The sequence below is a fragment of the Raphanus sativus genome, chromosome 9 (genome assembly GCF_000801105.2).
Source record: "Raphanus sativus cultivar WK10039 chromosome 9, ASM80110v3, whole genome shotgun sequence".
Lineage (NCBI taxonomy): Eukaryota > Viridiplantae > Streptophyta > Magnoliopsida > Brassicales > Brassicaceae > Raphanus > Raphanus sativus.
This window is the reverse complement of record NC_079519.1, coordinates 19582313-19650206: the sequence shown is the minus strand read 5'-3', so window position 1 is coordinate 19650206 and position 67894 is coordinate 19582313. Positions and strand designations below refer to the sequence as shown.

The 67894-nt window shown below is 33.9% G+C and overlaps 2 protein-coding genes and 6 long non-coding RNA genes across 12 annotated transcripts; 3 read left to right on the top strand and 5 right to left on the bottom strand.

Annotated features, from left to right (window-relative positions):
* Positions 1-13505: 13505 nt before the first annotated feature.
* On the top strand, positions 13506-15318 carry LOC130499581 (uncharacterized). Of its 2 annotated transcripts, XR_008938456.1 has the most exons (3): positions 13526-14090; positions 14174-14671; positions 15004-15318. It is a non-coding gene; the product is annotated as an uncharacterized LOC130499581 (long non-coding RNA). The 2 variants fall into 2 exon arrangements; XR_008938455.1 differs by having other exon boundaries at positions 13506-14090; positions 14174-15318.
* Positions 15319-17468: 2150 nt separating this feature from the next.
* LOC108826873 (uncharacterized) lies at positions 17469-18747 on the top strand. The gene is made up of 3 exons (XR_001945558.2): positions 17469-17562; positions 17635-17703; positions 18330-18747. It is a non-coding gene; the product is annotated as an uncharacterized LOC108826873 (long non-coding RNA).
* A 4918-nt stretch (positions 18748-23665) lies between these two features.
* LOC108826625 (probable protein phosphatase 2C 54) lies at positions 23666-26280 on the bottom strand. Its single transcript, XM_018600011.2, has 4 exons — positions 25741-26280; positions 24773-25251; positions 24076-24224; positions 23666-23874 (listed from the first exon to the last, which is right to left on the bottom strand). Exons 1-4 carry the CDS (start codon positions 25877-25879, stop codon positions 23751-23753), a joined length of 891 nt encoding a protein of 296 aa, XP_018455513.1. The 5' UTR covers positions 25880-26280; the 3' UTR covers positions 23666-23750.
* A 5136-nt stretch (positions 26281-31416) lies between these two features.
* On the bottom strand, positions 31417-34206 carry LOC130499429 (uncharacterized). 3 transcript variants are annotated; one of them, XR_008938294.1, is made up of 7 exons: positions 33669-34206; positions 33515-33578; positions 32909-33445; positions 32519-32609; positions 32050-32435; positions 31883-31963; positions 31418-31774 (listed from the first exon to the last, which is right to left on the bottom strand). It is a non-coding gene; the product is annotated as an uncharacterized LOC130499429 (long non-coding RNA). The 3 variants fall into 3 exon arrangements; XR_008938296.1 differs by having other exon boundaries at positions 31895-31963; XR_008938295.1 differs by having other exon boundaries at positions 31417-31774; positions 31895-32435.
* Positions 34207-37379: 3173 nt separating this feature from the next.
* LOC108825951 (uncharacterized) lies at positions 37380-38552 on the bottom strand. Its single transcript, XR_001945329.2, has 4 exons — positions 38285-38552; positions 38021-38105; positions 37738-37840; positions 37380-37658 (listed from the first exon to the last, which is right to left on the bottom strand). It is a non-coding gene; the product is annotated as an uncharacterized LOC108825951 (long non-coding RNA).
* A 69-nt stretch (positions 38553-38621) lies between these two features.
* LOC108825952 (uncharacterized) lies at positions 38622-40152 on the top strand. The gene is made up of 6 exons (XR_008938956.1): positions 38622-38753; positions 38975-39036; positions 39132-39334; positions 39411-39518; positions 39630-39681; positions 39799-40152. It is a non-coding gene; the product is annotated as an uncharacterized LOC108825952 (long non-coding RNA).
* A 2352-nt stretch (positions 40153-42504) lies between these two features.
* On the bottom strand, positions 42505-44312 carry LOC108827203 (uncharacterized). 2 transcript variants are annotated; one of them, XR_008938594.1, is made up of 4 exons: positions 44011-44312; positions 43690-43780; positions 43452-43600; positions 42505-43224 (listed from the first exon to the last, which is right to left on the bottom strand). It is a non-coding gene; the product is annotated as an uncharacterized LOC108827203 (long non-coding RNA). The 2 variants fall into 2 exon arrangements; XR_008938593.1 differs by having other exon boundaries at positions 42505-43600; positions 44011-44310.
* A 3682-nt stretch (positions 44313-47994) lies between these two features.
* On the bottom strand, positions 47995-52979 carry LOC108826069 (long chain acyl-CoA synthetase 5). Its single transcript, XM_018599446.2, has 18 exons — positions 52800-52979; positions 51873-51936; positions 51689-51778; positions 51532-51588; positions 51399-51447; positions 50867-50943; positions 50691-50730; positions 50506-50600; positions 50212-50379; positions 50003-50113; positions 49830-49917; positions 49688-49754; positions 49535-49610; positions 49331-49448; positions 48860-49245; positions 48595-48777; positions 48400-48519; positions 47995-48326 (listed from the first exon to the last, which is right to left on the bottom strand). The coding sequence occupies exons 1-18, from the start codon at positions 52952-52954 to the stop codon at positions 48270-48272; spliced, it is 2001 nt and encodes a 666-aa protein (XP_018454948.1). The 5' UTR covers positions 52955-52979; the 3' UTR covers positions 47995-48269.
* Between the last annotated feature and the right edge of the window lie 14915 nt (positions 52980-67894).

Sequence of the window (67894 nt, the reverse complement as noted above, 5' to 3'; positions counted from 1 at the left end):
TGTTTAAGTTTTCAGGAAACCATGGGCAAGTGAAGAAGAAAGAAGCAGACCCGGAAATTCTTTTGCTGGATATCTAACTTGCAGATGCGTGCTCTCAATGATTCTAATGTCTAACTTGTTGAATACAGGTTTGGAGGCGATCCACTTAGGCTGGATGAACTTCAGGGCCCGACCACTCAGTCCCAAACTAGAACCAGCGTGACCGCCCAAGAGAACACAGCCGGTCCCGACCTTGAGATCCGAGAAAGTCCTATGATGATGACAGTCCATCAAACCGACCAAGGAAGCTCCTAGACAACAAAACCAAGGGTGAGTCAATCCATTTGGTAGAAATGAAAGAAACTGATAATGGATTGGGTGGTTTGAAATTGAAAATTTCCAAGTTTTTAATGGCAAGAATGATCCGGAATGCCTTTCTTGAATGGGAAGAAAGATTGAACTTGTTTTTGATTGTCAAAACTTTTCTGATATTAAAAAGGTTAGACTTGCTGCTGCTGAGTTTACTGGCTTATGCTATTACTGGTATGATCAAGTTGTGACTAGCAGGAGAAGAGCAGGTGTGGCGCCAGTTGTACAATGGGATGAGCTTTCCATGCTGATGCGGAGACGCTTGTTCCCGACCATTACCACAGAGATCTACACCATAAACTCAGGCGTTTGCTTCAAGGTTCTAAGTCAGTTGAGGACTACCACCAGGAGATGGAGACCTTGATGATCAAGGCTGATGTAGATGAGCCCTTAGACGCCACCATGGCTAGGTTCTCACCGGGCTCAACCGGGACATACAAGACCCATGGAGCGTGGAAGACTATGACAGCATGGAACAGATGCTACACAAGGCCGGCTGATTGAACAACAACTCAAGAGAAAAGGTCTCTCCAAACCGACCTTTGCTTCAAAACCAACCTTTGCTTCCAAGCCAAACTATCAAGACAAGGGTAAGTCTTCTTCCACAACAAAATAATGCTTTAAGACTGATGTCCCTGATCGTTTTGACAAAGGAAAAGCAGTTGAGAATCCTAGCCGTGCAAGAGACATCAAGTGCTTCAAGTGTCAAGGTCTTGGCCACTATGCCAACCGTTGTCCAAAACAAAAAGGTGATGGTGCTCTTGGAGAATGGAGAAGTCGAATCTGAAGAAGACAAGGAGGATCTCGGACCAGTTTATGATACTGATGATGAGGAAGAAGCACTTGACTTCCCAGTTCATGGCCCCTTCTTGTTACTAGAAAGACTTTGGACGACACATTTGATCCCATCTTTGATGAGGAGGCCGATGGCGTGATCAATGAGTTTTGCTCAACCTTTGTGGAGAGCTCTGGTCCGATCTATGATGAGGATGTTCTTGATGAGCCAAGCCAAGGTTCACTACTGGTTACTAGGCGTACCTTGAGTGTCCAACCCAAATCCAATGAAAAAGAACAAAGGGAGAATCTCTTTCACTCTAGATGTCTCATTTCTGATAAAGTTTGTTCTTTGATTATTGATGGGGGCAGTTGCACTAATGTGGCCAGTGACACTCTTGTAAAGAAACTGGGGCTTGTTACTCGACCTCTTTCTCGTCCTTTCAGGTTAGAGTGGCTCAATGAGGCTGGAGAACAGTATGTGAAGGAGCAAGTCACAGTTCCACTCTCCATTGGCCGATATGAGGATGAGGTTGTGTGCAATGTGCTTCCCATGGATGCTTGCCATGTTCTCTTGGGCCGACCTTGGCAATTTGACAAGAAGGCAGTACATGATGGCTTCACAAACAGGCACTCGTTTGATCACAAAGGAAAGAAGATCACTTTGGTGCCTTTGTCACCTTCGGAAGTCCATCAAGACCAGGTCCAACTTAGGAAGAACCGAGACCAAGACTCTAAGGCTGATAAACCTGAGACAAGTACCAGAAACTCCAACTTCTTTGTCAAAGAAAGTCAGGTAAGGAAGTCTCTTTGCTCTCAAAACCATTTCTCTTACTTGTTTATAAAGAGTCTCTTTTGGCCTCATCTTCTTCTGACCTTGCACCGGAGATTCCGAGTGAATTTTTAGGTATCTTGCAGGATTATACTGATGTGTTTCCAGAAGAAAATCCAAAAGGATTGCCACCAGTAAGAGGCATTGAGCATCAGATTGATCTTGTCCCGGGCGCATCTCTTCCGAACCGACCAGCGTACCGCACCAATCCGGTCGAGACCAAGGAGCTGGAGAAACAGATCAACGACCTGCTTGAGAAGGGATACATCAGAGAGAGTCTCAGTCCCTGTGCTGTGCCTGTTCTACTCGTCCCAAAGAAGGATGGCTCCTGGAGGATGTGTGTGGACTGCCGGGCCATAAACAACATCACGGTAAAGTATCGACATCCTATCCCTCGCCTTGATGATATGCTTGATGAACTCCATGGTTCTAAGTACTTTTCTAAGATAGATTTGAAAAGTGGCTATCATCAGATTAGGATGAAAGAAGGTGATGAATGGAAAACGGCCTTTAAAACAAAACTAGGTTTGTATGAGTGGCTTGTCATGCCCTTTGGTCTCACAAATGCACCTAGTACTTTCATGCGCCTAATGAATCATGTCTTGAGGTCTTTTATTGGTCATTTTGTTGTAGTGTACTTTGATGACATTCTTATTTACAGCAAAAGCCTTGATGAGCACAAACAGCACCTGAAATCTGTTCTTGAAGTCCTTAGAAAGGAACATTTGTTTGCTAACCTTGGAAAATGTTCTTTTTGGCACAGATCATGTGGTTTTTCTAGGTTTTGTTGTAGGTGTAGATGGCTTGAGAGTGGACGAGCAGAAGGTCCAAGCAATCCGAGACTGGCCCATTCCGAAAACCATTAGTGAAGTGAGAAGCTTCCATGGCCTTGCCGGTTTCTATAGGCGGTTTGTTCAAAACTTCAGTACCTTGGCCGCTCCTCTCACTGAAGTAATCAAGAAGAACGTGGGGTTCAAATGGGGACCAGCTCAAGAAGAAGCATTCGAAATCCTTAAAGGGAAGTTGACTAATGCCCCTTTGCTTGTACTTCCAGATTTTTCTAAAGCTTTCGAGATCGAATGTGATGCTTCTGGTGTTGGTATTGGTGCTGTGTTGATGCAGGAAGGAAAACCAGTTGCTTATTTCAGTGAGAAGCTTGGTGGAGCCATGCTCAACTACCCCACATACGACCAGGAACTCTATGCCTTGGTGAGGGCCCTTCAAACGTGGCAGCACTATCTTTGGCCTAAGGAGTTCATCATCCACACTGACCATCAGTCTCTAAGACATCTTAAGGGTCAGCAGAAGCTCAACAAGAGGCATGCTCGTTGGATGGAGTTCATTGAAACATTTCCTTATGTGATCAAGTACAAACAAGGTAAGGAGAATGTTGTGGCCGATGCATTGTCTCGAAGGTATACTCTTCTTTCAGCCCTTGAGACTAAATTGCTTGGTTTTGAATTTATCAAGGATCTTTATGCCTCTGATCAGGATTTTAAAGAGATTTTTCGAAAATGCACCAAGGTTGCCTATGGGAAATACTTTCAAAGTTCTGGTTTCTTATTCTTTGATAACCGTTTGTGTGTGCCCCAATGTTCTTTGAGGGAGTTGTTTCTCAGGGAAGCTCATGGAGGAGGACTTATGGGACACTTTGGTGTCAAGAAGACTTACAAGGCTGTTCATGACCACTTCTATTGGCCGAGTTTGATGAAAGATGTTGAGAGGATCTGTGGCCGATGTGTGGTGTGCAAGAAGTCTAAGCCTAAAGCATCAAACCACGGTTTGTACTCAGCTTTACCCATTCCCTCTCATCCTTGGGTAGACATTTCTATGGATTTTGTGCTTGGTTTGCCTAGGTCCAAAGCTGGACGAGATTCTATCTTTGTGGTTGTTGATAGGTTCTCAAAAATGGCTCATTTCATTCCATGTCACAAAACTGATGATGCTGTGCAAGTTGCAGATTTATTCTTTAAGGAAGTTGTTAGATTGCATGGAATGCCTAAGACCATTGTCTCTGATCGTGATGCTAAGTTCCTTAGCTATTTTTGGAAGACCTTGTGGTCTAAGCTAGGTACTAGATTGATGTTCTCAACAACTTGTCATCCGCAAACTGATGGGCAAACTGAAGTAGTTAATCGAACCTTGTCTGCTTTGCTTAGATCTTTGGTTAAAAAGAATCTTAAGACTTGGGAAGAATGTTTGCCTCATGTTGAGTTTGCTTACAATCATGCATTGCATTCAGCTACTAAGTTTTCTCCTTTTGAGGTTGTTTATGGATTTAATCCTTTGTCTCCACTTGATCTTTTACCTTTGCCTTTGAGTGAACGAGTTAGTACAGATGGCAAGAGGAAGGTGGACACGATCAAGAAGCTACATGAACAGGTCCGGGCCAACATTGAAGCCAAGACCAAAGGCTACAAACGACTTGCAGACAAGAAGAGAAAAGAAATGATCTTTCAGGAAGGTGATCTTGTTTGGGTCCATTTGAGGAAGGAACGATTCCCGGAACAAAGGAAGTCCAAACTCATGCCCCGGGTCGATGGTCCTTTCCAGATTCTCAAGAAACTCCATGACAATGCTTACCAGCTTGATCTTCAGGGTAAGTATGATATCTCTTCAAGTTTTAATGTTTCTGATCTATCTCCTTTTCTTGCAGATGATCCGGATTTGTGGTCAAATCCTTTTGAAGAGGGAGGGAATGATGGAACCCAGGACCTGGACCAGGACTTGGAGCCGACTCAGGACGATCAGATCAGTCCAACTGAGGTTCAGCCGTTCAGCCGTACCAGATCAACGGACAGAGCCGTGTACCGGATCGACCCGAGTGCACCCGGACGCGACCTAAGGATGGATTCACGACCTGATGACCGAATCAGCCGACCCACAGGCGTTCTTCCCCGACCCATTCGTCATTCTAGAGCCAACAGTCAAGTCAGAACCCATGATCATCGAGATGAACCTGATTCCGGACTTAGCCATTCTTTTCTGGCCCGTTTGGGACGTACCGCACACCCGGATCAGGCTGATCTCGACTTGTCCGACCACTTTGATGATTTTATGATGATCGATGCATCCAACTTCTCCAAAGGGATGTTACTTAGGCTCTCTGAAGATTTGGGTCGATCTATCTCTTCATCCGTTCATGGATCATCGTTGATCAACCATGCGGGCAGCCTTGCGTCCGTCCTTCTCCTTACCGCGGACGACCTGATCATCACAGGATGAACCTGGACGAATCACGAACCTGGACAGTCAATGAACCTTGCCAAGTCTTCATCAGTTTCCGTGCATTGACTGGTCTTGGTCCAAGTTCACATTTTCTATGTCTTGTTTTCAACATTTCCATTTTCAATGTTGTCTTTTCCAATAATTTCCTTTATGTTTCTTTGACTCACAAACATTATAAATAAGTGAGTCTCTCATGAATAAAATTCACAATCGATTTCCTTTATCTCTTTTGAGTTTTCTCTCATTGTTCTTTGTCTCAAGAACATTCATAGTTTGCTTGGTGAGGTTATCTCCGAGTGAAACACCTCGTTGTGTTGGACCGGTGCGTCATATCCGGCAACCTTCGAACATCTGGTAGTATCTTTGGGCTTCCGCAACCCTTAGTGTCACCCTTCGATCCATTAGTTCTCAATCCACTCGGATCTGAGTCCATATCATCCATACCGGCAGAGTGATCCCGATTTTGGTTCTATCAGGAACGGTCCCAATGTCCAAAAGTCCGTATCGTTTGGCACCAGCCGAGATGGCTGAGATGAGGTCGACTAAGTCCTGTGAGGGACGAGGGTCGCAGCACAACCAAGTCGGAGATTGACCTATGGTTGGATTGAGACGGTGGAGTCCCGGAGTGGACAGGGCCGGAATGTGATCGAGTTCTTTAAGACTTGACTGATACATTGAGTAGCTTGGAGATTGGGTAAATCTATTAAGACTCGAGTATGCAGTATGTTCTTAAGGACTGAAAATGATCTAGTCATGGACTAGGGTCAAAGTATGACTATGTCTGGTGATGGACAGAAGTCAAGTATGAGGCGGTTTAGTCTCGTAGACATTAAGATCGCAATAGGGCCAAGCTAGGATAAGCTGTGGTCAGTTAAGGAATGATCCAGTAAGTTGGGACTGGGGTCATGAACCTTACCGGATGTGCAGGATGCAAAGAGTTCAGTTGGAACCTTGTCATGATATGGGATGTAAGCACCACTGGATTCGAGGACGAATCCATTCTAAGTGGGGGAGACTTGTCATGTCCCCGTTCCTGGAAATGATCGTTTGAATCGACCATGGTGCAAGGAGACGCACCAGTCAGGTCATGTGACCTAAACACAAGGGTATCATGGCCTGGAAGTAAGGTTAAAGGCATCAGGAAGCTAAGATATAGCTAAACCAAGAAGGAGACAAGTATAAAGGAGTTGTACAAAGTGTATGGCAGATGGGCGATGCAGTGAGCAAGCTCGACCAGCTAGATGAAGTGTAGTGCAGCTCAGTGTAGCTCACTGAAGTGTGTGTCAGCTCCCTGAGCTGGATGAACTAGCTCACTCAGCTGGGTCAGCTGGGGATCAGCTCAACTCAGCTAGACTGAGTGTTCAAGTCTTGGCAGTTGGGCCAGGTCCGGACAGTGGTCGGACCAGGTGGACCACCCAGGTGTGCCGGTGAGCCGGTGGGCACTTGTGGTTGAACCAGGGGCTTGGGAAACCAGCTAAGGCTTGTGTGTGACATGTCTAGGAGCAGTTAGGCATGTCAAGGACGTCTGGTAACTGCCATAGGCGAACAGGTGTGATCTGGACCATTGATTAAATCAATGGCCAGAAATGATACCGAAAGGGTGCAACCTTTGGAAAGGTGACCATTCCTTTTCTATAAATACAAGGGCAAGTCCGTGCCTTTGCAGGCACGTCAGGGCTTCATTCTTCTTCCTGAAACACAAATAAAAAACCAGAGAAAACAGAGAGAAAGTCAGATGGCAACATCCAACCCCAAGAGTGGGATGAAGGCAGCAAAGAGGCAGTTTTGATGGCAATCAAGAGGGGAGTTGAGAACGACCCTCTGGTGTGTTTTTATTGTGGTTTGCCACGCCACAGGCTTCCTCTACATCCTTACTACACATCCCAATAGCCAGGAGAGAAGATGGAGGGCCGGAATGCACTTGCAATGGTGGAGACAGCCTTGAAGGCAGTGGTGTGTAGAAAGGCAGTTTCATGGGAACTGAAGTGGGAAGTGATGCACGACCCTTGGTGGTGTTTGATCATGGATGAACACACCCTAGGCTTCCTCTACATCATGGTAACACACGCAAATGGCCAGAAGAGAATGGAGAAGGCCGGACTCCACTCCCAAAGGCATGTACAGCCTTGAAGGTGGATGCAGTGCAGAAAACTGTTTTCATGGAAGTTCCATGGAAGGGATGATGGGTGCGACCCATGTATGGATCTTATCAATGCTGGAAGCATGTGATAAGACCTGATTAAGACAAGTGCAAGAGGCACAAGGCCGGACCTGATCAGGGAAGCACAAGGTCTAGCAAGATCAAGTATGAGGTAACATGGGTTGATTACTTATGTTTATGTTTGTGTTTATGTCTGTGTTGTTTCTCTTGGGGTGGGATCAAGGCAAGGCATGGCACGCCCCTTGAGGAATGTATATTGTGATGTGTCTTAGGAATCCAAGACCCTGGACAAAGGGGCGGATCATAACTGATCTAAGTCATCCATGTGGGATGATGGTTAGATGATGTTCATTGGATAGTGATCAATGATGGATCATGGTTTGGTGTTGGGTTTGATCATGGTGTGAACCATGAGTCCGACCCACTGATGAGACACATGGGAGTCCTAGAGACAGAGGAACCATGTGGAGTGTAAGGTCCAATTCGTTTGGATCCAACAGCAAGCAAAGGAGAGGAGTAAGGCTGGTACTTGTTGGTATGGACCACAAGTATTGTGCTGGTGTGTTTATACAAGGAAGGCTGTGTATGATCTGATCATGGGCAAGGATGGACTACCTGATCCATGGATGATGGATCAAGGTGTCTGATCTGATTGATCAAAGGATGCACCAGTGGTAAGAGCAACACTAATCAGGTTCAGTGGGACATAGTTCCATGGCCGGTTAGGTATGTGTGAAGACTCATCAGTTCTGAGTCATGTGGGGTGGTTGGTTGATTGACTCAGGAACTGGTGGGCATTATTAATCCTATTATATGTTGATCAGACGTGGAGGTACTGAACCATGGAGTGGCCGGTTCAGAGAAATCTCTCCATGGCCTTGGTTGGGCAGGTAAGTGGAGATCTGATAGTTCCTGAGGGAATTGTTAGGATCCGACTTCAAATATCTCTTAATGGGTATTTATCATGAATTATCATGGTGAGAGATTAGTTTTATCTCATTGATTTAGAGGTGGTCAGTTATGGCCATATGGGCTGTTCATTGGCGAGATCAGTATGATCGAGGCCAGTTCTGAGAAATCTGACTTGACCATTCTCTTAGTTATGAATTATCATGATTTATCATGAATTTTAATTAGTTTTTGGAGCATGTTTGCTTGTGGTTGGTTTTGCAGCTGAAGACTTCCCAAAGGTACTTGGTATGTGGGGATGGTTGGTTGAATGACTAAGTACCTAAGGGGAGAGTTTATACAGGTATAATGAGGAGTTGGACGAGTGGATGGGGAGCTAGGCAAAGCTACCTCGCAGCTCGATCAGCTGGAAGAGAGTTGGGAACCTCAAGTGAAGTGGTTCAGTTCAGCTCGCTGAATGAGCTAGCTAGACAGCTAAGGCAGCTAAGACAAAGAGTTATCAAGCTCCGTGGATGTGGCAAAGGTATGATCTAGCAATATTGCATAGATCTAGATAGAATGGTTAGGGGAATGGAACCTCAGTTATTGTATGACTTGGATTAGGTTCAGGATCAACCTTGGAGCTGGTAGTAGTTGTGTCTACTGATCATGGCTAAGGTGATTCGACCTGACAAGTATTAGATTGGTTTTAGACCAATGGTTGATAGATAATATTCCGCTGTGCATAAGTTGAAAGGATCTAAGCTAGGGAATGACTAAGCTAGTCTTAAGCTAAGGTCTAAGATAGACTTCGCCCTTAGGCGAAAGTATAGTTAAAGATCGAAAAATTGAGTGGTTCGGTCAGGATATGGACCGAGCGACGTGAGGCATCGACCGCGGCCTAGCCGGCCGGGTTTGGGTCTTACAACCCTTGCAACTCCAGAAGGACGACTCCACCTTCACTCTCACAAAGCTTCTCCATTGATCTCATCGACATTTGGGAACGCAAAAGTGATGGATCACTAGCCAGAGTAATTCCCAATTCTCTCCCACCTGGAATCGCAGAATGTGCAACCCCCAATTGATTCTGGTCTCTCCTAGTGTCGCCAACCAAGTATACCCCAACACCATATCTGTGTCTCCTAACTCAAACAACAAGAACTCTCCAGTAATCTCCACTCCTTGAACAACCAACTGAAGACCCACACACTTTCCACTTCCTGTAATGACTCTTCCATCGCCAATAGCCACGCCGAACTCTTCAGTGGGTACCACTGGTAGATTCAGCTTCTCCACTAACCTCTTAGCAATGAAACTGCAGGAAGCCCCAGAGTCTATCAGCACTACAACGTCTTCTCCACTCACTTTTCCTCGGATTCTCATTGTTCTTTTGGTCGTGAGACCCACCATGGACTGTAGAGAAAGAACTTGCAGCTCGGGTTTGTGTGGAGCTTCTGACTCATCATCCCTATCATCCTCAGCTTCTTCATCTCCTTCTGACTCTTCCTCAACATCCATACACTTATACTTCTGGTAAGACTTACAGCGATGACCCGCGAAGTACCTCTCTCCGCAATGCCTACACGGGTTGTGCACAGTTCTTCTTGGGTCAGCTCCTTTGCCATCCTTCTGCGAATCAAAAGACTTCCTAGCAGGAGTGAGATCCCCTGGTTTGGAAGGTGATCCACCTGAGCTCTTTTGATGGTTGTTAAGAGCTGGAGCTGAGTTGGTCCTTTGGAATGGCCTAGAGTGATATGCGTTGCGATAATTCTCCTGCGCCTCAATGATGGCAGCCATATCCACTATCTCATCCATCCCTGTAGGTCTTAGCCTCACCACTTGTTCTCGCACACTCCTCTTCATCCCATGTAAAAAGATTTCCTCCAAAACGTCATTAGGAACGTGAGGAACTTCAGCAGACAACTCTTCAAACTGCTCTCGGTATTCAGAGATCGGACCCGTCTGTCTCAAACGTAGCATATGGCTGAGCGTTGTACCCCCCCCCCCCCCCCCCCCCCGCGATTACTTGAACCTTCGTTTGAGTTTCATCTTGAAATATCTCCAATCCAACAACTCGTCCCGATCCTGTATCATCCTTAACCACGTGACTGCACTTCCCACCAATCGATCAGTAGCCTCTGCTAACTTATCTTCTTCCTCAGTTTCGTTAGCCTTAAAGCACTTTTCCACCCTGAAGATCCAATCATCTGGTTTCTTCCCTTCAAACTCAGGTAGCTCAAGCTTCTTAGGCTCCACCACGTTCTTCTTCGGGGTAGAGTAACCCGACGAACCACTCTTATAACTCGACGTGTGAATCTCTGCAGATCGTAGAGGTACTGCATTCTCTGGTAACTGCAGGATGCCTTTGCCGTTCCGCTTCAGCTCATCGTTCCCTTGAGAGGGAGATCCAAAGGTCTGGGAGCGAGGGGTCTCTTCTGGAACAACGATCGGAGATTTAGGGTTTCCTGGGTTAGAGGTCGCCGCTGAAATCTCTTCCGCCGTTTTCTCCTTGACCGCCATCGACTGGTTGTGACGCTCCTCTGCTCGTTTCTCCATGTCTAGGAAGCGTTGTTCGGTTGCCTTCGCGGCACACGCAGCTCTTCGAGTATGCTGGTGATTCCACCGATCTGGCCCTCGATCGTCGCGATCCTTTCGGAGTGACTGTCCTTGGGAGGCATCGCAACAAGCTCTGATACCAATGATAAATCCTAGATTAGGGTTTATCGTATTTGGAAGAAAGGGGAGAGAGATGTAGAGAGAAAAGTATAAGAAGATAAGGTTTTGATAATTAATACTTTGATGACCATAAAGAAAGGGATCACTCCACTTAAGTATCGATACACATAATAGAAACGACAACGTATTATTGAACTCATAAAATAAAGTAAACCCTCCATCTCACAAGGAGGCTTTCCCACACTTCATCTCTTCTACTCTTAGCCACTTCTCATTGCCTTCTTAGACCTGTTCTTCCTCTGCACAAATGCCAGTGGTACTGCCAACTTATCAGACTGTCGTCAGCTATTCTCCACCCAAATGTTCTCATCTTAGATTGGAACTTTGCCTGCTCGTTTTTCATGTTTTTCTTGTGCTTTAATTTGTTGTTTCAGCTCGTTTATGTTCTCTAAATCAATACGTTTTGTATGGTATAAGTGCGGATCAAAAAGGTTTCATCGTTTGTGAGCTTTACTTTCGGACTATTCCTCCAACCATGCATGTGTTTATCCGGTCCAATGTTGCCGGTTGATTGTGTTTGTGGTCTTTGCAAGGCACGTTGAATCAGGTTTCTTCGGTCCAGTTATACGGTAAAGTTAAGAATTCGATGTACCAAAGTATTTTGCCCACCAGAGCCACCACAGTTAGGGATGTTGCAAGGGGGCTTTAGTCAAAAGCGTTATCTTAGTTCATATCTAAATTTACTACCTTAAACTTTTTATCCTTTCATTCCGGTTAAAATAGGACTGACTAAATTTAACCCTTGTACTTTTTTTTTGTCAACAAAATACAGACTCATATAGAAGATGATTGCTTCTTTACACTACGTGCTAAGCTGTCCGCCTTTTTATTTTGTATTCGTGGTATATGAACGAGCACTGAACTGGTGAAACTTCTCCTCAAGTAGATAATATCTTCTAAGTAACTTGTAAATGCTGGCCACTCTTCTGGTTCCGAAACCATCTTCACCAACTGAGAATAATCCGTTGTAAAAGTGACTGAGAACTGTCTTAAATTCCTCATACATTTCATCATCCCAAATAAAACCCTCCATTTCTGATTGTAATGGCGAACTAACCGCTCTTGTATTCCTTACTCCCATAAGTCCATCAAATCCTTCCAAGGTACTATACTATCCTTGGCCCGAGAAGTTATCATGTTTTTTCCATGAACCATCCGTAAAACACCATCTACCCGGTATAGGTGAGATTATTGCATGTGATCGTGACCTGTGCTGGTCCTCATCCTGAGACGGAATAACTTGTGCCTCAGCCCATAATAAAGCCTTCATTTCCGCCAATTTAAGCGTAACCCTTGTACTTATTAGGGTTAATTGTTTTTTTCCTGTACACAAAATTAGTTAGAAAATCACATAAAAACCCTTCAAAATGATATTTACTAACACTTTAAACCTTCAATTTTTTCACTAACATTTTAAATCTTCAACTTGACATCTCTATCACAAAAAAACATTCAACTTGATTTAATTGTTCATCAAGTAGAAGAGATGACCAGAACTTACGTGTGAAAAATGTTGACATTTCATTTTTCGAATTAAAAACTAAAAATTAATTAAAATAAATAAAATCAGAAAATTAAACAAAAGTAGAAAAATAAATATTAAAAAAAAGAATCGTAATTTTTAAGAATTTTTTTAAAAACTAAAAATATTAAAATATTTTTTTTATAACTTTTCTAAATTAAAACAATGATTTTAAGAAACAAATTTCTTTTTAACTTATAATACTCAAAAATAAAAATTCAATCCTTAAGAAATTCAAAATTATTAAAACATCAAGGTTTGAATTTTTCTTTATGAGTACTATAAGTTTAACAATTAAGAATAAAAATATTAAAAATTAAGAAAAAAATATTTTTAACAGAATTAAAATTTCTTATGGTTTGAATTTTTCTTTATGAGTACTATAAGTTTAACCATTGTACTTGATTTATTTTTTAAAAAATCAATTTTGTTTTGAAAATTTATTTTTTTTTTGAAAATTTCAAATTTTTTTTTAAAAAATCACTTTTTGAAAAATTCAGTTTTTTTTTAAAATTTTAGTCAATTTACTGTTGAGTTTTTCTTTATGAGTACTATAAATTTAACAATTGTACTTGGTTTATTTTTTAAAACTTCAATTTTTTTTTGAAAAATTCATTTTTTTGAAAAAATCATTTTTTGAAAAATTCAATTTTTTTGAAAAATTCAACTTTTTTGAAAAATTCAATTTTTTTTGAAAAATTCAATTTTTTTTGAAAAATTCAATTTTTTTTGAAAAATTCAATTTCTTAAAATTCATTTTCTTGAAAAATTCATTTTTTTAATTTCATAAAATTCAATCTTACTTGATTTTTTATTTAAAAATTAGTTTTTAAATTTAGAAAATTCATAAAAGTTATTTGAATATATTTTAGTTTTTAATAACAATTTCTTAAAATATTACGATTCTTTTCTAAAAAATATTTATTTTCTCCTTTTTTATTTCATTTTATGATTTTATCTACTTAGTTATTTTGTAATTAGAAAACTAACATCTTATACAATAAAGTTGTCTTTTCTTCCACCTCCTTGCGCCACGTCATCATGGAAGGAGGGGCTTCTTTGGACACGTGTCACATTTCAATTCTTCATTCGCAAAACCGATCTGTTTTCGTTTATACCAAATCATGTTCTATATCTGGGCTTTTATCATGCTATTCTGTTCAGGCCCAATGTATTGTGGGTTTGAAGACAGTATGAACCTCAACTTAGAGATCAACGCCGTCGTTTTCCAAGCCGCCCCCATGAGCTTCCTGTAACGCTTTCAGTTTTAATTTACTTGCTCCTTTAATCCAAGAATTTACATTGTTCATCCCAAGCCTTTTAATCTAGCTATGCATCTCTTCATACGTAACGGCAAAAGCTCTCTTATAAATTTGTATGCTTTACGCGATGAGCAGCACCGTCTATACGAAATCGAGAAGGGGATTCCTTGCTAACCAACTCCAACAATAATGAATTCCTTCACCCTACTTACTGATTTGAAAGCTGGCTGCTATTGAAACACAGGCGAGGTCCGTTTTGGAGGTTTTTGGTGGCTAGGAATGCGAAGAAAGGCAGCGATCTGATGGGTTTTGGTTGACATGCTACTCATTTACGAGAAGGTAACCGCTGCCGTATTCTATTAACCCTTTCGACGATACCTGTTATTCCGACTGTGTAATATCTATTTACTTGTCTTGAACAGTCCAACACTTATGCAAGGATCCATTGAAGCCTCTGTTTCTGAAAGGTTAAGAGCTCACATGCTATGTTTTCCTCTCGGCTCAAACAGCCGCCGACGGACCGGGTTGAGATGGGCGATGGAGGTTGGGTGGTGAAAAGAACATGACGTAATTTGCTAGACTACAAATATTTCCTTATAACTCAACTCATATGGATTTTAGTCTGCAATTACTTCAGCTCTAGATTTAATTTCTTATAATTGTCTATATTGATATTGGGTTAGAGTTCGGTCACAATAAAACTGTTTAGCTGGTTTAATTGCTTATATTGCTGAGAAAGCTTTGGTAGCTCAGTTTATAGACATGAAAGATCTCTAAAAACATTAGTGCAAATCTTGAGGCTTGCATAGGGGAGATGTCAAATAGAGGAGCTTTACCAGACTGTGAGCAGAATGATAACTGAACACACAGAGATCAACTCTAAAAAATATTCTACAGTCAGCTGATAATTCCATTCAATGGTAATGGTTGAATAATATTTTAAACTCATTTTCATTGCCAAATATTTGTTTTTTTGTTAACACCTATCCATATGTTTACGAGGAGTTTATTACCTGTGACTCTGTGAGTACATAGATCAGGTATATATGCAAGGTCTCAAAGATATACTTTGGTTTCTGTTGGTAGTGCATATTGGAGGCAAATGTCATATTGAAGTTCCATAAGCTTCATTCGGTTTTAGATACAAGCTGTGATGGCACAATAGTTATCTTGCCTATTAATTCTTTTGCAAAGAGAGATGTCCGTTACCGGATTTATTCATGTAAGCATAAACCTTGAACTCTGTTTGCAGGCTTAGTCTTCATGTTTTTGCTCCAAGTTCGTAGGGACAGATGGTAAATGCTATGGTCGGGTCAGATAGACAACGATTTGGAAGATAACCTTTTCAAGCTCACACATTTCTCACACATCTCGAACATGTAAGCGATGGAGAGAGTGAGATGGAGCATGATACGGAAAGTGAGGTGAGAGATGGCAAAAGCTATTTCTGCAGTGAAAACTGTCACAAGAGAGGTCGAAAGTCTCTAGGACATGCTGAGTTTATAAGAGCTGTAATATTTTTGTTTGGTTTTGAAGAAAAGATGAATGAAAGATTGTTTTAAGTTGATTCTGGTTTGCAAAAATTAGTAGCGGGGAGGACTCTGACATTAGTTTTAAGAATAAATTGTGTTTGAGAGCTGCAATCTTTCAGGAGTTTGAAAGTTGCTGTGGATGAGTCTGACTTTACTGCAAAGCTTCTTAAGAATCAGTTGCTCAAATTTGATGACATCATGGCAGAAAGATAAGCTTGAGTACAAGAAGTTTCAAACTTGATTGCAACAAGAATTGTCTACATGCAAGAACAATATTGGGCATTGTGTAGCTTAAATGTAGATGGTAAACTATATGCATGTCTGACCCAAAAATGTTTGATGTTTAGATATACATTGCATATCCTGAATACAAAGAACCAGAAAAGTTAAAAAAAATAAATTCATCAACCGGTAGTTAATACTCGATAAATTAATAACACGTTAAATTAATAAGTTTCTTTGATTCCGACTATTAATAAATTTATTCGGCACCAGGTTGGGCCCGTTCAAAATATGAGACAAATTGATAAAATAATAAGATAAAATTTTTGTAGAAAATCTTATGTAAATATATAATCCCACAAAAATTATAAATTAGTAATTTTTATATATAAATATAAACAAAACATTATATTATTTGTTTTATATTCAAAATGAAATTTATCTCTATTTTGTCTTAACACTTCAATATATTTTGATAGTATTTAGTAAAATTATTTCTAAAACTATATTTAAATTCTATGAAACATATTTCGTATAGACCAAATAGTATGACAAAAACAATATAACACTTGAGTTTCTAAAATTTAATTGATATATATACAAAAATAAAATATTCTTTTATTTTATAAAGAGTTATATTCTAAAAATATAAAAATCTAAAAAATGAAACTTTTTGTAAATTAATAACTCTATAGATAAATAAAATTTCATAGTTTTCACGTTTTGGTTTATAAAGATTTTACTGTACATATATGAAAGTCACTGAAGTTTAAATTATAATATAAAATTATAATCAAAAGAATATCAAATAAAATTAAAATTTGTTGACTAAAAGCATTAAGTTATGTCGGGAATAAGTATATTGTATATTTGTGATAAAACAATTTCCGCCACATAAATGATTACAAATCTAAATAAATTAAGTTATGAAATATAACATCATATATACCTTTAAACAGTTATATAATTTTATAACATTTAATGTCCAAAAAACATAAAGGTTTGAGAAGAAATACTCATCAAATGGTAGATGGGACACAACATATGAGATAACAAAAATATATTTCGGACCAAAACATTTTAGGTTACAATGATAAAAGGTTATTCCAAATAATAAAGCAAAAATGGAATAAAAACTTAATAAATATACCTCAAGAATGAAATTATATCTAAGATTGAAGAAAAATAATTTATATTTTTAGTTACTCTTAAAAATGTAAATCAACGACATAAAATATTTACTCACGGCTGTGAAAAGCATAATGGCTAGAAACTAAATAAAATAACATCAATGACAAACAACAGAATGACAAACAACAAGTCAGTATACTCTATAAAATGAATTAAAAAAAAATTGTCATTGAAATAACAAGATTTAAATTTAACAACACTCGCTACTTAAACTCAACATTTAACCTTCCCAAGTTTATTCATGCTTTTTTTTATAAACTTTATCGGCTGATCTGGTCTGCTCCGAGAAGAATACACTTAAACATGCTTTCATATTCGAGCTTTCATTTGTAGTTGATCTGTTACTAATTACACTTAAACTTACTGATTCTACTGACAAATCATTGTTTTTTCCCCCAAAATCCCATTATTTCTAACATCACTAGATTGGTTTATATTAACCAAATAAAGACATCACTATATGACCTGAAATAACTAAAACATATATTATGAGACTAAATGTTTAATAGTAAATTTATGACTCGATGTAAAATTAAATATGAATCATTATAAAATTCGAAAATATATATGAATTATTATATTTTACAAAATTAAAAACTCCGCGCGAAGCGCGGACCAACCACTAGTATCATCATATTTTACTTGTTAGCGAACAGTTCGGGTCATCTTTATGACTTGACAAACATGGAAGCCAAGTTAATTTATTTTTTGGTTGATAAAAATGTCAAGTTGAAGGTTTGAAGTGCAGTAAGTGCTAATTTGAAGGTTTTTACGTGATTTTCCCCAAAATTAGTAAACAGTGTCATTTTTATTTTTTCTCCATCTCTCTTGGTAAGACCTTGGTAGCTCCAAATCGAGAGAAAGAGGTATGATTACATACATCTTCTTTAGAAATATACTTTTTGGGTTTAATAATCGAATATTTTGTCATTTTTCAGTGAAGAGTTCAATAAACTTACTCTTTTCCATGAGCTTGATCGCTGACTTGCCTTCACACTTCCGATGAGGTATATGTTTAAGATTAACGAAAAGTGTTGTTTGATTTGGTGTATTCTTCAGTAACGATTACACCCGTTCGATTAACAAAAAGTTTTTAGTGATTAAACCCATTTGATTTGGTGATTTAGTGTATTGTTTAGTGAAGATTAAACCCATTTGATTTTGTGTATTCTTTTGCACTTGTGATACTTTCATCCTCCTGTAGTGATTAAGATTAAACCCATTTGAATGTTAGTGATGAAGAGCTATTGCACAAATCATGTTAAGTTTTAAGTCTACCTTAAGCACTCATGCTTATGTCTTGTTATGATTTTGTTGTGTAATCAGTAAAGTTAAATCTGTGTGTATTTTGATGTGCTTCAACGTTATAAGCCTCCTAAAATGTGGGTTTTTGATGTGCTTCAACATTACTACTGTTTTTTTTGTCATGTCTTTTATGTAATTTGATCATGTTCTTGTTTCAATTTAGTTTACTTTTATCAATAAGATGATGCTAATCTGCTCTTTAATTTTGTCAAAGTCGAGTCTCTTCTGCGGCCGAGCCTTATTATGGTTCATAACACTTTGAAATGATTGCTATTTAGTCTATTTTTTGGATCATGAACATAATTGTATTTAGTCTCTTCTGTTGCAGCATGGACTCGCGAACACTATAAAAATAGCAGCTCTGGATGTAGAAATTAATATATGGAAGTGGAGAATAAAGGACATTCAACAACAAGATCTAAGTGTCACTCAACCTGATATATCCTTTAGACAAGAGCTAGACGAGCTCCACAAGCTAGAAGTCCTCTACAAGCTAGACATCCTAAAGAAAACCTACAAGCTTTACATCAGTACGGGTAGATCCAGATGGTAAAAAATGGCTACATGCCACTATGGTGGTATAAAGTTGGAGATAGATAAGAGTTATGGAACGTCAATATTGATACCACTTGCACATTTGTCCAGAAAAGTCAGAAAATGAAGATAGATATGCATATGATCACAAAGTTGATTGGGAATAATTTCTTAGATCATAACTTATCATAGCTCTTGGGGTTAAAAACGGTCACGACGGAATTAAACCTGAATGTCGCCAAAAAAAAATTTACAAAGAAGTAATTTTCGTAAAAATTACTGAAAAGAATTTTTACGATAATTTTTTGGAAAGACTTATCCGCAAACAACAAGGCAAGCACCGATCGTCCGAAAACATGCTCGAAGGGAACAACACGCGAACCATTTGACGTACGTCGAGCAATCGGGCAGTCGAGCACTCAACGTAAGTCGAACACTCAACGTACGTCGAACGACTGAGCAGTCAAGCACTAAACATACGTCAAGCGACCGGGCAGTCAAGCACTCGACGTACGTTTAGCGACTGAGCAGTCGAGCACTCGCCATACGTCGAGCGACCGAGCAGTCGAGCAGTCGACGTACGTTGAGAGACGACCGAGCAGTCGAGCACTCGACGTACGTTGAGAGACGATCGAGCAGTCGAGCACTCGACGTACGTCGACCGGTCGAGCAACAAGGCCGGTCGGCGCATCACCACCGGTCGACGTATGTCGGCCTGTTGACTCACATGAGCCGGTCGACGTACGTCGACCAATCCGTCCCGAAACGACATACAATCTCCTACAAACTACGCAAGTCCGTGCATTCTCGCCTAGTCTTCAGTACAATCTCCTACAAACCACAGTTGTACTTCCACTTACCTTATCTCGATCAGAGTTACCGTCGAGACTTTACGATGAAAACCGCGAAGGATCTATTTTACGGAAAATTGTAATAAACGAGATAAGTTGCAATACGATCCCACAAGGCCTTAAACGAGACTAAGAGTCCACTACGATTTTACCAAAGAATAGCCCATCAATACTATGACGGTTTACACATTATCCTCAGGAGAAGATAAATGTTAAGTTTCCGTAGATAAATATCAAGTTTCCGAAGAAAATCATGAAGATCGAGAAAAATAGAATATTTCTGCAAGATGTCAAAGTCGGCCTAAGGGCATATCAGGAAAGCATAAACCGATCTTGTTGCGAGTATATAAGGAGCTTTAGGCGAGAGGCACAAGGAGAAAACTTTTTCACAGCAAATTTAGAACTTAGGGCATTTAGGTAACTTTCTGTTTTTGTTATACGAGATGCGACTCAATTAGGTTCTGCAGTCTTAGGTTATTAGAACTAGGGATCTCGCCGACAGCTCTTGTAGCCAAGGCTTCTACCTTGTTGTAACGCTCATACACAGATTCAGAATAGAACACTTTTTACTCTTTTTTATGATTTCTTATATTTTTCTTGTCTTTACTTTCGTGTTCTAATTGTTTTGAGTGTGGGTTAACAGATATCCGGAATCTCTGAGAAATTAGGGTTTTTCTAATTTTCTTAATTTAAATGGAAATTAGCAAATTTTGGTTCCCACAATGGCCTTCCTTTTCGCTTTGTAGAATATGAAAAGGTTAAGGAAGGAGATAAATTTCTCAATCTAGATTGTGAGCCTATATGCAGACAAACAACAAGTGCTGATGTCTATAAAAGATATAAAGTAGAAAAGCTACTTAAAAGATGTGTTTTCAAATTACCAAGATCAAGTGTCCTTTACTTCTGATTTATGGACATCCCGTAGCCAAGTGAGGAGTTGTATCTGCTTAACAGTTCATTATATTGATGATAAATGGAAGTTACACACTCAAATGTTGGCACTTTGCAATCTCATACCTCCTCATAGTGGCGAAGCAAAATCTAAGAATTTCTTTTGATATCTTAAGGATTAAGTGTTAGATAGAAAATTATTTTTTTGTCACCTTTGATAATGGTTCTGGTAATGATAATATGCAAAAGATCCTTACACGTCGTATGCATAGTGGAAATGGGTTATTGTGTAATGGAAAATTTCTCCATTTAAGATGTTGCGCACACATCCATAATTGTAATGATGATGATACAAGGGTAATGGCTGTAGATCTGCAAAGGAAATTTGCAAAATATTTGGATGAATATAGTGTTTTTAGCTATGACAGAAATATTAGATTCGAGGAATAAGCCGCAGATTCTTAAGGAAATTTATAATAAGCTGGATCGTAGAACTTCTGAGAAAAGGGTTGAAATCGTGAAGAGAAACCTGGAGTCACTTTATAAAGAATACTAGTATGATCACTCCGTGCTACACGCAGTCAGTTTCAGCTGGCATTTTTTTATATTGTTTCATCAAACTAAAACAGTGGATAAAATGAACACCAAATTAGAAATTCTGCATCAAAATCGGTTAGAAGAAATTTTTGTGTTGGTGTTTTTTTCTATAGTTTATGTGTTAAATGTTTACATGCATCACTTTTACTTTTTATGAAGTGTTAGTTTTAGTGTTATGTTTATGCTTAAGTGCAGCATTTCTATTTAAACTATAGCAAATGTAAATAGCCAATTTGTATATATTAGATTCATGTATACTTACTGTCACCTCTATTGATGAAAACACTTTGAAAATTTCTTGCTAAAGAATCAGACTTTGAAACATGAGTATACTTGAGTATATCTTCAACCTGAATCATGCAAAAATAATTGGAGATTATTAAATTGAGAAGAGAAAATGAATCAGAATAAATGCAGGTTCAAAAAGCATATATTGTACGAATTTTTTTTCTACTCAGAAAAAGTTAAAGAAGAAGAAACAATAGAAAATAAAAGAGAGACGAAGTTAGTTGCTTACAAGTTATATAAAAAGCTCATGGCATGACCGGAAGTAAGTTATATATGACATGATCCATCTTTGAAATCTGAACGTGATATGAGAAAATTTTATAGGGATTTAGGTTTTTACTCAATTGTTTTTGATATCTTTGTGTGTAAAATAAATAAATATGTGTCATATTATTAGTGGTCAAGTGACTTGTGTTTTAGTATATAAAAGATTGCTCCAAGTCTTCAGAATTTTTTGTTTTTCATATTTTCAACAAGACAAACTCCACATGAGCTTCTTACATAATCACCTCTTCAAGATCATTTAGATGATGTAAGTATCTTGTTTATTTTGATATCAAAATAATTGCGTCGATATCTCTGATGTTTTTGAATCTCTTTAATATAGGATCTACTTGAGCTCAAAACGTGCCTCTAATTTGGTTCAGAAAACGAAAAGACAAATATGGACATGTATTTGGCTGATACTAAGGTTCATATTACAGCTTTCTCAGACATGGAAGTTTTAGACTATATATTGGAAAGACAAACAACATAGGCATGGTGATTTAGCTTCTCGTACCTGTGATTTTCTCAGAATTCCAACTACTATTGTTGCTTCAGAATCTGCGTTTAGTGTTGGAGGTCGGGTTTTGAATTTTTCTAGAAACCATCTCCTCCTTAAAGGTGTACAATCATTAATTTGTACTCGGAACGGGCTACATGGCTTTGCTGAGTTTGAAGGTAAAGTTTGTATGTTTAGTTTGTAAGTTTCAGAAACAATTGATTGTGCACTAGTGTTGTATTGAGTTTAGCCTTTGATGTGAAGTCTTTAACTTGTAAGAGACATTGATGATTAATTAGAGTATGATAATGAATAAGCTAATAAGAAAGCAAGTAGCCCAGGAATTGAAGATTCAAGCATATGATATGTGGTAAATTGGTAATGATGCGTTTTTGATTGATGCCCATACTTGTACTTTTTGTTTTAAGTTGTTGTATCCAAACAGTATAATGGTTGAGTAGAGAATTGTTAAAGTCTTAGCTTTCTAACTTTTGTTCACTTGAGTGTGTTATGTAGTATGAGTAGTTGTCCATTCTTTTGAATTGCTCATATGATGTTCGTGAATGCATGATTGATCAAGTTTTAAGTTCTTGTATTCTACCTATGTACTTATTTAGTTATATTTTCATGTAGTATGGATCTGTTCTGCATATCTGATTAAGTTCTTGTTAAATATGATGCTAATATAGTTGTATGATCATGATGAATGTTACTGTTCTTGTTTGACTGTTTAAGTTCTTGTGAATCTGTGATTCTGTAAAATATGATGATATTTTATTTTTTGTTTGACTGATTAGCTCTCAAACTTTAGCTCTTGTTTGATCTTTATGATACTTTTGTTAAAGTTTCACTTCTTATTCTCTCACATTGCGTATCTCTTGTATTTTACTTTATCATCTTCTTTATATATTGCTGGCTTGTTGCTGCAGATACCACAAATGTATTCGTATGATGATCTGAGAATAAAACTTGGAAGAGTCGTAGAGTTTAGGACATCCTCAACGCAAATACTTATGAGGGGTGCTAATGATTTTAGATTGAAAAAGAAGGAAAAAAAGAAGAAAAGAAGATTCAGTGCTTAATCAGGCGTCAGAAATGCAGCTGCTTACACTGTTCTGCGGATCCTACTGACACTGGCAATCCGCGATTGATTTCTTTATTAATTTTTTTTAATCTGATAAAAAAAACAAAAATGAAAAAATTAAGCACCCCCATTATAGAGTGTTAGGATTGATGGTGCTCTTATATGTATTTCAGTGATTTATACATTTTTATTTTTGGTTAAAACTGATATACAAACATTTATTGATTTGCATGAAAATTAATTAAACTAACACCGATACCAGTCCATTATACACAATTTCTAAGGCTGAAAAGTTAAAGAGTTAAATTACGGTATACTCTGCAAAACAGGATCAAGACCAAGATTTAACATTTCTAACCACAGTACTTCCACTAACATCAAATATTTGAGTTGCTTTCTTATATAACATATGCTGTATTCAATATTCAACAACTTTCGTATGAGATACATTAATTTACCAACTTGTTTTGAGAAAAACCGGGGATGTGAGAAAAGTAAACTCCCAAGTAAATTATATTATATCAAATATAAATGAAAATCAAAGAACAAACTAATCGAACAAAACACAAATCTAAAAAGCAAAGTAAAACACAAAGAAAAAAATATCTAGAAAAGGATTTAAGATGGAAAATTATAGCCCAGAAAACGGATGTAAGAAGGAAAAAACATGCTTACTATATAAAAAGGGAAATAAAACTAATAATAATTGAGAATCATCACAAACTAGAAGACAAAGTAAGGCTAAGAAACAGTAGAACTCCTGAGATCAATAACGATGACATTTATATTTTCTTTGCTTCCCCTAGCAATTGCAAGCTCTGCTAAAATTACAGCAGCCTTTGTGGAACTCGATTCCCTTGTACCTCTGTCAAATCATTATTTGAGTTCATTAGTTAATCTCAACGTAAAATTTATATAATCTACGTATTTTTACACTAACAAAAAATCAATTTAATCTTAAAACTCCGTAAGTCGCAAAGACTACTTTACCAGAAAACGAACTTATTCTTTTTTGCGTATTAAGAAATAAAAATATTGTGAAAACAAAATTAATTAATATACTAACCCTGCTGGAAAATTATCGTAGAGACAACGTTTGACAAGCTGATATGTGTCGTCGTCGGAGACAACATTCCATAGACCTTCACATGCAAGTACTATGAAATCATCTATCATTGTTCGCTTATGGATCTTCAGTTGCTGATCCACACCACTCTGTACACAAAATTAATTCGGTTAGATGTTAAAAAGAAAAAGGAGATTATTGTCTTTAAGAAAAAGACAAATCTTTACACCAAAAAAAAAAAGACAAATCTGTGAATATAAAAGCAATAATTGTAGAACAAAAAATAATAATAATAAATAAAGGTTAAAAACATAAATGATAACTAGTGACTTCTCAAGTATTTAGATTTTTTTTTTAGTATGTAAAATTAATGGTATATTGAACATTATACTTCTTCTTTTCCTAAAGATACTTTGTTTGATTGAGATTTTTTTTCCCCTTTGATAGTACAGAAAAAAAAAACTAATAAGGTGTCGTCTGGTGACGAAACTCTTGTAAAATTAATAGTATGTTGAACATTATACTTCTTTTTTTCATACTTTGTTTGATTGAGATTTTTTTTCCCTGTGATAGTACAGAAAAAAAACTAACAAGGTTTTGTCTATTGACGAAACTCTTGTAACATGGGTTGTGTGACTTGTGTCGGAGCCAATAGTCAAATCCTTAGTAATATAATGTATGCGGCAAAGCTGAGTACCTGGTGAATATGGATATGGCAAAGAGGCAAAGCGATTCCGCCGTTTGAGTAAAGAACCGCCCTAGCGCCGCCACGACAAAGCGTAATCACCTCTTCTTTTCCTATAATCGTAACCACGGCTTTCGCAGCCGCGGACCTCACCGTCCCCATCGCTTCCGAAAAACATGAGGTCATCACTTTATTCCAGTTTGCCTCCACTCCACGACCATGGCATGCCGTTACCTCCTCCTTCACGAGCCGACGCAGCCTTTCTTCGAAAAATTTAGCGAGTCTAAGACCGTCGAAAATTCCGAAAATATCATAAGACGGGATCTCGTTAACGACGGTGGAAACAGCGGTTGTCATAGCTCTCTGCCGTCCCATGACCGAGACTACTCCGTGGCCGGCGTTTGTTTTTCTCTCTAGATCGTTAATTGTCACGTCAGCCATTTGTGAATCGACAGGGACCTTTGTTGCTTCCGATGTCGACCCTACATCTCCTGATTATATAAAGGAACAAATGTTTCAGTCGCCGTTGGAAAAAAACTTTTGTTATATTTTTGTATGTTTTGTTTAAGAAAAAAATGATAAAACGTAAATTTATTTTCTTTGAAAACAAGTTTTGATAAGAATTGAATGAACGACATTTAAAGCTTCATGTCAATATTATTATTAACCAACTAACACGTACTACCTTAACATATTCACCAGGAATGTTTTGGTTTCAGACGCATGGGAAGTGCTTAAGTTACAAACTGCTCTAAAGTAGTAACTCTTAGGAGGGTATATCGATGACATCCCCCTTATGTAAGTGTGTTCCCTTCTAAAAGAGTAATTTTAATCCGCACCTCAGAACTTTTGATATGAAAATCTGGTAGTTTTGTACTAAATGAAATTCAAATACACTCATGAAAATTCGAAAAATATGAATATATTATAAAAGAAAAGCATATGGGAAATTAGAGCGACTCCTATTGTGGAATCAATACCGTTCTCTTCGATTTTTGGTAGTTTCACAGGCCTGCTCTCGCCTCCAACGGTAGATTCCGGGTCAGCCATTCGTACCCGCTTGCTATCGCCGGAGTCACAGCCACCGGATAGAATGGGCTGAGTAATATCCTTTTCCATGACTATGATTCCACTTGAAGTGTTCGACTGCTAACTCATCCGTTGAGGTGGGCAGAAGTATGTTATATACATATTATAAAGTATATTATATACGTAGCCTATGTTTATGTGATATATATGGATTCACATATCTTGTCGTGTATTTTTATTTGTTATTATTATAAAGAAAAAAACGAAAGACGGTCCAGAGACTGCCACTTCTATAGAATACGTTTATTCATTGAACAAGAAAAGAGCTTAAATACAAACCATAATCTGGACAACTTGGTAGACCACAATGTTTGTCAGTATGTGATATTTGATATCTTTGGATATCAAATTCCGATTAGTCCACTTTTGTTGTAGTTTTCTTCTAACCAAAGTTTTCTTTTATGGCTTGAAGACATGTTCGACAGGAGAATTCAAACCGATTTCGTGTGGATGGACTTTTTAGTGAGATAGATAAGTACCGCGTTATTTATAAGATATCATCGGAAGAGTTTTATTTTTATCTTTAAAATATATAGTGATACTTTAAAATGTTTAGGTAATCGCATATGAATGATAATGAAATATTCCTTATTTATTGGTTTGCAGAAAAAATGCTCTATTTTTTAAATCAACATAGTATTCTAATTTTTAAAATATATAATAACACAATATTTATTCTAAGGAACACGTTATCAATACGGAACACGATATGAGCCTTGTAGTGATGTAGTCAGTCCTGGATGTAGTTGCCACTTTGTGGTACCTGGTCATATCTAAATCTGTTCACCCACCTCCCTCCATGAGGTTAAAAATGTAGACAAAAGATTTTTATTTTTATTTTTTTTTCCAAGTTCCAACCATGGTATTCACGCTGAGTATTCGTCGCGTAGTTCAAATGCGTCAAGCATTTACAACAATCTTACGTTTTATGAAAAAAAAAAACAAAAAAGAACATTTTTCTTGCAATGGAGGTCCGTCCACTAACGGACACATATTATGTGTTAAACGACACACGTCTGTTTCATAACTTGCATGCATTTTTGTTCGTCAAGTTGCATGTGTTTCAAAAAGCTCAAATTAAATGAAAGAGAAATAAACAAATGGCGACAACAATGCTTAGTTTTATGAAAGGTTTTCTTGAAAAAAAAAGAGTTTTCTTGGCATTGTCCCTTTTAGTGATCATGGATAAATGACCCACTCAAAAGTCCAAATTGGGTTTCTTTTGCCTTCGTTGGTTAACTTTTACGGATATATTAAACTATGTTCACACTACGGAAAAAAATTATATAATTCAGGAGATCATAGGTCCAAATAAATTCACACTAATTTTTTAAAGGTGCTGATCCGCGAATAGGCTCATACACCGAACTTGTAAATTAGCCGGAAACACAAATCCATCCCTTAGACTATATTTACGAAGTGATTTTGCCACATGTCCTCTCTATAATCAATTTCACAAAACAAATATGACATGGCTACTGAAATTAATGATATGGCTTCCGAAAAAATATGACATGAATAATTTCATTTAATGCTCATATATATATTTTGAAAAACTTTTTAGAATATGTCAATAACTCATATATTACATTTAATGTTGATTTATATTTTTAGTAAACTTTTCAGAATATGGTAATAACTCATAAATTATCACTAAAAATATATTCAAATATGACATTTTTTCAATTTCGAAATATTATTTAATTAATGAACAAAATATATAATTAAGCTAAAACTAAAAACGAAAATTAATTTATTTGATTAAAATATTTAGTAATTATGATTTAATATAATAAAACCCAAACATAAAAACAAATTTAAGGTTTATGAAATCAGATAACTCAATAAAACTGATATAATAAAAGTATTTTTAAAAATAAAAAGACAATTCATATACATATATCCTTAAGGAATTTTAATATATAATCAGATTATTTTCTAAAAAAAATAAGATATTTTTATATATTGTGTTGTTATCTTTAAATAATTGTTTCTGTTATAAAAGTTAATATATACCATTATTTGTGAATTTATAATATAGTCAAAAACGAATTTATATTAACAATATTTTTTTTAAATAAGATAATTCTTATATATTGTGGTGTTATCTTAAAATATTTTTTATATTATAAAAGTTAAAAAATTAAGATAAATAATTATGTTTAATTATTAACATTAGTAAATAATTTTAATGACTTAACTGATAAGGTATCATAATCTTGAAATATTTTAGAATATTCTAAAGACAATATCATAGCCAAACTTATACACTATAATTTTGATAATGTCGAAGTATTACATATATGTTTATATTATGTTATATCGGATTTTATCTAAAATTTTTAAAAATTCTGCATTTTAAAAAAAATTATAAATTTTTAATCGTAATATCATTAGTTTCTTTTAGATATATACAATTTTATATAATTTTTAGTAATTTTGTACAAGTTGAATTAATACATTTAACCAAAAGAAATAGATAAAAAACTTATCTAAGATTCTAAATTTAAATATATAATATATATTCTTAAATATTTTTTAAAATAAAAAAAATATTTTATCTTTCTTTTATGCTTAATTAAATAATATTTATATTAATTATTGGTAAAATAATAAAATATATAATATTGGTAAATTTCATTTTTAAATATAATTTAAATTTTAAAAAATTTATCACTGCACATGGTGCAGGAAAACACCTAGTATCTATGTATGTCTAGATACATTTTTTTTGAAAAAAAAAAAGTTAAACCCGAATCTATTAAAAAAATAGATTTAACTGTCGAGTGGAGGTATAATCCACATATAGACTCTTTAATGGACATTTAAATAAGACGAAAGCAGTAGCTTAATAAGACGAAAGCAATAATCGATTATGCAAACAGAAGTATATTTACAATGAAGTAGAGACTGTAAATGTATACTAATGGTGGACATGGAGACTGGAGACCGGTGATACAGACAGTGAAGAGAGAATTCATCCTCTGCCACCGAGTGACGGTTTGCAATTTAAGGAATGTGAAAAGTGAAATAGAGTGATTTCCTCACGTGTCTCCATATAATTGGGTTGTTAACGATCAGGTCTATTGTAAAAACCAAAGTTTTGATCGAACAAAGACATCAAATGGCGTGTGTTGTAACTGTTACATATTTTTTTTTCCCGTCTAAAATAATATTATTAAAGAGACAAGGCCCACGAAAGGACCCAGCGCGAAACCATTACAAGAAGGCCAAACCGGCCCGATTACAAGTATCACAGGCCCGACATGAAGGGCAAATGAAACGGGCCTAAAGCCCAAACCCAAGATCACGCGGCGCCGATCAAGCCACACGTCCATAACTCTTCCTCAAACCGTCCACGTGCGAAGACCACCGATCACACGAGCCACGCGTCATCCATCCACTACGCCACCATCCAAGGGTCGAGATTTTTGCCGGAGAAAAACGAAACGCCTGATGTTTCGCCGGGACACGCCGTCGACAAATCACCGCACCCACCTCAACTCTATCACTTTCACCGGAGAGCTTCCTTCATCAAACGACGATATCTCATCGGGAATCAAAAAGTCACGCACCACGCTTTTGCCAAACGCTCTCCAAAAACCGTCGGAGAGCTTCCAATCGACGTCATCGAGATCTCATCCCAACCATCAGAGATTGAACTAATCTGTCGGTCTCGTGACTACCCTTCTTGAGAGAAACAAAGCCTGCCGGAGACGCAAAGCTAGGAAAGCCTTCACTCCCGGAAACAGAAGTCGGCGACCACCGCTAGAGCAGACGGCACGGTCCCGGAGACAAAAGCCGGTCATCCACCGACGACGGTGCGATACCGGAAAAGTAAAACCCTAAAAAACATGCAACTATCTACAGAAAAGCCGAAAGAAAAGAAAAAAAAAACAGGAAGACTTAAAGCCGGACCGGCGGTGGCTGTGGAAGCCCACCCGCCGATCGGAATCGAGATTCACGGCGGTGATTAGAGTAGAGAGAGGTCAGAGGATATTTAGAGAGAGAAACTTAACTGTTACATATTTAAGTTGATATAAAGTTGATAAAGATAAACTGTTGGCCATAATTGCTGCCGTCGGACTTCAATGACAATGCAAGAGTACATTTCCTCTCCAAAGGGGTTTTCTATTTAATAAACGTTTTCCTAGTTGAGAGAATGTGGAATGAATACCAAATGAGTTGAACACCCCCACCACCAACAGTATTGCATCACTGACATCTTGCATCACGGCCACTGACAAAAAAAATACTTTTCGAACATCTCTCACCTTACAAAATATGCTAAATAAACCAAAATATATTTTAAAATAACTGAAAATTGAACTTTATTTATTTCAAGAAATATTTTCAGTTTAACTGGATCTTGACCAAAATTAAATAACACTACTTTTATTGCTTTTGAAAGTCTACTAGGTAATTATCCGCGCTACGCTGCGGGATTTTTCTTTAATTTATATATATATATATATATATATATGAAATATTTGAAAAATTAATAGTTATATCAATATAACATATAAGTATTTATTCTGATATTTACAATCTAAACATATATTGTATATTTCTGCATTTCTATCGTCATTTTCTATTAAATACTAAAATATTAGAGAATGAATTGATGAAATTTGATATAATTTATTAGCATGCTAAATATTATTTTATTGTATAGTTATTTTTTATTATATTTAACTTGAAAATCACTCTCTAATTTTATTATTAAATAACAGAAAGAAGAGAATATAAATATTTTCCATTTTTTTTAGTCAAATTCTCTCTGAGCGATAATAAAGACGACTCTTTGTATTGACGGTTACCAAAAATTTTTTGGCGTTTCCGGCGGCTTAGGCCATCGGATTTCACTTTTTTCCTGATTATTTTACTTTCTACTTTCAATTACGTTAATATATGATGTCTTCTGCATTATTCTGTTGGGTGAACCGGAGTTTTCATCATCTTCATCTTCCGTTTTCTGATGAAAATCGAGGGCTGTCACTATCTCCAGTGATAGATCTTGTTCAATCCTTTATTCAGTTATCGGCGTTATTCCTCGTCGTTGTATTCGGCGTGTTTGTTTTCCCTTTAATAGGGTGGGATTCCCCGGTCTGTGATCTTCGATTCAGTGCCGACGTTTGTCTATCAGCTTTTGGGTTTCGTGGTGTATTCCAGGAGGCAAATATCCAACCAGATTATCTTCAACCTCTCAGGCTTCATCTGTTAATCTTATGGCTGAACGGTTTGTTCCGTATTCAATCAACAAAGCGAGCCCTTAAACCTCCATGGCCACCACCAGGTTTGCTATTCATAGGTGAACAATCCAGTAAGAGATGGTGTATCTTGAGAGCCACAAGATAGATCTTATAAGACCAAGAACGAAGTAGAGGCAAGTTAGCGAGTCAGCCTATCCTACGAATGCGTTAGGAAGCATCGTGTTATTGTTATCTCTGTTTAAAGTTCTTATTAACAACATGTTTAATGTAATTTATGATTCATGTAATATGTTACATTGATTTGATATCAATAAAGTTAAGATGTTATAAAAAAAAAACAGAAAGAAGAGAAGGGCTCAACAGTTTTTGACATGGCTGATTTATTTAACTATTCTATTTTGTTTGGTTAGTTTTTAAGAATTCAAATATGCATTTTTGTTAATAAATGGAATGAAAATTCCAGTATTTTTGTATTCGAGATTGTTTGGTTCCTTTGTAAATGATATCCTTAATGATTGACCTTGTTTCTCTGCTTGTTTCATAACTTTAAATGTGCAGTCGCACCATTATCATATCGCATTCTATAATTTTGGATGGATACAATACACACTCATTTTTCATGAAACCACACAACTCACACCATTTAAAGAGATCGTTCGTTTTGAAATCTGTCACTACCATCGTCCACCATTCTCTTTCTCAACGACCATTCCTGATACACAAAATTATAGCAAAACCCAACAACATCATGAATTCATATTCAAAGATAAGTAAGGAAGCTACTAAAAAAATTGTTTAAAGTTAAGAAATTTTAAAATACTTTCACGTTTACTTGGGTATTGCTGCCTTCGTAAACATTCCGATATGGCCATCCTCATAATGATTTTGGTAGTTTACAAATCTATGCATTTTCAAACTCATGAGAACTAAGGAACTATGTTACAGATAAGGCACATATATTTCAAATATGTTGGTTTTGATGCTGACCTCTTCTTATTTTTTTGTTATGCTAGCCTCCACATTGTTCGTAATCATCACCCCTTGTAAAAAATATGTTGATTCAGTAACCATTGTTCTCTTAGCCTATTTGATTTATTCCAGTGTTCCAATTTTTGTCTTCTCTCTTCCCCTACACCCAATCACTTAGCTCATTCCTCATTTTGTTTTTTTTGATGATATTTGTCTCCTACTTTTTTCTTGGTTTGATTAGTTTTTAAATTGATTTAGGTCATTAGGTTGAATGACTCCATCATTCACAATAGATTTGAATGACTCCTTTATTCACAACCTTGGGACCAAATCTTTCCTAACTTGAATGACTCCATCATTCACAACTTTGGGACTTCCAAACTCATCCAACACAACATTCCTCCCTTGAAAAAATATCACATCACAGTAAGATAAAAAGATATAGTTTTGTGGTAGAACAAACACATTGAACAGCCAGTAATTATACCTCTAGGGCCAAGAGTGAGACCAACAGCAGCAGCAAGCTTGTCGATACCAGCTTGAAGAGCAGCTCTGAAGCTTTGGTCGTAAGCAATCTCCTTTACATTTAGTAATGATTTTTACCACATCCACATGTTAGTTTTGGTATCAGACAGAGCAGTAAGGACCAGGACACGGACAAGGTATCAAGTGGATAAACAGAAGTAACAACACTACAAAATTGATTGAACTGATTCATGGTTATAAAGAAAGAAAAAAAAATCTAATTCCATGAACAAAACAGAGCGAAATATACAGATTAAGAGAACAGGAGAAGCTCTAAGCCTCATAAACGAACGAGCAACAAAAGAAACCATTCAGAAGAGAAAGCAAGTAAGGGAGAAGAAGAGGTGCGTACGTATTCGCAAAGAAGCTGAAGCTCGTCCTCTGAGAGATGCTGACCGTCTTTAACCTTGGATATCCATTGATCCAAATCCGTTATCTCCCTATCTATGTGTTCCACCTCTTTCTCCTCCGTCGATTTCAATGGCGAATCAAGTGGATAAAGAGAAGTAACAACACTACCTCTTCGTGAACACCAACCATATTGGCCAAGAACTTGTTGTGGCTCTTAGGTACGACCTCCACCAGACCGGTTCGGCTCAGCATAAACCAAATTTTTGTTCCAGTCTGAAACCCAATCAAGCAAAAGTTCTCAGCTCAAAAGCACTCAAGCGAACTACCATATTTGCAGCAGATTATGATGTCTAGTGGCGAAGTGCTGGTCAAGAAACTTCTCCTCGTTGAAACTCTTCCTGCAGTAACCGCACTTCCACTCGTATACATCCACGTGGACCTTATGCTGTTCTTGATCCCTGTACAGATTGTTATCAGGATGGAGCCTGCACGTGCTTGGAATCTGGTATCTCTCCCGTTCCACAAACAGCATTAAATACTGCAAAGAATTAAATCAAAAATCATTACAAAACCTCAACAGAGTACGGAGAAAAAATCTGTAACTTACATCTTGTATAATCTGCCAAGCTGCTCTACTTCTCTCTGGAGCATCAACACCTTCCTTACCGGATCTAAGTTATTTCCACGACAAAAAGAGAATCAATACAATTCAGACATACTTATATTTTGTCTGAATTAAAATCAAGAGATAGAGCTGTCACCTTCCTTGGGTCTAACTCCAAAACTGGCTGAATCGATCTCATCAAAAGCCAGCTTCGACGAGAAACGAAACCCAGACTCGGTCCTGAAACTCCTGAGAAGCTATGGGTTCACAGACTCCCAAATCTCCACCATCATGACAATGTGAAGTAGAGAACAGAACACGGAATGTCTCTATTCTGAGAGAGCTTGGAGTGCCTCAGAATGACAGAATCTGTTGCTTAAGGGGTTTGATCCGACGTCTAAAAGGTTCGTGAAGAAGATCGTCGCCATGGGTGAAGAAGTTCTTCAGCCTTGTCTCCTATTTTGTTTCTTCCCCATATGATTGTTGATTCATATGATTGTTCATTATCGATTTCATATGATAGATTGAAGAACACATCTGATTTGGTCAAATTGAAAGAGGAAGGGAGGGGGAGATCGAAGAAGGAGAGAGAGATAATGCCAGAGAGAATAGAAAGGGGAGATTGTGATTTTTCAGGGATTTTTTTTTTTAGCGATAATGGCAATGTCCAGAGAGAGAAAAGTGAGGTGGAGAAACAAAATGTTGTGAGTGGTGTTTCTAGTTTTTTCATTTATTGACATGGAACTCTCGTATTGATTTTAAAATCTGATGTGTCAACACATGGAGAGAACCAAGCTCTATTACTATTACTGTGTGGATTATTTGATAATTTCTAAAATCTGTTCATAATGCATAATTGTCCCATATACATTATTTGTAAGGAGTCCTATTTGCAGGCCCGGCTTTGACCCCATTCCTATGAAACAAAAGAATGGGGCCTAGGATTTTTAAAAGTTTTTTAGGATCTATTTTATTTGATTTATTGTTAGTAACTAAGTAAGATCATTTTTTTAAGAAATGGAACGTTGGAACTTAGAAGTTGCAGAACCACTTTAAAATAAAATCAAATAAATCTTAATATTGTATTTTTATTTTTAGAAGAAAAAGTAATAAAAACAAAATAGACAGCATTAGTGTTTTGGTTAAGTTATATTTTTAAAAAAATCTTTTATTGGGGCTTCGACTTTCAATTTCATATTAGACCATGAATATCTCAGGACCGGTACTGCCTATTTGTAAAGTGAATTCACACGTGTTTTTACAATCACTTTCACTAAAAAATATAACATGACATATTAGAAATAATGACATGGTTAAATGTTACATAGAAAATTGTATTTATTTTGATTTTTTTTGGTAAATCTTATAGAATATGGCGATAAATCATACATCATCATTAAATATACATATATATATATACATATGTAAATATTAGTTTCAATAATATAGTAATATAATATAATGTATTTAATAATTTTGAAATATTATCTTTGTATATTTTTATACTCATACATTTAAATATTATCTTTGTATATTTTTATACTCATACATTTTTTGTTACTAAGAAATTTTCAAAGTTTTATACAATCTTTTCAAAAATTATAATTTTTATATGTGATACTGTTCTTATATCTAAATTCTAGAAATTCTGTTTAATTTTATTTTCTGATAATTATAAAAAATTTATACTATTATTTTCTAATTTTTTACAATTTTATTTAATATATCTTAACTAAAAGATAAATATGAAAATCTATCTAAGATTAGAATTTTAACTATATACATATCTATTCTTAAATATAATTTAAAATAAATGAAATTGTTTATTTAATCTTAATTTTATGTTTAAAAATCAAAATTTATATTAAATTATTAGTACAAATAATTTAAAAATATTTTTTAAAAATTATTTAAGTTAAAAATAATGTTTTATCGTTGCAAAATGGTGTAGGAAAATACCTAATTAATATCGGTGATGATAAAAAAAATTATCTGATCAAAAATTTAAGATTAAATACCAAAAATTAAGCAATTTGTCTTAGGTAATACATTTCCATAGCTGGACACATGAACTATTTTATTGAGAAAATTTTGAGTTTTGTTGAAATTTTTATTTGTCGTTGGATATGAAGTTAAACGACTACTTTATGTATATGAGTTTAGTTTGTTCCTCTCTATGAAAGTTTGTATATTATCCATGTTGTTGTCAAAGTAGAGACACGTTTCTAATGTTGAGGAGAACAATAGTTTGCCTATTAATAGTGAAACAAATTTTTAAAAAATGAGTTTGACATAATAAGTTTGCATGTCCCTTTTTATGATTTTGACATGCTTAAGAATAAAAAAAATAGTTACTTTTATATAATACTAGATATGAGCATGTGCGTTGCAACGAGTTTTGTTTGATGTTTTATTTTAGAAAATGAAAAATTAATATTAAATAAATTATTTCGCAAAAAATGTTAAAACATAATTTTAAAAAGAACAGGTAGAGAAAAATACTATTAAATAATTTTAAAACTAATTTATTTTTATAAAAATGTTTTTATCATCTTGTTATATATTTTATTAATCATGAGATATTTTAACACATGTCACAATTTAAAAAAGTAAAATTACTATCAAATAATCTTTTACAATTATCTTTTCTTTAGGATTTTAGAAAAATAAAATTAGTATTAAATAAGTGTTTTTACTAATATTTTTTTCTTTAGATTTTCTAAAAGGAAATGTTCTAACAAATTACTATTAAACAATATATATAATTAATTTTTAACAAAAATCATTTTTATTATCTTACCTGATTTATTTTTAATTATGATATAGTTTAACACATATCACAATTTTAAATATATAACTGACTAGTGTCACAATCATGTTAATTAACAACTTTGAAAAACCAAGCTCAATATAATGGATTCACAAAAATGGAAAATTACTAACAGATAGTAATTATAATGACTTTTTAACAAAATTTGTTTTTTGTTATTATTTTAATATATATATATTTTTACTATGAGATCAATTTACATATGTCATAATCTTTAAATATATAATTGTCATAGGTCGCGATCATATTAATTAATAACTTCGAAGAACCAAATTTTATATAATAAGATTTGATTTGTTAGATCATAAGTTTTAAGTTCAACGGAAAATAATGAAAAATATAAATTTCTTATTAATTTTTCAAGCCTTTGAATCTTAATAAGATTAAAAAAATAAATAGTGAAGATTAATATTATTTTATATTGGGTATAATTTTTTTTTACAAATATATAAAAGTTTAAGATAATCATGAATTCATTTTTAATTGCTTACCTCCAAGGCGGGTTTAACCCTGGTATGGAAAGAAAATTGCAGTAAACTTGTGTTATTGTTCTCTTAAGTCTATCATCACATACTGCGTGTGTTATTGACTGAAACAAAACAAATATAAATCATTTAGAACGGGCATGAACTATAGTTGCATTGGATCCAGAAAAGGCCCAAAGGAGAAGGAGGGGGCTCGTTTAGATTAAGGGTAGAATTGCCGGCCCAGCATCTTTTCATGCCTAAAGCAGAGGAAAAAAATATTGCACTATGTATTCACAGACTGGGCTTGGACAGAAATTTGCAGTCAGCTCTAACCACTGTACCATAGACGACGGTTACTAAATTGTCGCCCCTAAAATAGCTTATATTCTTTAGCGCCTAAAGCCCTTGCCTGTTGGGCTTTAGGTCAGGGCCGGGCTGTGGATGGTTCGTTTATAAATATAAACCTAAGAGCATCATTATCCCAAAGACTCATTTGGAGTCTCTTAATATTTTTTTTAATATTTTTAAGTAGTAAATGTGAAGTTAAGAGACATGGTTAAAAACCCAAACATTTATATCCTCCAATGTAAGTCTCTTATTATTCAGAGATTCTTAAAAAAATGAAACATTGAGAAGCAAAACATTTCAAACACAAACCAATAATGGCAAAAGCTCCTAGTACCAGCAACAATAACGGCTTGAACAAGACCAATCCTGAGCTTGAACAAGACCAAGCTTGCTCAGTGGAGACATGGCCAGATCAATCAACGCATGGCGACCCTGTTAGAAAACAATTAATATGATATCTACGCCATGTTCACCGTTGCAGTGCCTTTGCCATCTTAATAACCTATAAAACCACAATAGAATATGATAAGTCTATTTTGTTCTTGATGACCAACAACTGATTCAGAGGTGAGAATGTCTACCATATTTTTGTGGTATACACTGACGATGGCATAAGAGACGCTTGCAGGATTAAGCATAGGTCCCAGCACTTCCACAAGCAGAAGAACTCAAACGGTTCCCTTGCTGCAAAAAAAAAAAAAGTTCATTTACCGTTAATGCAGAGTTATAAAGTGTTCCATGTGTCTACCAGTTCCATGAAGACCAGGATCCACAAAACTTGAAAAAACAGAGATAATTGAAGCGTGTGTCAATGAACATTAATAAAAGAACTCTTTTTCTTTTTGATTAAAGAGATTAATCTACCTCTCAATGGATCGAGTCAGGGCACAATTGTGAACCAAGTTCTTCCCTCCCATTATAATTCCAGGCTTGTACTTCAATCGTGTCCCTGCCACATGACAAAACCATATTAACACCAGTGACCAATAAAGACAAACAATATCATCTACCTCTTTAGTTTTTCAATTAAGTGTTCAATAAAAGAAAACGAAAGTATCCTAATTGAAGTTTCATGAGCTGGAAACTAAGAAAGCAAAGATCTTTTAGAATCGGTGAAAAGGTACTAACCGGTATCGTTAACCTAAACGATGCAATCATCGGAGATGAGGCGGAAGAGAGACATCTCGTGACGTTGGAGGCCAGCAATCATGTCGTCGTCATGAATCTCATCCATGATGATAGGCGTCGAAGAAAGGGTCGAGAGAAGTAGCATCTGCCTGAAGCTCTGGCTTCCCTTCTTCAGTCGCTGGGGATCATCGCCGCCTTCCGCCATCGATGCAATCGCTTCAACTCTCTTTCTCTCTCTCTCTCTTCTCAAAGCGATGAACGCCCAAAGGGCAACACGTGTCTCAATAAACCGTCTCTTGTAGTCGCCAAATAAGAAACGTTCTTTCACATTTAATCTAATTTCCTTTTTTCTTTAATGCTGATAATTCTAAGAGACGGTCATAGAAGACCGCGTTAATAGTGCTCTAAGGGAGTCGTGGTTATCCTCCTCTACTACACTCGTTTATTCTTGAGCGGCACTCGGAATCAGGTACGTAGAGAAAACTTTCCAGCCGTCGTGAATCCTGATTTGTTTCGCCTCCTTGCTCTCTGATGTTTTTTTTCTATCGAAAACTCAGATCGAATCCCGTGGGATTTTACGTGTTTCGCTTTGCTTAGTATCTATTTTGACAGTACCATGCATGATGTTAGATCTCTGTTAATTTACTTGTTAGCATCTGTTGGCTCATCTTATTCAATTACTATTTGCAGGAAACCCTTTGCATTGTTCGCTATGGCTCGTCGTGAGGACCAATTCTCCCAACTTTGCTCAAGTAACTCTAAGCTCCCTCATATGCTTTTTTTTTGCATATATATATATATGTATTCCTCAGGACTCATGTAACATCGAGTTTGATGGTCCTTCCAGAGGAAACCCTGGAAGAGCTGGTGCAGGAGCCATTCTCCGTGCTCCAGATAATACTGTGATCTTCTCTTCTCGCGAGGGTTTAGGCGTAGCTACAAACAACGTTGCTGAGTATCGAGCTCTCCAATCTTGGCCTCGAGTCTGCTCTTAACAACGGCTTTAGAAATGTGCGCGTCCAGGGTGATTCACAGCTTGTCTGTAAGCAGGTCCAGTTCGATTCTTTTCTTATGTGTGTTTCCAGTCTCGTTTGTGTTGTTATTATCTCTGACTAATTGGCAACAGGTTCAAGGTGAATGGGCAACCCGACACCCGAAAATGACTGAGCTTTGTGGACAAGCACAGGAGCTTATGAGTCAGTTTAAATCATGCGATATTCAACACGTTCCCAGGGTAAAGCCCCTTTTCTTTAGCCTGCTGATTCTGATCCATTCAGTAGTTAGCTTCGTTGTTAATACATTCAAAGTGAAGATGGCACTTAATTGTTAGCTGTCTTGTTTATAGGAATTCAATTCAGTGGCTGATGCTCAAGCTAGCCTTGCGACCAATCTGGCTGGTGAGTTAATTAGTCTGTGATTTGTGTTAAAAGGATATGGATTCCAGTTTCTTTTTCTTATTATATAGTAACCGAGGTTTTGTGTTTTCTTTTCATGTGAATTCGATGCGTATCTAGAGGGTGAACGTCAAGAACATACTACAGGCGGCTATGGAAGAAGGGGATACTAATATCCAAGTGGAGTAATATGCCTTTTCCTGTTTTCTTGTTTTTGGGATCATGACTTTTTTTAGCATGTTGTGTGTTAACACGATGATGGACATGCTCTTTCTCTCTCTTTTGCTTTGTCCCACGGCATGTTGACTTCCCAATCGTCTACTACTTATTCTACTAGGGGCAAAGCCCCCGCGCAAGCGCGGAGCCGGATATATTTTACATGCTGTTGTAATTTTATGTATGAAATTTACTTGTTTGTATTTTCTAATATTTTTCTCTGTGTTGTCTGTAATAATGATGAATAGAACAATGAAAAATATATAACTTGATTAGATTGAAATAAAAATGACCAGAAAATTTATATATATTGATATTTTCATATATTATCCTTGCAATGATTTGATCGATCATTTGTGTTATTAGCGTTTTTATGTTTAAAGGCTGAAGTTTATAAGGTAGTTATTAAATAGTTGTTAGTATATAAATTAAAAAAATGTAAGTAAAAAGATATAAATTTCTTTTTTTTTAAATTAAAAATTTATACAAAAATAAATTAAATTATTTTTTATTTTTCCCAAAATTAATTTAAGAATATGGAGTTGTAATAAACTTTTTTCTAAAAAAAATAACACCTCTAAAAATTTATTAAATTATATAGTTACAATACTTTTAGTTTATAGAGTTTTTACTGGACTTTAATAAATATGATTTGTGTCTCTAATAGGTGACCAGAAAAATAGAAGTTGTGTAGTTTATGATATAATATATATATAAAGAATTTGGTATAGTTTATGGCTCACACAATTTCCTTTGATTTTTGTTGGAGCTTAGCGATTTTAGTTTGTGAAATTGATGAACAATAATTTATTTACAGTGTTATTGATGACAGATTTGTTTACATCTCTACTCTGAATTTAATTTTATAATTACTATTTAATTATATAATATAGATCCTCAGTTTCTACAAATCGTTTTTATTTAACTTAATGGTATAACTATGATATATATTTGACATATTTTATTGGTGGTGTTAAATATTTTATTAATATAGCTTAAAAACTTTTAAATGAATCCCTTTTATATATTTGATAATACTTTTGATTAACATTATTTTATGTTTGACATGTATGGTATAAGGGCCTGACTGGTTTAACCGCAGCGGTTGCGGTTGCGAGAGTTTACGGGTGCGGGTGGTTGCGGTTTCAAGCGTTTTCAAGAAATTTGTACGACTGGTACAACGGTTAGAAATTGTTGCGTTTGCAGGACTCTTATGACTGGTAAATTACCAATCGCACCATCTGTTAAATAATAAATTAACAATATTTACATTTTATATAATTATAAAAGTATTAAAAATTATAATAATATAATAAATATAAAATTTATATTTATAAAATCATATTATTAAATTTTAAAAATTTATAGAAAATATTTTGGTTTTAATTTTTTATGATATAAATTAAAATATAATATGTATACATTTTATAATTTCTATTATTTCAATTTAAAAAATTTATTGGATATTTTTAGTATTATTTTTATTTATTTTGTTTTTAAAGAAAAATAATGTATCCTCCCGCAACCGTCCGCAACCGCCCGCAACCGCCCGCAACCGCCCGCAACCGCAAACACTAGATGGAACCAGCTTTTGATTTTAAGAGGTTCGGAGCGGTTTGAAACGATTTGTACCGTTTTCTGTGATTGTTTCGAAACGCCAACAACCGCTGCGAACCGCAAAAGCTGCGTTTACGGGTGGTAGCGGGAAAACCAGTCATGCCCTAAATATGATATTTATTTGACATATTTTATTGGTGGTGTTAAATCTTTTATTAATATAGCTTTAAAAATTTTAAATGAATCCCTTTTATATATTAGAAAGTACTTTTGATTAATATTCTTTATGTTTGACATGTATGATTTATAAATTTTAGTGTTTTAAGATATTTTTGATTTTTTTAGTTAAAATTATTATCATTTTTAAAGAGTTAACTTTTATACTAAAACTAATTTGGAAAAAAAAAACAGAGACAAACCAAATAAGTGAATACGTTTTGTGATGTTTATTTCTTATTCGAACACCTTTCGAATATTTTTTTTTTGTTAAAGGGTTTACCGTTTCGAATATTATAGTGACGTTCTTTCTTAAACTCTCAGATGTCTAAATACGATGCAAAAATCTACATCCTCATTCATCCCCATTTATAAAATAAAGGTTGAAATTAGTGAAAGATATTAATTTATCCAAAATATAAAGAAGTTTGTATAACAGTCATGAGTCAACTGATGTTATTGGTTTCTTCATATCTTCTTTACACCATTGGAAGCTTGTGGAAGATTGTGGAAGGTGGTCGATTTGAAACCCTATATTTTACTTAATCATTGAAATTTTCTTTAAATCTACTTCAAAGAATCAATATGAAGAATTGAGAAGGCATTAGTCAACAAAAAAAAAGAATTGAGAAGGCATAAAGTACCGGCTGACTTGGCAGCAGGAAGAAGAAGCAATGCTCACGTGTGAGTGTGCGAGGCTATGTGAAAATAACTTTTTTCTTTATTATTTAGAACTGGTTAACTAAATTAGTTATTTTTTTTTGGTCAAATTAGTTATTTAATCTTTTAAAAAGTTAGAGATTAACATCTATGGAATCAGCAGAAAAACAAATAAAAGGGTAAAGTGTTTGACTGTGTAAAATTTAGAGGCAGAATCTACAGTAGAAGAAGAACAAACACCAGGGTAAAGTGTTTGACGTGTCCTCACTATATTTGCTTACATAATTCTATAGATTATCATCTTCTTCCTCCTCCACACCTTCTTCTGCGACCTCACCCTCCAAACGTTTCTTCTTTTCAAATACTCAACTTTCAGTAATGTCCTTTCATCACAACTGATCCAAGCATCTCTTAGGCAGAACTCAGAAGCAAGTCAAATTTAGTACCTTCTGCAGGTTTTAAGCATTTCCCCATTACCAATCTGGATAGGCTTTTAACCTTCTCTAACTTCCTTGTTCTTTGCCTCAACCTGGCTCCTAAACTTTTCATTATCAAACTAATAGCACTTGAAGAAGTATGCATAGCTTCAGATTCATCCATGGAGCTAACCTTCTGAAAGTACCATATGTTGTTTGAATCCGGTAGAAGAACCCATAAGCCTTCTTTGTCGTAAGGTGAGCTAAAAATAACAGCTCGAGTCCTTTGCAAAGTTTAAGATTGGTCCAAGCTTACACTCTTGCCTTCTGTTTTGCAAGTGACTCTTACATTTAGAAAAATGTATCATTTCTAACACCATCTCGGTGTCTATAACATATCTCTTAGACAAACCAACAACCTCCCAGAGCAGTTTAGCACGTTCTTCCAAGTGAAGCTCTTCAAATTCTCAGAATGACTAACCTGTAACATGAAGAAAACAATCATTATATCAAGAATCTATAAAGTTTTATTGATCTCTTTAGATTTGCAGTAGACGCTTATCATAACATTAGAAATGACATCAAGAACAACTGTTGAAACTTAAGGGAACCAAATCATATTGACCTAACCAATCCGGAAAACAATTAATATGTGAAAAAACATTTCACAATAATTAATAGTACGCTTAACGTGTGAAAGCACATAACTGGTTCACCATATTAAGGGTCAATGAACAGCCTAATTGAACACGAAGTTCAAAAAGTTGGCTCTGTGCTAACTCGTGCAATTTTTGCATAGTGGAGACACTGTCTTTTGCTTGCATTAACTGATCTTGCAAAGCTTGCTCCCTGTAGGCCTGTACAAAAGGTGAAAATGACAAATGTTGGTGATGGCTCAAAAACTCTTAAAACACCCTAATAATTCACGGAAGAAAATATAGTTTACCTATCCTTTAAAAGCTCCTGTGTTTACTGATTTTCCTCAGCCACATTTCGTTGCTTGATCTCAATAACCACCTTGATTTTTTTTTCCATCTCTATTCAAATAAAACATCACGATATGACTGTTATTCTTAACCAGTTAGCAGTTACAAAATCACAGAATAAAAAAAATAAATATATAAAATCTAAACAATCCAACCCGTAAATCACAGAGTCCTGCAGTAAAATAAAAGATCATATATTTGGAAGTTATCAAATATGAAGAAACATAAAGCTTTATTCTTTGCAAAAGAAAGGAAATAAATAAAATCTAAACAATCCTCACCAATTCATCGAGGAGCAGAATCGTTATCCCCATGAACTCTCCGTTCTTGTTTATGTTCCGGGAATTCCAAAAGCAGATGAGGTGACCAACAACGAATTGAGCAGTTCTGCGGAGGCGAAGAGAGTCGAAAGTGGAGGAGGCGACGGCCGTTGCTGTTAGGAAAAGTTGTGGGTGAAAAGTTAAAAGGCAAAAGAGAACTCACCATAACTGAAGAAGAACAGAAGAGGAAGAGGAAGAGGAAGAGGGATCGCGAGTGATCTGGAAAAAAAAATATCGTCAATCCCTAATCTATTAGCCGTCGAGAAGAACATATATGCTATGGGCCAAAATCGATAGAGTCAGAACACAAATTAAAACACATGCTTAAGCCCAAACAAACACACAGCCCATTAAAAGAAAAGGACACGTGTTCCTTATACATGAGTGATACTCTCTCATTCAATAGTTTTCCATATCATACTGTTTTCTTAACCTTCTTTAAAATACTAATCCTTCCTTATAGTCAATAGACTGCACATGTAAGGGTTATTTAGTTATATTAGTATTGATAATATTATTACCAAGATGATACAGATTTCAGTGACTATAAGGAAGGATTAAGAAAAATTTAGTATTCTGCCAGTGAATTTTTATCTTATTTATTAGATAATATGACTTCTTATTTTTCAAAATGGCCATCAATTAATATCATTTAATACAAAAAATAAAACGACTTGCTATATAAAAATACAACATGTGGAAAATTATATATATGACATGTCGATTATTTTTTAAGATTTTAAGATTTTAGTTAATCTTATAATTATTAATTTGGCAACAATCATTATCATTTTAAGCGATAATATAAATATATTTAAAACAAATTTCAAAATTATGGTCAATAAATTTGTCCCATCATTAAAAAAATCACAATATTAAAGTATTAAGTATATTTTATTTTTGAAAATCATTATACAATTCAGAATGCTCCAAGGTCCCCTAAAAATACTAACAACATAAATACTAAAATAGCTAAACATGTTTTCCTATCTATATTATTAAAGTTGAAGTATCAATATGCATTAAAACTTGAAATAACCTTCTAGTTACATCCAATGTCATTTTTTCACTCATAAAAATAATTAATTTTAATAAATGAATTTACAAAAACATGATAAATATGAGTTTCCTAATTATAAATTGTAGGTATTACATTAAATTATCTAATATTTAGCTAATTTAAAAGATTGCAATCTTTCAACTATTTACTACTTAACAAAACGATTTTATAAAGAGCATATATACATATAATATATATAATCATATATAATTTTAAATTTATTGAATATTCTCAAATCTAGGTTAGAAATTATTTTGTATAATTTTTTGTTTTTGTTTGATCTATGTAGAAGGCGGTTCACTTTCACAATGTAAATTTTCAGGTGTGTCAATTTTTTAATTAATTTTTCTTTTATAGTTTTTAACTAAATTTACACTATTTTGAACACACTAAGCATGTCAACCTTAGATACTAAGATTTTTATACATGAATTACATTGATTTGATTTTCTATTTTGTTTAAAATAATAAATATAAAACATTTTTTAAGAACAATAAAATACAAATATATTTTTTGGAAAAATTAAGTGATTTTAGTCACCCAAGATAAACCCAAACCGGTCTAAATAGATGACCAATACAATTACATGAATTTAGATGGATTAAATTATAGAGAACTTAAAAGTAAATGTGTTCAAACGTCAAGACGTAAATGTGTTCAGCAAAAATGAGATGGATTTAAATAAGGTGGATCTACCAATTTATTATTCTTAACAAAATATTTGTGAATTTTTATTAGATTTTTACAATGTATAATATCTCGCACTTTTAATAAATATAATATAGAGTGAATGTGTTAAGTGACAATGTTTCTCGTTTAATATACTTCTCTAGCGTCTGGTAATGAGCTTTTAAAGCGCGAATCAAAATCTAGATACAAGATTTCAGTCAACCGGTCTAAATAGATGACCAATACTCTAATTCTTTATTCGCTGGAAAAGTAGTTGTCTTGGGTGGAGAATTTAAACAAGTACTCCCAGTTATTCATGGAGCTGGAAGACCTGAAATAGTTTTGGAGTCGCTTAATTCTTCTTATCTCTGGAAGCACGTTAAAGTTTTGAAGCTAACAAAGAACATGAGGCTGATGTCAAATGATCTCACACCTGAAGATGCAAAAATAAATACAGGAGTTCTCGCAGTGAATCTTAGATGTTGGTGATGGAAATGATGACAGAGCTCTAATCACTATTCCAGATGAGTTTTTGATTCTTGATGCTGATGATCAATAGATTATATATGCAGAACAGTGTATGGGGATGCTATTTCTTTACAGCAGAATATAGAGCCTAATTTTTTTCAAGAAAGAGCAATACTCTATTCCACTGATGAGGATGTGAACATGATTAATCAGCACATGTTGGACAAGCTGCCTAATTATTCACTTTTGTATTCCGCTTGTGTTTGCTATAATATTTAAATTTCGTTGTTAATGCAGATGATGAAAGATTCTATTTTAGCTCTGATTCTATAGACTCTTCAGACATGTTTTCAAAAAATGACCAAACTCTTATTCCAGATTTTCTAAACAAAATCAAGGCTTCAGGTTTACCTAACCATAGTTTGAGATTGAAGATAGGGTGTCATGTGATGTTGCTTAGGAACATTGAACCTATAGGAAGACTAATGAATGGGACTAGACTCCAGATTACAGAAATGTACTGAAATCATCACGGGGAAAAGGTTGGTCAAATTTTGCTTCTTCCTAGACTCTCTATAAGTACCTTTAGATTAAAAAATTTGCCATTCAAAATGAGGAGACAACTACCTATTGTTGTGGCATTCGCTATAACAATCAATAAGAGCCAAGGTGATCAATTACTTTCGGAGGTTGGTTTGTTTCTACTGAGACATGTTTTCTGACATGGACAGCTGTATGTGGCTATTTCTGAAATGACTTCTAAAAAAAGTTTGAAGATTTTGATTGTCGACGGTGAAGGTAAGCCTCAACGCCAAACAATGAATGTGGTCTTGCATTTGTTTCTCTTTCATGTTCTACTACTTCCTATTTGTCTTTGCTTCCTATTTACTTTTATGTGTAACAATTGTTTCAAGAGAAGGGTGCTTTTTACAATAAAGATATCGTTTGAGTATGAACAATTCAAACACTTCATCAAACAGACATAAAAAAAGACTGTACTGCAGTCAACATTCATCAAACAATCTCCCAGTTTTATCCTAACTATCAGTTTCAGTTCCAAGCCTAATCACTATAGTTTTAACCTGGACTTAAAATGCACTTATGTATTGATGGAGTGTTCTATCTCTGTCACATGTCTTTCAGTTCCCATTAAAACTTTGTTTCAAAAGATTGCCAATGTATGATCTGTACATGAATTGTATCAATACTATAAATAATGTCATCTCTGTAAAATCTAAAACATTTGAAACAATGTTAGACTGGAGAAAAAATGGTTAAGAAATGAAATAGAAGAAAAAGACACAGAAACTATTAGATTGGAATTAAATATAAACACAAAAGAAGTATTAAAATGTGTTTGTTTTCTAATAAGCAAATAGCCCATGTCGGGATGAACATGTACAAACAGAACTATGTTTATGTCCAATTCAGTTGATAGCTGTCAACTCCGCTAGTCTGACATCGGTAGCAGTCTCTAGTACATCATGCTAGTCTGACATCGGTAACAGTCTCTAGTACAACATTGCAGTGTAGATGTAGGGGCAATATCATCTTAAAAATATTTTCTCTTGTGTTGAAGTAGATCGCTAATTATGGGTGTTATTGTGCCTATAGAAGCCAATTATCTAAAAACGGTTTTGTTTAGTTTCAAACAGTTTTTGTAGACTAGTTGAATTCTAAATGTCCACCTAATCAACAGTGCAAAATTGATTAACTAACCCAGAATGAAAGGAGTAAAATCAGAAATGTAAAAACCAAAAACATCTGTAGTTAACAAACCCAAACTAGATTCTCCACTGATTACAAGATTTCGGGTTAAAGTTCGTACAAAGTCTTGAAACATGAAATTTTGAAATAAAACTATAAAGCAAGACATGATGTAGCATGTCAAGATGCTATGTAACATCCCAAGACATTAACAAAACCTTATTTAGAGAACCGTAAATGAAGAAAGTCATGCCTGATCATGGAAAAGAAAGAATGAATGAAACTAGAATGTTAAAGAGTATATAGTAGAAGGAATCTACTGTCCTGAAGCTTGACCTTCCTTTGCAGTCTTGTACATATCATCAATCACATTCTATCAAAGAAAACAGATTTAACACAAATATATTTAAAGAAACTCAAAACTGTCTAAAAAGATTTAAACTCACCTGATAGTATTTGAGCAATTGAGGCCTCTTCTTCTTGTAGGTAGGAGTAAGAAGGTCTCTTTCTATGTCGAAAGCCACGGGTTCCAAATGAACAGCTCTAATGATCTCAAAACCCTTCAACTAGAGATGGAGAGTATTAAAGAGACAAGACAGGACAGAGAAGAGAGCACAAACAAAGAAGGAGAAGATGAAAACCTTTCTCTCTTTTGCTGTCTTAACGAGTTCTCCAAGTATGAATGCTTTTGCTTTTGCGTTTTGACATATAGAGTCGAAATCTCCATCCACTTCATTCTCCAGGGCCCAGCGTTCAAGAGTTTGCTGACTTGGGTTAGCCACTGCGATAAGGAAGGACTCAAAGCTGTTCCCATACACCCATATCTATATAAAACAATCATATTGATGATGATGATAAGAACACGACAGAAGATCTATAGTTTACTGAGCAAAAGTTCTGACTTACTGAATCAATGGCTTCTACTTGACCATAGACATTTTCTAAATTCTCAACTGCAACGTACTCCCCTTGCGCGAGTTTGAAGATGTTCTTCTTCCGGTCAATTATCTTCATGCTTCCATCTGGTTGCCACTCACCAACATCACCTGTGTGAAACCATCCATCAATAAGAACCTCTTTTGTGAGGTCTTCACGTTTGTGGTATCCAGAAAACAGAGTTTTCCCACGGATGCAGATTTCGCCTCGCGGAGTACTTCCAAGAGCATCGTATTCCATGTCAGGGACAGATTCTAGGCGTATATCTACGTTTGGCACTGGTGGACCAACAGTTCCAAGCATGTCAAGATCATCAGGGAAGGTGACAAAAGTACCAGCACAGCTTTCAGTTAGACCTAGACCAAGAAAAAAAAGATCATATGAATAAAAGAGAATTGGTAGCTTATTTGAACTCATATAATTTTGGGTCTAAAGGGATACCATATCCTTGTAGAACATGACAACATGCCACAACTCTAAGAAATGACTCTATGTGACTAGCTAGAGGAGCTGCTCCAGACAGAATAATCCTCACATTGCCTCCCAGTCCTTGTTTAACCTTGAGAGAGAGAGATTAGTCATTGTAACTAACTTAACGTCTTAAAAGAGTTTCAGAAACTTTTAAAATTTTGAAGAAGTTGGTACCTTGTTGAAGACAAGTTTGTCACAGAATGGAGCGGCTTCGACATGAGACTGCCCCTTCTTCATATTTCCAAATTTACTAAGCACGTTTTGCATGTGTTAGATCAATATACGTGTAGCAAAAATTATAGGTTATAGAGATAAAGCCTGGCTTACTAGGAGAAAGCAACATTGAAAACTTTCTTTCTGAAGAAACCACCAACAGAAAGTTTCTGCTGCAGACCTATTGGAGATTGGCAGCATGACATGTTAACATATAAATGGTTGAGTATATCTCAATATTGGATAAAGATAATACCTGTGTATACTCGTTCTAGGACACGAGGAACAGCGCAGAAAATACTTGGCTTTAGCTCACCAAGGTCTTCAATCAACAACTTAACATCCTTAGGACAGAACATAAGACATAATGAGTATATCAAACAAATGCTTAACTGGTATGGAAGAACAGAATCTTGAGATGCAACTCACCCCACGCCAGAAACCGATTGAACCACCAACTTGAATAATGCACTCCTCGACAGCCCGGTCAAAGACGTGCGCAAGAGGAAGATAAGACATGTAGACATCCTTCTCAGTTAGCTGTTTTTTTTTTTTGCGGACAGAAAATCAGAGCATTGAAGGTTAAAGTTGTAGCTTTCCATATGAATCATGACAAATTAGAAAAGAAGAAAACTCACGGATTCGTTAAAAATCGCTAAGAAATGCCTCACTCCAGCTGTTATGGTAACAATGCTCTCATTTGACATGAGAACTCCCTTTGGGTCCCCAGTGGTTCCGCTAGTATACATAATTGTGCAAATGTCGCTTTTCTTTTTAACAGGAAGATCATATTGTTTACCTTCACCCTGTCATAGAGGAAACAAAAACAAAACTAAATAAGTGATTTCATACTATTTATGAACGACAGCGTCAAAGGATGAGTAAAGAAGTAAAAATATTCAGAATAACACAAAAAGATGAAAGTCTCCTACCAGCTTCAAGAAGTCATCCCAAGCATGTATTACCAGTCCTAACTTATCAGCTTCTTCTTTCTGTTCCGATTTGACACCGCCAAAGCTCACAACAGCTTTGCATTTGTAGTCAACACAGCTCATTATTAGCATCAAAAAGTTTAGAGAAAAGGAAAAGGTTGAATGAATCAGTTAGTATGACTCACTCTTCATATACTTTGTGGAGTTTGGACATGTCTTAAGAAGCTGACAATTGAATGGAAAATAAAGGTACCCACACAGAGTAGTAAGAATGTGTAGATCTCAATGATGTCAGAAAATTTGGGCTAACTCAGGAGTTATTATAAGTCAAGATAGAATATATGATACAAAAGAAAGATACCTCAGGAATCTTTTTCTCCTCTACAAAAGCAATGGAAACTTCTGCATGGGAAATAATAAACTCCACGGCACCAGAGCCTGTGTTCAAAACTGGACGTTACTACACCATAAAGACTCGGAAGAGCTGAATCACCAAAAGAAAGCATATTTTGGGCTATACTAGTAGTAGAACTGTTGCATCTGTGTGTCTTAAATCTCTGGTGTACCAGTAAAATGCCCAACACTCGTGGGCGAAACTTGTTATCAAGGTTGACATCTGGGGGGTGCGGGGGCCTGCCCCGCGGTACGGTATGCCTTTTCGGTTTAGGAAAATTACTATTTCTATTGAGAAAAGAAAATCAGATTTTTTGAAGCTGTATAAATATTGGTCTAAGGGTTTGTAAATTATTATCACATCAAGAAACCCTAAACGGGTATTTGCCTCAATACGTTTTTTTCTCTATTATTCTTCTAATCTATCGACGGCTATTCACAACAAGAACAAGCTTAAGAAGAGTGAAAAATAAAAACTTGATTATCTAGAGAAGGCGTACCTAAAGTATCGTAAAAAGGAACACAATAGAGCCCATGTGCATTGCATGCCTGCATCAGAACTTGCACCATTGAATCCAAAGAGCAAAAGAAATCAAACGATATATGAGCAGAAGTTTATAACGTTCAACGTACCTCCATGCTTATGATCCACTCCGGAGAATTTGCACCGTAAATACCACATTTTCCTCCCTACATTTCCAAATCCGAAAAAGTAAAAAAAAAAACCTAAGGTACAAAAGAATCACATTTAGGCAATTATGACACTGGAGAAGGAAAATATGAAATGAACCTCCTCAATCCCGCAGCTACGGATAGAGTTTCCAATTTTTATGACAATGTCATATACTTCTTTGTATGTCTTCCACTCGTACTTTCCTGCCTGAAAAGAAATAAAAACTATCAAGCTGGAAACACAATATCACAATGCTAAAAATCAAACAAAAATAGAAAAGAAAAAGGGTAGTGAGGTACACCTTGTTGTTCACAATCTCACGTCGACCAAGCATGCGATTGTTTGGATATTTCTCAACAGCCGTGCTACAAGAAAAAGAACACACACACACGGTAAGGAAAGAACCAAACAGAACGGGGAAAACATTTACAATGACGGATCAGCATTATCCCGCAAAAGAATCCTCCAAGAAATGGCAATGCATGCAGCGAGAGTCAGAGAAACAAAAAGAAAAGCTAAAGGATTCGCTGAAAGCAGAGACGTGACTATGGTTTAATGAAAAAGGCATTTGCCTTAGGCCCTCAAATAATATATAGATTTTAGGGCCCCTTCAATCAATAACTTATTTATGATAGAGCGGTTAAAGAGTTTTTTTTGGTAAATAGTTAAAGAGTTTTTGTACGAGGGTGACAACGTAAGTTCGAATATTAGTCATTGTTTCTATAGTTGTTACCTAGATTTCCTATGATTTGTAACATATATTTTAAAGGTTATTAAGATTTTCTTTTGCCACACATTGTTTTCTACTATTTCGATTTGTTTTTTCAGTAAAATTTTCTGTATGTTGAAGGAAGAACTTATTAATACTGTTGTGTAACCTAAACTTCTAATGTTTTGCAATATATGTTTTTAAAGGTTTCTTAAAATTGTTTTTGCCACGAACTTGTTTTATGTGAGTTTTATTTGCTTAAAGTTTATAAAAATTGGTGTATGAAGAAAAAACATTTATGTAGGATATTTTTCTATAGATTTTTTAAGAAATTATATATTGTCTCAAGTTAAATTATGAATATTACTGTTAATTTAAAACTATAAGTATAAATGCTTAGAATTTTTTTTTTGCTTTAGGCCTCCTAAAGTGTTCGCACGGCACTGGCTGAAAGTCTAATAACATCAACAGATTATTTTCCTGGAAAACGAAAAAATGGAAAACAAGAATGTTACCGACCGGAAGATATCCCAACAGCTGTCGATCCCGTCGATAGGGTTAGGGAAACCGTCTTTGGCGAAAGTACTGCGATAGACAGGACCAATGGAGGGTTTTCCATCGGTGGCTTCTTTAGCTGCTTCCACCTCGAAGATGAATCTCTTCTGTGACGTCATCTCTCTGCTCGTTCTTCTTCTCTCTCTTCTTTTCTTAGCTATATTTGAAAATATCATAAGCGGAGGAGTGTGCTCGCGGCTTAAAACCCGGTGGTTAAAGAAACCGTCTCCAACTCCATTTCGCTGTTCGCTTTGTGGTTATGGCCCAACAACAAAGGCTCACAATAAGCCCAATATTACGGTCCTTTTCAGCCTAATAGTTTGATTTAGGGCCACTTAATTGGACAATTTAACAGCGCTGCGGATCTGAACCGAACCAACCAAACCGAACCAGAATTTTTTGTTTTCGGTTTGGTTACAGTTTCAAATTCAGTTTAGTTCGGTGAGATTTTAAAATAATTCGATTATCGGTTCAGTTTACGATTTTGTTTTAAATAAGTAATAAATAAAAACCAAAATAATCGAACAAAACTAACCGAAAATAACTGAATTTAACAGAATTAGCTGAACTTAGCAAAAAAATATCCGAACTTTTTTAGAGAAATAAATGTGAAATCTAACTGAAACCAGAAAATCGTTTATTTTCTGATGAAATATTGAAAACCAAAGTTAAACAAAAACAAAATCAAGCTGAACCATTTTTGGTTTAGTTTGTTGGAATTGTTGTTGAACCGAATTACCGATCCGAGTTAATCAAAGTATCAGAACCGCAAGGCTAATTTAACTATTAGAACAAATTCGGTAAACCTAGAAAAAATAAACCAAATCACATATGTTTTTTTTTATCTATACTATTACAATAAAAGAAGTTTTAAAAAATCTACTTGCAAAGGTTGTTGGACCTATCTCCTATATATTAAAAGAGAAGCATTACAACATTTGGTGTAGCAATGTGTCATCACCACAATGTTTTTTAGAATCCTTAGAGAAATTGGTTGGTCCATATGAATATATAATAAGTTTTTAATTAAATTAACAATAAATTACTTATTAATGTTCTTCATTATTTCCTTAAATAAATTACGGATTTTCTTAATGTAACTAAAATATATATATGACAATTAATGATTTTGAATAATAAAAAGTTGATAAAAATTAGAATAGAGTATCCTTTATTATTTCTTTTAAAAAACTAACTTATTAAAATAAATTAATAATAAAATTTTAGATTTTTCGGTATGTATTATATTTTGAATTTTTATAATGATTATAAATTATTAAAACTGTTAAAAATCTCACATTGAAATTTTTGTGATCATAGTTTAAAAATTTTGTTACGACAAGATACAAATGATTAAAAAAATCATATAAGTAGGAAGTCTTATTTAATATATATAATTAAACTATATACCATACAAATACATAAATATTTATTTTCGAAGCTTTGAACAATCTTTTTTGATTCAAGTTTTGATCAAATATTGACAACTTAATATTAAATTATAAATTTTACATTGATTTTTAAAAAAATATAAATTACTAAATTTATTAAACATCCTGCAATTAAAATTTTGTTATCAGTAATTTAAAATTTTTGTTATAAAAAGATACAAATGATCAAAAAACACAATAGGATAAAACATTAGTTAATATATATAAACATTAGTTATTTTTGGATGTAACACTTAATGATGCAATTAATATATAAACAAAATAACTATACACCTTCATTTATTATCATATATATCACTTAAGAATTGAATGTAGTCGATATGTTTTTAGCACTCTTACCTACAGTAAGCAATTAATATTAGTGATGATACAAAATATTTAAACGAAGTACTTATGCATTATAAATTCTTTTTGATCAATGCATTATAAATCTAGCATCTAATTTTTTGAGTGATGTCATACAAATAGTATAACATCAGTTTCATTTTGGATAAAACAAGACAATTTCGTATCACTTAATACTTCTTTAAAATTTAACTCTTAATCATGTATTATCAAAGCTTTTTTAAAATTAAACTCTTTTATAAATATATTCACGAAAAAACAGATTTCGTGAAATGTATACGTTTAGGATCAACCAACAAAACAATCTCTCATGAATTGTTATAAGCTTATAGCTATTGTAACAAGGTTTACCTTCAAATTAATAAGAATCAAATTTCCAGACCTTTATCATACTATAATACTATAATATGCACAAATGAAGATAGTTTTGAACTTTTTAACACAAAACTTTCTGATACCAAATCTAAACAATAAAATCAACAATTCAAGTTTTGTAATTATTGATAATCATACATATTCAATATTTAAAAGATTTTTTTCAATATACTCAGAAAATTCTACATTTCATATTTACATAAATGCTAAAAATTGTTAGAATATTTTAAAGATATCCGGAATAATAAAACAAAAACATTTATGTTTCTTTTTTCTTGATGAAATGTCTATTGGTTTAAAAATATCCATAAATTACCAAAAAATATATTTTTCATTAATGACAATTTTGTCTTTTGGTTTGTTGGCTTAATATATATATATATAACCATTAATTTAATTCATTGCATCTATGACCAATTAATAAATCTCATTCCAACAATAATAATTTTATTTTTATTTTTTTTGTCTTCAAATTTATTTTTATTAATAATTCTAAACTCATTGTATGATAATAAAATAAAGAATTTACATCAAAACTGTAATCGTATTTATCAGATAATTTGGGGTTTTCAATTTAAATAACGGGTAATTTGAGCTGTCCGGATAAAAGTATTATATAATTTGCATTTTATAAATTCTAGCACTCATTTAGTTCTCGGTTCAATTTCAGTTTTCGTTTCAGGTTCTAAAGATATATGATTTGTTCGGTTATTTATGAAATTCTGTTTAATTTTGTTTTGTTTTTTTCAGTTTGGTTCGGTGCGGTTGGCGACTCCAGGTAAATGTGACAAAACCTACATTATCTCATAGAGAAGTTCAATTTTTTTTAAAAACATTAATATTGGAAACAATTCCGCATTTTTTAAGTGCGGAAAAATCTAGTTTACATTAAAAGATGTATACAGTAAGTAGATCTATAAGAACTCCAGATAAATTTTGCAACAAGATATTTTTTGTCAATTGATTTGTATTAAAACTCATAAAAGAGAAAGCATGGTATATGCCCAGTATTCAACAACAACATGACAACATATTAAATTAATATAAATAGACCTATGAAACATTGCCATTCTCAGAACTTCTACACGGGCAAAGTTTATTTGTCAGGGTTATTAAGGTTTTGATTGGTAGAATATTATCATAACAATTATGTTTCTCATTATCTAATTAACCATTATTACAAAATCATTTAGAATAGCATTTACCAGATATAAATGCTCTCCAAACATTCTATGCACAATGCTTTCATATGAAGATTTTGGTAGAGTATTTACATTTAAAAATATAAAAATTTTAAAATTAGTATAATTTATTTATTTAGTAATAATATCACAAATTATATTTATATTTATATTTAAATTTAAATTTATATTTTTAAAATAAAAATAATATTTAAAAATAAAATAATTCTAAATTTTGGAATAATAATATTTCACATAAGTATATATTTATTAAGTATGATTTATATTATTGTTAATAAGTAAATAAATAAATAATATATGTATATATATATATATACATATATTATAAATATAAATAAATTTATATTGTTTAAAAATATACAAATCATATATCATATACTAATTTTAGAGATATTAGGCTCCATATACCTACAAAAAACTAATATTAGCAAACTACCTTAACACTATTATTGACACTATTGAAAATCTATAACTCAATATTGCCCCTGCCCAAATGATCTGCCTCTGCCCAAATGATCTCAGCATTTTCTCTCCTTCCCTCTTTCGTGTCCCTTCACCAAACAATATTCTTCTTCTTCATCTCTCTTCTCTTATTCTTCTTCCATTTCATCTCTATCTCTACTTAAAATTAAGAGTCTCCAATTAGATAGACTCTAATTGATTAAGATCTTCCCAAATCATTTTCTGGCTCTTCTGTTACTTGCTGGATTGATTCAATTGGTGAGGAAATTAACTATATTGGAGACTTCTTTTTCTTGTTCATCCATTTTTCCAGTCGAAACAGAGATGGTTTTTTCAGAACTCGGGAATCAAATCCCGGAAGTTGATGGCTTGGTGAAGACCACGAAGATGATGGAGGTGAGTATAGTGAGCAGGTAAATTTTTTTGGTTAGCTGTTACAAAACATGGTAAAAAATTTACAATGATTTATAAGATATTAATAAGTAGCTGACATTGGGTGATACATAATTTATTAAAATGATACGAAATTGGTTACCGGTCTAACAAGTCACATAACATTGCACGTCAAAACTTAGCAGTTACATTTTATATAATATGCTTCCGTTAACCGACACATGCTTTGTTAGCTGCTATAAAACATGTTATCGTTGTTTTAAATTGGTTGCCAAGATCTTAACAGTATATATTGACACCTGGTATATATTTTGTTAAATGGTAAGAAAAATATTATCGTGTTAATTTAATCATTAGAAAAATATTATCATGTTAATTTAATCATTATCTATGGAACTAATATATTCTTAACGGTTAACGTTAAATATTTCAGGTTAGTGTTAAATGTCTATTGTTAACATACATGGTTTGTTAAATGATACGAAATTTGTTTCCGGTCTAACAAGTCACATAACATTGCGCATCAAAACTTAGCAGTTACATTTTATATAATATGCTTCCATTAACTGATACATGTCTGGTTAGCTGTTATAAAAAAAGGTTACCGTTTTTTTATATTGTATTTTCTCTCTTCTCTTTATCAGGTATATTCAACATCGACATTATTGATGTAACAGTGACGAAGATGTAGAGTGGAGAAAATGGAGTAGATGGGAGATTAAGAAGATCGATTGATTTAGGAGAATTTTTAATTTTAATAGGGTTGAGAAAATTGGGAGAAAGAGATAAATGAGAGATAAATGAGAGATATATGTATCTGGGAAAGAAATAGAAACGTATAAAATTTTAGGGCAGGGGTATAATGGAAAAGGGGATGAAAATATCTACAGTGAATCCGAGTTTTTCTTGCTTTAGGGTAGTTTCTTAATTTGCTGGTGATTTGGGTATATTCACCCAATTGACTCCTAATTTTATGTGATAGTTTTCTAAATAAATCACATACTGCTTTTCCAATCACTTTATTAAAAATATTTAGAAGAATATACCACTTATGTAGCATATTGCTTATATAGGATACTGCTACTACTTTGTTATCAGCTCTACTAATCAAGACTTTATAACAAAAAATGGTAATTATAATTAGGCTTGGATGTTCAGGAACTTCGTTAGATTTGGTTCAGTATATTCAAATTTTATATACTATGCTCATAAGTTATATTCGGGTTCTTATTAACTTTTGGGTGGGATCGGTTCGGTTCCGATTGAATTATAACAAATGTCTTAAATGGCTCCAACTTTTTTATTTGAAAACTCAAAATATCAACAAAACATACTAAACATATATAAATTATTCAAAAATCTAATTTAGAACTAGTTAAACTACCTAAATTAATTAAAAAAATATTCAAACGTATAAAAAATATATTTAAAATACCCCATGATATCTAAATACCTTAATGTATATAAAAATCGGATTTCGATTCAGTTTGGATTCTACCCGAACCTGAAAGTACCAAGCTCTTAAGTCTCGTTCAAATATTTTTGTATAAAACGGTTTGGATACAGTTTCGTTTCTTTTTTTGGTTTGGGTTAAGGGTGGGGCTTCGTTTGGGGTAGAAATGCCCATGCATAATAATAAACATCAAAAATATTATAGTTAATTTTTTTTGGGCAGATATTATAGTTAATTAAGTAGTCATAAGTTATATTTTTGGCATAAGTTTTTTGCTATTATTTTCTTTCTTAAAATTTTTAAATCATTTTTTTATAATAATTTTATTGTTTAAGTTTCTATCTCTAATAATTCATTTAAGGTTTTAAATTGTTATGGTTTGTATTCTGAGACACTATACTCCTTTGGTAATTAATCAGCATAGAGAAGGATGAAGATTTAAAAGGTGATTAGTTGAGAGATGTATCAAGTGTATTTATCTTTAATTTTATTTAAAACCATAAAATCAATAGTCATGCTTTATCTATTATATTAAAACAGAAGTCATGACTTTTAATTCATGTGTGATTTTCTTAAAAATAGACTCTCTACTAGACTTGGTCACACTACATTTTTAATCATTATTAAACTTTGAACTACTTTAATCATAATATCTTTTGATATCTTTTCATTTAAATTTTAAATATATATATATTTTAAATTTCGGAAAATCTTTTAAAAAGATCTTAACGAGATCTTAATATTCAAAATTATATGTAGATATTTTAATTAATTCCGTAATTAGTTTTGATATATTATTATACATTAATATATTCAGTTGTTTTTATAAAATGAAAAATAAAATATTATATCTTATTTTTATCTATTTTATAATCACAATCAATCATGTTAATTTTTTATCATATTGAACTTAATATGATAAAATTATATTAAATTGATAAAATTTTAAATTTTATTTTCATAAATAGAAAATATTTATGTTAAACTATAATATGACAGAGCGGCTTAACATTAGCAGACTATATACTACATGTATAAAAATTAATGTATCTTTCACTTTTGTAGATATAATAATATATTGTGTAAAATGAATAAACATAGAAAATACTGTTAAAAAGAAATCCAGCTTTAAAGACGGGTAAAAATTTAACATCAATTAAATAAAAAATAATTGGCAAATATGTTTTTTTCATGCACATATTAATATGTTTAACAACTAAATGCAAATACAACAAGATAAATATATAATAAGAAGCAACAAATATGTACGACGGTTTGAACGGTTGATTATTTACAACATGCAAACTATACATTATTGTATTTGAAATAGCTTTATAAATATTTTAATATATGATTAAAATTAAAATTGTATACTACTAATGATCTAAATAAATATATATACATATAAAAATGAAAATAAAACCCGCACAGTTGTGCGGGTCGAGATCTAGTTTAGTTTTTAAAAGTAAAGCTTAAAAACTAAAAAACATTCTTGGATAGGATTTTCATTTTCTAAACATTATCTACTAAGCTGTAGTAAAAACAATTTATTGTTTAAAGGGAATTTGCACTCTAGACCCAAACATTAATCATATTTAGGTGTATACTTTTTCCTTGCAATATCATCACTACTTTTCTATTGATCTAAGGTATTTAGCTAATATCATAATTCTTTATGTATTATACACCACTTCACTCTTGTTTAAATGTCTTTCTTCTTTTTTTCTTTTTCTTACTTAATTTTTACAGCCACATCAAATACACTAATCGAAAAATTCTACAGACTAGAGGATTCCATTGTTATTGGTTGTTGGATTTCAAAAATATTAATATAATCCATTATTATTGGTTTAAGAATTTTCAAAATCCATTCAAATCCCTTGTTATTCAATTTTTTTTGTTATTATGGATTCTCTAATTCTAACTAAATCTAATGTATTGGAAAATGAATTCTATTCATTTTTACTCATAAGACTCAAACTTTCAAAATATCATATGTAACCATGTGATTTTCAAAATCCATGTGATAATTCTTACCAAATATCTATTCCACCGTAAATCCAAATTATATATCCAAAACAATAATTCATTAAATTTATAGACCTCTACAATTTTGAATATATAATTATTATATTTATTTTTAATAATTTTGAATATATAATTATAATTATAAATATTACAAATTTGAAAATAATTTTTAAAAATAGTTTGAAAAAGCATTTTAAATTTCAAAAACAAAATTTAAAAATAAAAATTTGAAAAAATTGAAAATTCGTATTTTATATAAAAATTCGAAATTGAAAACATATACTATAAATTTCCTTGTGATATAGTCAAAAGTTAACTATTCAATCAGAAAAAGGTTGAAGAACTTCCCAACTTTTTGTTAATATAGATTAATATTTTTTTAAATTTTATAACATTGTTAGTTAAGTTTTGCCTCTAACAATTCCAATTATAAGTACAAAGACAAGTATCTCCACCAGCTTTAACATCTTTAACACATTTTCCAACTCCACTGTATCCTTCATAGCAGTTTTGACGACAATCAACAATATTACATGGATTTTTTGGATCCATAAATACAATACAGTTTTCATCATCTTCTCCTTTAGCTACTTGAACCACTAAAAACATTAATAAGATAAAATATCATATTATGATATGGAAATTACATATATATTTGATAATAAACGACTATTTTATAACTCAAGTGGTCTAGAGATTCAGACTAAAATACATTGTTATATATTTTATGTAATATAAATGTTTCAATTATATATTATTGTTTACCTGAGAACACAAACATGAGTATGAGGAAATGAGAAGATGATAACTTCGCCATAATCAGTACCACAACAAAATATACTAATAATTTTTGAGTTACAAGTTTTAAGAGAATTTTTTTTTTAGTAATTGTGTTCTAAATGTTCTAGTTTCTATGTTATATATTTTTATATGATTCTTTTGACATAAATATGTGAAGATTGTCAAAGGAAAGTGAATGAAAGCTGACAAATTCAAAGTTGGCTACATTGATGAATATGAGTATTTTATGAGATCTCACCATGAAACAAAAATATGTGAAGATTGGGGGTGATTGGTTGGACTGTAACTGTATAAATTTTAATGTAAAATTTAATTTGTATGCTTTTTTGATGTAGGTGTAACTAATGTAGTTGTAAAAATTTAATGAGAAACAAAATAAAAATGAAAGATATTCTTATAACAATAATTTTTTTTTCTTTAGAAAAGAAGGTTCTTATAGCACTTTCTTTAAACTTTTGGCTTTAGTTTTAAAAACTAAATAAAAAACATGGTTGGTGATTTTTTTGGTTATAGATAAAAAGTAAAGCTAAAGTTCTTTGTTACAGATCAACCAATCATCCACATTGTCAAAGAAAAGTGAATGAAAGCTGACAAATTCAAAGTTGGCTACATTGATGAATATAAGTACTTTATGAGATTTCACCATGAAACAAAAATATAGTAATCAATTTATTCAAAACAAAATTTAATATAATATATAATCTAATAAAGTCATACTTTTTTCCGTTAGACTACTTACAATGAGGCTGTTGTATTTTTTTTCAACTGTTTAATTGGTGCAATGGAGTGTTGAATAAAAAGTTGAAAGTGAGGTGGATTAAACTAAGTTGAATTTATCTAACACGTTGAATCCAAGAGAGAGGAGAGAGACAATAGCAAATGGTGATCTATTATTGGTTATTGATATAGTTGTCATTTTATTTTTTCACCTTAACTATTTGTGGATAATTTTTATATATTAAACAATTTTATTATTTATTTAATTTTATATCAAAATTTATCATTTCATAGTCTACAAATAGAAACTTGTTTTATTTTATTTGGATATAAAATAAAAATAAATTTTCAATATAACTTTTAATTAGGTTTTAATAAATCTAAACTTACTTTTTATAATAATAAAATAAAATTCTTCATTTGAATTTTAATCAATTTTTTATTTACAAAAAACCAATAGTATAACATGAAATAATAAATTAGGGTGTTGAAACAAAACCATTGTATGATATAAAAGTAAAATGGGTGTTGAATTAATATGTAGTGGAAAGAGAAAATGATGTGGAATGTTAAAAAGTAAAAATTAGGGTGTTGAAAACAAAAACCATTGTGCATAGTTTTAAGGATGACACTTCATTTTATTGCTTAGAAAAATGCCACGTAAGCCAATTGCTTTTCGTTTTTTCTCTTTTCGTATCATCAATGTGTCATCTGTATCAATGTGTCATATGTGGGTTGTTATATGTTTTTGAGCTTTTTTCAACATTGTAACGTTCTGATTTTAGTTACTTTTAAATTTATGAGAATCTATAGTATATTTTTAGCCAATTAAAAAAAGATAAGAAAAAATCAATGCTAATGACATTGTATATATCTCCACCTTCCTCCATCTCAATCTTTTAAAAGTCAGAAATTTAAAACTTAGAGAGCTTCTTGTTCCTCTCAGTCTTCGTCATTTCATTGTGATATCGTAAAGAAAAACCTATTAATATAAAGAAGATTATTCTCTCTTCTTAGAGAGACACCTCATCAAATAAGTGTTTGAAAAGATGACGAGTTTTTAACAAGTTTTTTTTTGTTTTTTTTCAAGTTGGGGACAAAAACCAATCACAGTCCAGACAACATTTAGTGATCCATTAACACGTTCTCCCTCTTCTAGCGTCATTTTCTTTTTTTTCATTCCTTATCTTTGAAAATCGATTGCAGAACCTATGTATAACGCCTTTGTTCCTCATTTATTCTATTTCATAATGCCTCTCCATTATCTCCCTCTGTTAAACTCTACCATTAAGTTGACATTAATGATAATTTTCACAACCTCATCTCAAATCCCTAATTCCTGAGACTATAAATAGGGATGAAGAACTCACCAAATCTCACAGCTTCATAAGATCAATCAAATTCCTTCCTTACAAACACAACCTGCATCTCTTTTTCATTGGCTCAGTTGGTTCATGATTTTTATGCCGTGATGAAATCAGGGTTTTGCTTATGAAGAAGATAAATCCAAATCCGCGGCCAATGTAGTCATCTTTTCCATTATCTCAACTGGTTCATGATTTCTCCGCTATGATTCGTAAGGAAAATAGCCGCCAGCTAACTCGAATATGCTTGCACGGAGAATATATCTCACTCGTCCACTGTGTAGAAAGAACCGCCTATGTTTTCTCCGATCGGCTTCTTCCCTAGGAGGAAGCAAATCAACGACTGTGTAAGAGAAAAAAAATTGAGGGATGATGGGTAATACGCAGAAGAGCAACGCCACCATTAAAGATCTGAAGAACATTTCCATCGCCGCAGCTTCAGCCATTAATGGCAGCAGGAAGAAATCACTTGGTGGAGGAGGAGGGAGGACTTCACTTGGCGGTTGTTGTGAATCGGGGTTGGTTTGTGTAACTAGCACCTGCATTTCCTGTCAAATTCTCCAATGACAGCATGTTTGTCCATTTGATATAAAATCATTTTTGTCTATTTTTATCCTTTTTACCCTTTCTATTTCTTAAACTTAAAAAATCAATAGTTTTATCAATCAAAAATTATAAAATATGAACAATTGATGGCTATGACTATTCTACACTGACGTTACTAGGGGACAAACATGTTTTAAAAATGATTTTATATCAAATGGACAAACATGCTGAATTTTTATGTACTTTTCAAAATGAACAATTGATGTACTTTTAAAAATTCAGCATGTTTGTACTTTTAAAAGTACATCAATTGTTCAAATGGACAAACATGCTGAATTTTCAAAATGATTTTATATCAAATGGACAAACATGCTGAATTTTTAAATGGACAAACATGCTGATTTTAAGTACACCTCTAATGAATTATTAAAAGCCTTTCACATCATTTAACAACATGACATAACCAACCCAATTTATACCATATCAAATAATTATCTGATTTCTCTCAAACCAAAACCAATCATAATTGGGATTTAATATTTAAATCATCTCAAATCAAGCCTAACTCGGTTTGATCATTTGATTTCCACATAATGCATTGAACATATATTAATAAACCAAGAATGTAAAACCGAGTATATAATATTATTACTATTATCTTAAAATTGAAGTTTTTTTTTTATAAATAACTCTATTATCTTAATAATTATATTTTTCTACTGAAATAATAACTATTAGTTCATTAATTATTTTGTAGATTCTTCTTTATCCAAACTTATCAATCTTAATTAACCAAACTCATTTATTTTGTTATATTATTTTCTAACTGGATGATTCTCTAAAGAAATTTACAATAAATTAAAAAAATATTTAAAATGTGACTAAAAACATATATATATATATTTATTAATATACATAAATTTAATAATGGGGTTTTAATTCATGACTAAATACATCAATAAATATAGTTAAAAAATATTAATTGACAAATATTTTACATAACATATAATTTTGATTGGTTTTATATCGAACCACAACATGAGTCATCAAAAAATTATAGACAATTAAAAACCATTGATCTATCATAAATGTTATATATTATAAAACGAAAAATATCCATATAGACACATATTTGTGCAACCATTATTATTTGTATTGTGAAAATTTTCATATATTTATTCTATTAAAACAAACATCCGTGTGGATGCACGGATCAAACTCTAGTTTACATTATAATTATTTTGTGATATAGTCCAAAGTTAACTATTTTATCAGAAAAAATGATTGAAAAACTTCCCAACTTTTTATTAATATAGATCAATATATTGTAAAAATTATACAACATAGTTAATTAGATTTTTCCTTTAACAATTAATATAAGAAAAATTTGCCAAAACGGAACAAAAATTCAGCATGTTTGTCCATTTGATATAAAATCATTTTTGTCTATTTTTATCTTTTTTACCCTTTCTATTTCTTAAACTTAAAAAATCAATAGTTTTATCAATCAAAAATTATAAAATATGAACAATTGATGGCTATGACTATTCTACACTGACGTTACTAGGGGACAGAAGAGAAACTTTGCTTTGGTACCTTCATGTAAGCACCTAATTAACTTATTTTTTGCATGACTTCCTAAATATCTTTGCTTTGGTACATTCATGTAAGTACCTAATTAACTTATTTTTTGCATGACTTCCTAAATATCTTTCTAGTCATGGTTCTCTACTCAAATGACTCTAAAATTAAAAATAATCAAGTTTTAATAATAAAAAGCTAAAGCTAGAGTCAAAATCTTTTAAGACAAAATATATATTAGTTCTAGAAATCATTTTTTTACAGTTTTAGATTTAGTGCTTTTAAAACTTTATAATAAACTGTTGGGGTCAAAATCAGTCAAGATGGAATCGATGCCCGAAAGTCCTCGAAAAAACTAAGTGATATTCAAAACCTCGAAAAACCGAGAAAACGAATAACCGAAACAGGTCACCCGAGGAACACGGTTCTGGGCGCCGGGCGTCCAGACCGACGTCCTGGGCACCGGGCGGCCAGACCAACGTCATGGGCGCCGGGTGGCCATACCGATGTACCGGTTCTGGGCACCGGGCGGCCAGACCGACGTCCCGGCTCTAGGCGCTGGGCGGCCAGACCGACGTCCCGGCTCTAGGCGCCGAGCGGCCAGACCGACGTCCCGGCTCTGGGCGCCGGGCGGCCAGACCGACGTCCTGGGCGCCAGGTGGCATGACCGACGTCACGGTTCTGGGCACCGTGCGGCCAGACCACGGTTTTGGGCGCCGGGCTGCGGGTCGTTCGGCAAGTGCGGCCAATTCCTGGTGAAACTATCCCGACACTAGTCCAATCCTATACTTTGCATCCTTGCTCGAAGCTTCGCATTTCGAATCTTTAAAATTGTGAGTCTAAAAGTCCCGTTTCATTTCGATCGGAATCATCGGGGAAGTTTCGGAAAACCAGGAATGGTTCGGTTGACGGATAGATTTTGATTCATCGTATAAGACGATGACGGTTAACTTAAACACCAATCATCTCAACTATACGAGGAATTGGGGATCTTTCGGAAGATCGATATCGTGACAAGAGTACTCTCTCGGGAAAATCATAAAAACGTCGAAGGTCTAAAGAACGGCCCGAAAGGGTCCAAACATGACCAAACGGCCCATTTACGATTTTTTAAATCAAATTCGAGATAAGTATGACGGTTTGTATTTATCTTTATATAACATGATAAATGTCAAGTTTCCAAAAGATAAATGTCAAGTTTCCCGAAGATAAATATCAGGTTTTCTGATAAACATGAAGATCAACGAAAATAGAAAAGCCCGATTCGCGACAGATCTGGCCCAAAGGGAGGATAGACCGTCTTAGGAGGAGTATATAAGAAAGCTTGGGGCGAGGAGCAGAAGCATCACAAACTTTCCAGAGCAACTTAGCACTTAGAGCAACTTAGGATTTTTTTTCCGTTTTTATTAGCGAGTTGCGACTCAAATAGGTTAGACTTAGGTTGTTAGACTAGCGAACTGACCGACAGCTCTCGTAGCCGAGGTTCTTACCTGTTGTCCACGCTCAACGCAAATTCGGAAATAAGATCTTCTTGCTCTTCTTTTGTTCTCATGTTTTTTACGAATTTATCGATATATTGATTGTGTTGTGCGTGGCTCCGCAGATATCCGGGATCTTCAGGGAAAGTTAGGTTTAATTAAATTTCCTCCGTTTTATATTTACTAAAATCGACAGTGCGAATTTTGGTTTCCACATAAACTAAATCAATAAAATTTAAAAGTAAAGCCATAAAATCTATAGGAAAAAAAGAATTAAGAGTTTGTAAAAAATATTTTTTACATAGAGGGTGTTATAATAAAGAAGAGAAGAGAAGAATAATTGGTGTGTATTATTCCATTGGTAATGAATCATATATATAAGTATATAATAGCTTGGAGACCAAGTAGAACTTGGTGAGCAAGTAAACTTAGGAATTAAGTAAATCTAGAACATTCCATAATAGACATTACACAATATTCATAACACTTCCCTTTGATGTCTACTAAACAAGTGTTTTCAAAACGCCGTAGATGCTACCTCGTTAAAAACTTCACCAGGAAAAATCCAATGGGAAAACCATAGTTAAGAAAAAAGAGTGTAGCGCGTAATGACTTCTCCTCGTGTGTACATACATCAAGATCTTTGAGATGACTTGAAAGTAGCATCGGGTAACATCTTGTGAATAAATCAGCCAAATTTCTACTTCAGCGAACTTGTAGGACACGAACATCGCCAATCGTCCTATGCTCTAATCTCTTACTTCACTTCTCTTGATCTCAAAGACTTTAGATCAATAATAGACTTTAACTTTGAAATTATAATAATCCTTTTGGATGTCTATCATTTGTGCGTTCTTTGTTGC

What these genes read in the sequence shown, in the direction of transcription:
- LOC108826625 (XM_018600011.2), bottom strand. Translation starts at nt 25,879, where the DNA reads ATGGAAAAGGATATTACTCAGCCCATTCTATCCGGTGGCTGTGACTCC. An exon ending in ACCAAAAATCGAAGAGAACG is followed by an intron (nt 25,252 to 25,740) that starts GTATTGATTCCA and finishes TTATATAATCAG; the next exon opens with GAGATGTAGGGTCGACATCG. An exon ending in TACGATAATTTTCCAGCAGG is followed by an intron (nt 23,875 to 24,075) that starts GTTAGTATATTA and finishes ATGATTTGACAG; the next exon opens with AGGTACAAGGGAATCGAGTT.
- LOC108826069 (XM_018599446.2), bottom strand. Translation starts at nt 52,954, where the DNA reads ATGACGTCACAGAAGAGATTCATCTTCGAGGTGGAAGCAGCTAAAGAA. An exon ending in GTGAGATTGTGAACAACAAG is followed by an intron (nt 51,779 to 51,872) that starts GTGTACCTCACT and finishes ATTTCTTTTCAG; the next exon opens with GCAGGAAAGTACGAGTGGAA. An exon ending in AGTGGATCATAAGCATGGAG is followed by an intron (nt 51,448 to 51,531) that starts GTACGTTGAACG and finishes GTTCTGATGCAG; the next exon opens with GCATGCAATGCACATGGGCT.